Raw genomic sequence first — 72,089 nt, 5'->3', positions numbered from 1 at the left:
TGGAGAACCTGCAGAGAACAGACATTGGTCGAAAAGGCGAAGACAACAACATCACAGGTGGACCAATTATCAATTTGCAAATGACCAAAAGTGGGGTCAAATTCCAGGAAGAATTTAGAAACATTTGTTTTGATGTCATAGACAATGAAACCCATTGTGATGTGATCTGTGACATCACTAGTTGTAATGTGATGATGTCACCCATAGTTATGTGTGAGGTAGATTGATGTCATTTTTGTTACACTCACTGTTTTAGCAATAGTGACTTTGCTCATTTCAATGACGTTGGTGATGTTACCTATTGTGATATTATCAGGAATGTCCGCCAATGGGATATCAGCAGTGATTTAACCCACTATGATATCATCAGTGATGTCACCCCTGTAATATCATTGGCTGTGACACCCCTTATGTTGTTTCCCATTGTGATGTTGCCCATTGTGATGTCATCAGTGATGTCACTGACCGTGACTTCACCATTGATGGAATGTATTAGAAGTGTCGCCCATTCAGTTGTGTCACAGCTGTTATTTAACCAGGTGTGATTTCACATATTGTGACATCGCTCATTGGGATAGTGTCAGTGATGTCACTGACGTGGTTATCTGGTGTTAGACGCAAGTGAATTCGCGCATCATCATTTTGCGCTCTTCATGGAAAATATGCGCACAGCTCTCGCCTGTATTTCCAGCTGCCCATATTGCGGCCCCATGTGATTCTAGAGGTAGATTAGGGACATTCACGTCTATGACACATGCACTATGAGGGTGGAGAAGCAATTTAAGCACGCCCCCTACAGATGCACCTTTTTTGGGGTTACACATGTCTTTGAAATACATTTCGTACCAAGGGTAAATTCTGTGCCTAGAGACGATTGCTCCAAATGCGTCTATATACTAGATTTAAAGTTGCACGTACTGTACCTTAAGATGCATTTAACTCAAAATATACTTGTGAAACATAACTGTACAGATGCCTATTGTGCATACACAAAGAGCAACTTTAGCATACAACTCTGAATCATCCTCTAAGCGTGATGTCATTTATGATCTCACACACAACAATCTCCTATTGTGATGTCATCTATTCTGATATCATCCGTGATATTACCCAAGGACAAAGAGATTATTGCTATAATAAAATGTCAATCCACTGTTTCCCAGCATAACAAGGGGAAACCTTTTTATAGAGCAGACATTTAAGTAACAATTAATGAGAAAATAAATATATTTTATGGCTTTGACCCATCAGTAGGAAAGAAAAGCAGTTGCCATAATTCCGTCGTGTCAAAATATGCAATGCGCCCAAAGTTATGTTTAGTTAATAAGATCCAATGTGTGAGTCATCTTCCATTTATAATAACTTTATAGTGCGCCGTTGTACATCACAGAGCATAGCGCAGGACTGTGAGAGGCAGTCCGCTGAAGAGCACAGTCCAGAATAACCAGATGTAAAGACTTCATTTCCGGTCTCTGCTCTTTCTATTCAAAAACTAAGCGCAAAATTATGTGAGTTAAAATTAAAATGGCCTATCGTTATTTTTCTAATGCAGGCCATGCCCGGCATCAGCAAAGGCCAAAAGGTACTAAGTGAACCAATGAATAAACAGGACCTTTTATGTCTGGAAATCTGTAGACCTGATTATACCGTGTGATCTAATACTTTAATATTCATGGCTTTCTACAGCAGTCCTGTCTTCGTCGCGCTGTCTTTATAAATAATAATTGTAAGTCAGTTATAATGCATTTGAATAACAAACACCGATATAATAAAAATATTACATTTGCATATGTTTTAATTATTCTGGGCTTTGCCGCAGCTGGGCTTATGAATCTGCTGAATGGGCCATTGCAGAGAAGTCATCACTCAAATTAAACCTATTATTTCTAATGTATTGTACAGCATGAGACTAACCAAAGGAAGTGCCAACTTAATTTTATTGACTTAAGCAGAACTAAATGTAATTGTTGCAAACGTAACATTGCTATAGATTTCAAACATGTAACGTCTGCATCAAGACTTGAAAAATCTTGTCCCCAGGGAAAATATTGTGGTGTGACCATATTTTGTGTTCCATGCTACAATCTTACTGGCAGGTAAGCAGTTACTCTAGGAAGGGGGCAGCATGGTGGCTTAGTGGTTAGCACTTCTGCCTCACAGCACTGGGGTCATGAGTTCAATTCCCAACCAGATGGGGAGTTTGTATGTTCTCCCTGTGTTTGTGTGGGTTTCCTCTGGGTGCTCTGGTTTCCTCCCACACTCCAAAACATACTAGTAGGTTAATTGGCTGCTAACAAATTAACCCTAGTCTCTCTCTCTCTCTCTCTCTCTCTCTCTCTCTACTTTAAGCTCCAATGGGGCAGGGACTTATGTGAATGAGTTCTTTGTACAGCGCTGTGTAATTAGTGGCGCTAATGGTGTCTGATCTGGGTCGTGCACTGAAGTGTGGGTTTCCTCCCACACTCCAAATAAAAAACATACTAGTATGTTAATTGCTGCTAACAAATTGACCCTAGTCTGTGTGTCTGTCTGTGTGTCTGTGTGTTAGGGAATTTAGATTGTAAGTTCCAATGGGGTAGGGACTGATGTGAATGAGTTCTCCAGTACAGCGCTGCGGAATTAGTGGCTCTATATAAAGAAATGGTGATGATGATGATGATTGGAGCTTGCAGTTTAAATTTCCCAACACGAATACACAGACAGACTAGGGTTAATGGTTGGGAATCAAACTCATGATCTCAGTGCTGTGAGACAGAAGTGCTAACCACTAAGCCCCCATATTGATCATTGACAACGTTTTGTCAAGCATTTGCTTTCTTATATACAAATGATTTATTGAAACATTTGGAAGAACAGACATTGGATGTATATTCCATCCTTGTTGGAATAGATTTTGAAGCATTATGCTCCTCTGTCCCATATTTTTCTAGATCAATTGGACTTTACTTTGAGGCTCTAGTATGTATTTGATGGGGCCCACTAGATGCAGTACAGCAATGACAGCTATTTGTGCCATTTTTAAGGTAACCTGTTCCTGGGGTGATGGGAACATCAGTTTGTTTTCTACATAGCTGTGCCACTTTGATATCTGGCACAGGTACATAGATGGCCTCTCCAACAAGTGGATGAGTACAGAATAGCGATTATAAGATTTTGACAACATTTTGACGGACAATAGTTTGTATCTACATTTTTCATTCAGTACTAGTAAAACCAAATTCCAGTTTTTGGATATCCCTTTAAAAAAAGTGAGACAGGTGAACTCATGGGAGAGTCTAAATCACTGGCAAGAAATAATCTGTTGTTGGCCACGAGTCATCGCCCTGCAGCATTAATACAACGTGTAGAGATGTGGGGAGGTTTGTGCGAGCTCAGAGGATCTGCTTCAAAGATGACTCTTCATAAAGAAGTTCATGTTATGACAACATTTTTGAAGACCTGGTTTTAGTGGAAATCTGATAAAGTATTTAAGAAGACCAAAATAACAGGAGAGAAGATTTGATATACAGCACTGAGCCATAGAACAAAGGAAAGTAGGACATTGTCACTATGTACAACTTATAGCAGGGGCAGATATGGAGGATATTACAAAAATATTGACAAGCACATGACAGTAACCAGAAATGTAATACATTTGTAAAGGATAAGCCATCTGTTACTTATAGGCAGAGAAGTAATATGAGAGATCTGGGAGAACATATTATTAAACTATACTAAGGACAAAAGACAGGATACATGATCTTTGCGGATCAATACTCCGAAAAGGAGTCACAATCAATGTTCTATTTTAGTAATGCTTTCTGTAGCATACTGCCGTCAGGAGAAGTGAGTATTGCTAGATATACGGCCAGAAGACTATTTTTGATAAACCTTCAAATGGCAAAAAAACCTGATATAGATCTGTTACTTTGTTTTGAGTATTTTCAAAGTGATTAATGATTATTGAGTTTTTCATTCATCTCTCTATACTACATATCAGTGCTGGAGGACATATGCTGAGCAGGATCAGTACAGTGGCTATATCCATGAACATGTATCCCGGAGACCTATAACTGTTACTCTGCTAATTTACGTAGCACGTGTCTCCCCACCAGGTAGATTGTAAGCTCATTTGGTCACTCCCATTTTTACCTTTTTGTTACATGTCATTGTATGTCATTTATTGGTATCACAATCTCCTCAGCGCTAAGTACTGTTATGGTGCTTTATAAAGGAAAGATAATAACAAAGAAACAGAGAGGGAGAGTGAAAAGAGGAAAAAGAAAGAGACAGAGAAAAAGAGAGGGAGATAGTGACAGAGCAAGAGAAAGTGACAGAGAGAGAGAGAGGGGAACAGAGAAAAAGAGAAGGAGATAGTGACAGAGAAAGAGAGAGAGAGAGAGAGTGACAGAAAGAGAGAGAGAGGGTGACAGAGAGATAGTGACAGAGAAAAAGAGAGGGTGATAGTGACAGAAAGAGAGTGACAGAGAAAGAGAGAGAGAGTTACAGAGAAAAAGAGAGAGTGACAGAGAAAAAGAGAGGGAGATAGTGACAGAGAAAGAGAGAGAGAGAGAGTGACAGAGAGATAGTGACAGAGAAAAAGAGAGGGAGATAGTGACAGAGAAAGAGAGAGTGACAGCGAGAGAGAGAAAGAGAGAGAGAGGGTGACAGAGAGAGAGAGAGGGTGACAGAGAGATAGTGACAGAGAAAAAGAGAGGGAGATAGTGAGAGAGAAAGAGAGAGTGACAGAGAGAGAGAAAGTGACATATAAAAAGAGAGAGAGAGAGACAGAGAGAAAGTGACATCTAAAAAGAGAGAGACAGAGAAAAAGAGAGAGAGTGACAGAGAAAGAGAGAGAAATTGTGACAAAGAAAGAGAGAGAGTGACAGAGAAAAGGAGAGTGTGACAGAGAAAGAGAGAGATAGTGACAGAAAAAAGAGAGAATGACAGAGAAAAAGAGAGAGAGAGTGACAGAGAAAAAGAGAGAGATAGAGGGAAAAGGAGAGAAAGAAAAGAAGAGTTAGAAAAGTGATAAAAACAAAAAGGATTAGATAAAAGGAGAGAGAACAGTAAAGATAGAGAGTGAAACAGAGGGAAAAGAAAGTGGGAGACAGAAAAATAGAAATATAATGCAAATGAAAAACCATGAAAAGGAAAGAGAGAGGGGAGAGAAACAAATTCCTACATTTAAAATGACCAGTGGATGGGGGGATTAGTTTGAGAAAGGGCTGACATGCGCAAAGATGAAGGAGCGTCTACATCAGTCCCACCAGTTATTTTAGTTGGTGGTTGGAGCTGCTCTGAGTTACCAGGTGCCGTCTAATCACACCCATCACAAAAACTAGTGACTTGGAAACCTTTACAATGGCTAAAGGAACTGATTAAGCCTAATGATTTGGGAATTTTCCCATTTAAGATGATGGAATGAAACCAAATGTTCACTCAATATTCATTTCACTTCCATTTACTATAGTTTTTTTTAGAAATCATCTTCATCTGGACAATTATTAAACAGAAATGACACCTGAGTATGAAGCATGAGTACAATTAAGCATACGAACAAATACATGAAGACAGTTACACAAGATAACAATATCAGGTACAGACAGAGTATGGGTGGTACGCAAATGATTACAGATACGGGGGATGGCTTCAGTGCATGAGGGTCAGGGGTTGGCTGCTAAATTTTAGCCCGGGGGGGACGACAATTAGCACAGCAGCCTATCAGGGACAATTTAAAGAAAAAAAAAACACAGGTAGACCAGCGACTCAGCCCAAGGTCAAGCCCAAGACTCAGTCCACTATGAGACTGGCCCGGGGGGCAGATGTTCCCCTGTCCCCAAACCTAGTCAGCCCCTGGTGAGGATGCACAAACCACAAAACATAGACTGACCAATCAGGATAATTCTTTCTCCCCAAGCCCAGGAATTTTGTCTTACAAAAAGCTGAAAGAGTCAGTGTAAGAAGAGATTGCAGAAGATGTTGTTGGATAAACCACGGCAGCTTAATAGGATTTAAGTTCAGGACACCCACGGGGTGGAAAATGTTCTGGAGCATGCGATACACAAACTTTTATTGACTGTCATTGTGAAATACAGCAATATGCTGAACCAGGGGGGGCTGATAAATGAATCGTAAAAAGCATCAATGAATTACTGTTTTGTTAACATTTAAAAATATTTTATTATGGGAAGTAGAACTAAAGGTCAGTTGTAATATGAAATAGTCAGACACAGCTCTGTTAATAACAGCCGAAGTCACACTTCACACATAACGTCTCTGCATAAAAATTTATATTTTTGAACACAGCTTTTTATTTCGCCCTGCTGGGTGTCTTAAATGTGCTTGTGTATGTATAATTATAATTTACTCGTAAAATGCTGTAATTTAGTCACTGGCCACTGTGAGCTATTAAATTGGAGGCGGCACAAGGAAGATCTACAGCTAATGCCACTACTGCAGCTTAATGTCAGCTCGGACCGGGGTGCGTAACGAGAATTCTCAGGGCAGCAGGAACCTAAGGCTTCCAAAATTCGCTTCCAGTAAGAAAAACACTATAGAAAGATAACTCATATAATAAAATTGAGTTGTAAAGAACATAGACTGTACCCTGAAACCAGACAAAACCCATTCCTTACATAGCTAGAGGCTCTGGCAAATGTCCTCTGAACCTTGTCCTAAATCTGGCCCCAAGGAGGGACAAGGCTAAAATTATTTTACTAGCAAGAGATATTTTAGACATCCTTAGATTTGGTGTCTAAGGGGGGATTTAAGTTCTGCGCAAAGCTCCGTAGGACCGATGTTTGATTCCCCCCTGCTCTTATTGATGGGATTTGGGTCTCCACCCTCATGACTCTACTCCTAGCATGGGTTGATTTAGCTTCGGGCTTCATCCCAGCATGCCCAGAACTGTGAGATACGTCCGTGACCACAGCCCTGTCCGCTGCGTGCATGGACGCAATGGACGCTTACTACAGCCTACGATTTTCGGGGAGTGAACAGGGCAGGGAAGGGGAGTTTGGCCATAATCAATACACAGTGAGGGCGTGCCAAGCTCGAGCGCATGCAGCCGCGTCCGAATAAAGCTCTGGTTGTTTCAAAGATTATTGTTTTGCTGCCGTGTCTATTGCTCCAGCTAGAGGTCTAATTTAATTCCTGAGTCCTAGTTAAGTCAGTCGCGTATGCATGCAGGGGCGCACGCAGGATTGTCAGGGGAGGTTCCCCCCCCCCTGACCAAAAAAACCCAACAAAAAAACACGAGAGAGAGCTGCTGCGCATGCGCCCGCACATGCGTAGCAGCTCCGTTTCGGCAGCGCTGTCCTATACAGCAGCCGCGGCGTTGCCAAAGAAGCGTCCGCGGCGGGGCTGTATACAATACAGCACCGCCACGGACGCTTCTTTGACAGCGCCGCGGCTGCTGTATAGGACAGCGCCAATATGGTGGGCACTGAGTTAGCGCAGGTGGGGGGTTGCTGGAGACTCAGAAACCCCCCCTGCGTGCGCCACTGGCATGCAACAACATGTGTCTACAATCAGGAGTAACTGTAAACATGTCCGTTATGTACAGTTGACATTAAGGATAGCCTAATAAATGTTTTTCCAAAAGAAAAAATATATATACTTTTTTTTAAATTAATTTCCATTTATAATCATAAATTACTATATTATAGACAGGTAACATTAATTGCTTAATATTTCTTTTCTCTGTTCTTTGGAGATTTTATATGGTATTGGACATATACTGCAGCGTCTGGTCTGGGTTGGGTACGCTTTAACGGCGCGGAAAATTCGAGGAGTCCCCCACTTAAAATCCGAATCTGTGAAAAAAACTATGTAAATATAAGCAGACTTCCCTCCATACCGATGCTGTAGATCTCCGATCGCAGCAGGATGATGACCGCAAGTGATTCCGACTACTCAGGTGCCCGTCACTAGACTTTGACGTCATTGCAACCTTTATCCCTTTTAATTTAAAGCGGCAGACCCGCCGCTTTAAAAGTGGAGATGTTGCCTATAGCAACCATTCAGATTCTATTTATCATTTTGTAGAATGTACTAAATAAATGAGAGCTAGAATCCGATTTCTGATTAGTTGTCATAGGCAACATCTCCGCTTTTCCAAACCCACAGTTTAGTGAATATACCTCCAAGACTATGAAACCATAATGATTGATTACATATTTATTAACTAATAATCTCTATTATTATTTTTTTTGTCACTATTATTAATAAAAATTATTATGAATAATATTTCTACCGAGGGCAACAGAAAGGTGGGTTTTCAGTTTAGATGTTCCTAATTAAAAAGAAAATATTAAATCAGTGGATGAATAAGATATATAGGAACATAAGACATGAATTCATGATTGTTTTATTACAGGAGATTTGTACTTTCCAGGACGGACGCCCCAGCGTATGACGGCCAGTAACACTGATGAATGTGTGGTAATAGCATCGATCATAGGCATTTAATTGGTGCATGCTCTCTGAAACGATGTAAAAGAGCAATATTGCAGGAAGAGTTATTGCCCTCCATTTATCAGATGTTGGCTACAGAAAGGTTTGTGAGTGGGACGAATGATGAGCTTCTTTCTGGAACTTTGACAGAAAAAACATGGTCTGGAGCGGAGCTCCTCACAGATGCAGTATATGATTTATTTTGAAGCAAAACTGGGCTCATTCCCAGGACGACACTGATCCGAGACTACATTTAAATTTTTAGACATTTTTTATAAATTAATTATGTTTACTTTATTTCGTTTTAATCTTCTTTCTTCTCTACTTGCTCTTAACCAGCCACCAATTTTTCTCAGTAAAAATAGTTTCATGCGCGTCTGGGATACGCAATGGCTAATTTAGGGTGTCATCAATCGAGTTCAAATTTAAAATGTGTGGAGCGATTTAGAATTGGGGGGAGGGGGGGCTGTCCTATCTCATTTCTAAATTAAGTGTGAAAATAAAGTTGGCAACTGTTTGTCGTGGTGTCCTCGCATCCTCTGGTGATCTTCTTTGCCGGGAGTGTTGTATATGCCACTGTAGATGCCGGAACGCAGGATTTCTAGAGAAGGGTTTCCAAGCCATGCCACCAATGGGCATGGCATGACCAGCGTGCATGGGGGTGTTTCTATAATTTTAGACAGTGCTAGGCTGCTTTCCAACTCTTCCTACCCCCATCATATACACTGGCAATACCTATCCCCATTGTATACATGGGCAATTCCTATCCCCATCATATACACGACGCAAGCCACATCAAGCATACAGTGCCCCAGGCTGGGCAAGGGGTTTCCAGGTACTAGAAATAAACCCCTGGATGTGCCCAGGGGACCGTAGACTCTGATCAGGGCCAAACTATGGGTGGGGCAACTGGAGAGGTCAACCCGTGACCTCCACACATCCAGGGGCCCCCACAAATGTTTCCCACTGCCGCCCGCCTGCCACATCTGGGGCGGCAGAGCTGCGTGCAATGTATTATGAGAGCCATGCCAGCACAGTTCTCACGCTGGTACTGCAGCCCTGTCCCCAATCCCTTGTTAAAGGATACAAAGTGATGGATCCCATCTACAGTGATGACCTGACTTACTTTGCTGGATCCAGTAAACGAGCAGTCTGTGGCATCCTAAACCACTCCAATGGGGTGTACATACAATGCACAGAAAAGACACAATGTTTCAGGTCCCTTTTCACTTGTTAATTTGCAGACTGAGTTTATATATGTCTTCCAAGGAATATAATAGTTTATTCCTTGTTTTAGATCCTTTAACGTTGAAATCCTGCAAAAATAATCACAAAACACTGTTTATGCTGCACTGTTGCATTTTTCCAGTGAAAGACCTTTAAATCCCAGATAAATCATTGAGTTTTTACATTGTACCTTTCAATAACATTAGATGAAGATTATGAAGACATTATTTCTCGACTCTGAGCCAGAAAACTTTCATCTCGTTTACTGGCAGGAAGGTTTTGACAATTTATGGAATAAGGTCAGAAAGAACAATTTATGCAGCTTGTTCATTACCCGGGCAGGTGTCTGTTTCATCAACTTTAACACATACATTTTGCTTTATGTTTGGAAGGCAATTTTGGAAGTGTCATTTTTCGCTCAGTTAAGCTAAATTGTAAATAACATAAACGTTATATCATCATCTCTCTACGTTATTTTATACAATATCTTCATGGTATTGGAGAAAGAAATGAACGTTAATGTATGTTACAAATGCTTAAATTATTATGAGTAACTTTGCACCTAGGCAAAACCATGTTGCATTGGAGGGGAGCTAAATTTAAAATGTGGGGACAGATTTATAGTTGGGGTAGGGCATGTAAGTATTTAACTTATGTGCAAAATAATAAACTAATTTGCACCCCTTGCATTGTAACATGGTTTGTCCAAGAGAAAACTTATTCATTTTTTTGCCTTAATTTCCTTAATGAATCAGGCCCTATATGTTTTATAGAGCAATTCATTTTACACAATGTATACTTTTTTAAGAACCAATTGTAAAAATGGCACAGAAATTAAAATGCTTCAAAACTACGTTAAAACAAGCATAACAAACACAATGGGCCTGAGTCATTAAGGAGAGCAAAGCATAAAAAGTAGTAACTTTGCACCTTGGCAAAACCATGTTGCATTGGAGGGGGAGGTAAATTTAAAATGTGGGGACCGATTTATAATTAGGGTTGGGCATGTCCTAGATCAACTTTTAACGCCAGTGTACAAATAAAACTATCAAGTATTTGTGTCCTACATGAAAAAACAGCCAGTATTTAACTTATGTGCAAAATAATAAACTAATTTGCACCCTTTGCATTGTAATGGTTTTGTCCAGGTGAAAACTTACTCCTTTTTTGTCTTACTTTTCTTAATGACTCAGGCCCAATGTTTCCACCAGTGGGCTGACTTTGAGGCATTTTGCAGGGTGAAAAAGACTGAACAGCCTCCGACAGTGCAGTGGATGCACCTGTAAATGATCTTTTTCTTTTATTTGAATTAAATTATCCCGTCCTTTAAAACAAAATCTCACTTTTGCACTTTAGGGGGTAAACTTACTAAACTGTGGGTTTGAAAAAGTGGAGATGTTGCCTATAGCAACCAATCAGATTCTAGCTGTCATTTTGTAGAATGTACTAAATAAATAGGTGTGCTCATGAGCCATTCACCGTCCATCAGCTGGTCACTCTTCTGCAACAACGTAAATGCCACCATCTTGGCTCTCAGATCCATGCATTTCCCAAAACTAAATAGAAGCATGACATCACAAATAACATTTGCACTGCAGTTTCCCTAATCACTAAACACAATAAAATAACTAAAAACTTGATTCACAATAGACTTGGTCATAAAATATGCTATTCCTCCTCTAACCAAAACTCTGTATCTACTTTCTACTTCCCAGTTGCCTAATTCGCTAATTTAGGGGTAGATTTATTACAATTTCTATAAAGGAAAAGTGGAGGTGTTGCCCATAGCAACCATATTCTAGCTATCACTTTCTTGAATTTACAAGATAACTGATAGCTAGAATCTGATTGGTTGCTACGGGCAACACCTCCACTTTCATTTTTAAAAGTTTTATTAAATCTACCCCTTTAGTGATACAACAATTTGTGAGAGCGTTACTGTTTGTCGTAATCTGATTCTTTTATTAAACCTGTAGTGGGTTTTGAGTTTAATGGTGTACGCTGCTTAAAAATGTTATAAGTCTGCGACTCAATTAGTTACATATCTCAAAGCAAAAAAACATTGCAGTTATTATGACCACAATACAGCAGCCTTAATTCCCTTTGCAGCTGATTTGCATGTTAGATGCATGCTATAACCACACTGAACTGTATATTGGTTCAGGAAACGATCACCAACTAATAAAACCGGTTCAGAAAATAGGCATCACCTAATAAAAGCCTGACATTTTTTTTTTCATATTTATTTGACTGCAGAACCATTTCTTTGCAGAGGATGCTAAGTTATGCTCAAAGGGGATATAAAACATACAGAAGAAAGTAAAGTCATTCACATGCACAAAAGTAGGAACTGAGTCTTGTGGATTTATACTTTGCAAATAACTGCCCTGCAAGCGGCAGCAATTAAAGCAGTTTAAAATAAATGGTATTCTTTATACTGCAATCCCCAACTACAACATTGCAAATAATAAAATATTTGTGGGTTAAGTCAGACTCCTTGCAAAATAATTATTTAGAGTCAATGTTTTCCTATCCAATTTGTTTAATCTTATTTTCCCGCTTACAGCATTCCATTCATTTGCTCTCTGTTTAATTTAAGATGCCACAACAGTGGAATTAAAATTCAGCCTCTTTATAATTTGTATGTGTCAGCCTAGAACCAGTCTGTGTAAATCTTCCTATCAGACCTTTTCATCAATCCTGTATGGCACTTATATTATTTGCTGTAAATAAAAACTAGGGGTTATCATAAAAAAGCTAATCAAATTATATGACTATTAATGCCAGCGTCGTAAAGAATTCCTTGGCGTGTTTTATAACATGTGGGATGTTCAACAACTGTTTGTAGAAATGAATGACTCTGCTGTATAAAACTTGACTTGTGCAATGCTTGGCTTAGACAATATAAGAATCTACGGGAGATCTACAGCAAGCATTAACATTTCTGATGAAAAACCGGGTGGCTTTTTGAACTATGAATATACCGTTTGCCCAACAATTTGCGATGGTAATAATATTTCATTAAGTGCTTCCCTTCCAACATGAAATCACTAACTTGAGCTGCCAGGCCGAGTTAGACTGACAGTGGGGCATGCGACCCACAGAGCTATGGTAGTGACTCCCTAATTGTGCGGAGGCCCACTTGCCTGGCTTACCTCTAGTATGGTGCCTAGAGGAGTTTCGGTGTGACCGGCCTGTTACAAACAGGCACTATTTACTAGAGCAGCCCTATGTACCATGTTGACCAATTAGAGAACTCACAGCATATTTGCAATGGCGCATCTAGTACTCTTCGTAAATGGTGCCCATAGAGTTCTATCCTTTTAGTTACAATATTATAATATACAAGTGGGGAGTTTTGATGTCATTGTCTATAATTGGTGAGTTTTGATGTAATCACTTCAATGTTCATTAGGAAAATATAGGTATTATAGGAAACAATGCCCTCCCCTTATTGTAAATGATAATGAATGTTATAATTTGCATCAGAGACCTTTGACCTGTATAAAATATACGAACATAAAATATATAGCTATGGTATTCAGAGAGGAATGATTTATAGTAAGGGGGGCTTGATCCTTACATATTCTTAATCCTCTTCTGTCACTGCCATTATTATCATCATCATCATCATCATATATTTATATAGCGCAACTAATTCTGCAGCGCTGTACAGAGAACACACTCACATTAGCCCCTGCCCCATTGGAGCTTACAGTCTATATTCCCTTATATACACACACAGACAAACTAGGGTCGATTTGGTAGCAGCCAATTAACCTACTAATATGTTTTTGGAGTGTAGGAGGAAACCGGTGTAGGCTCCACCCCTCTTTGACCATCATCTCTCCCCACCAGATCTGGTAGATGGAGAGGTTTCGTGTGAAATCATTTCACCTGGAGCAACAACATACCTCCCAGAACTCACCACATGCCTATCAGAGAACCCCACATGCCCTCAGACCTCCACACATGCCATCAGAGAACCCAACATGCCCTTTACCTGCATCCCTACATGTCCCTTACATGACATGATGCACAGCAGGTGATAGATAGTCAGACAAGGGGCATGGTGACAAACGGTAGCAGCAAGTAACCACAGGGGAACCAAATGGACACGGCAAATAACTGAAAAAGCGAAGGGGTGGGAGTGGTTTTAAAGAGACAATGGAGGGTGAAAAAGAGAGACAATGGGGACAAATAAGGTTGACAGTCAATAGATGGTGGACTTTCAGGAAACAAGAGGGCAAATCAGAGGCCAAGTAGGCACATCTGATCCCACTTCCTGTCATCTGTAGCAATCCCCTTTCCATTAAAGTGAGATGTGCTTATGGGTGGGCCAGGGGCGCTTATTGACAAGAGATACAAGGTACCAAGCATAGCAAAGCACAAGGATAAATCAGGCTCTATGTTCGTAAACACAAAAGGCTTGTCCAAGTCAGGACAGATTCAGCAAGAGCCTGGTAGATAGAATACCAAATAAAAAACCAACAGCAAGGTCAAGACCAAGACGAGACCAGCAACATTTAGGTAAAGTCAGTGCCAAAATAACATTTCAACCATGAAGCCTAAATCCGAAACCCAGATCATGAAAGACAGATAACAAGAGGGGTCGAACTATTAGGATCAGCGCACCCAGGACAGTAAATGTTACTATCACAGGCAATGAGCAGCATGCCCTATGGACTTCTATAGGAGTACAACACTTATCAATTACTCAGAAGCCGGCCTATATCAGTACATTCCATTACAGATGAGCGCACCTACCAATGAACCTGGAACCTGGAGAGCATTTGGCTGCGTTTGGGTCCTGACAATAATAGAGACCCGTATTTCCCACTACCCTGGGACTGACAGAAAGTGTGGGATAAATAACTAAGAAGAAGATAGGTGCGATGTATCCGTTTTTTTATATGTGCGTTTGCCTTGTGGTAAGTGTTTTATGTAGGTGTTAATGTGGGTGGGTGCTATGTGGCTGCCGTTTCCTTTAGCCCCTTATCTTAATTATTTGTTTTCAGAATTGAATTCCAAGTAGCAAATTTTCAGTTTATTAAAAAGCAGAGAGTAGAGAGGATCTATAGATGCTGTTGGTTACAGTAGTTGTTTCTGTTAAAGTAATAATTTAATTTTTTCAGCCAAAGAAACTTTAGGGATAAAAAAAGTATAATTGTTTATTTACAAAATAAAAAGCTTGCGCTGTGATAAAATTATCATCAATCTTCACATTTGAAGCTCTGCTTTCTATACACAAAGAAGACCGTTTTAACAAAGAACAAAAAAAGTAGGTTGTATTACAATTCAAATGGCATACTACAATTGGCTGAGATAGAATATGGGCGTTTCTTGGTGCTTCAGGCTTCTAAGGAAGAAATGGAATGGTTTTAGGAGACTTGGAATGTCTTTGTCCACTATTGATTAGGAACATCTGTTCTTCAAATTAACTCTTTCCAGTGGTGCTCACATCTCTGTCCTCAGCTCACACGAACAGATCAAAAAATATCATATCAAATAAAGCAAGACAAAATAAATCCCTGATCACCTCCTCCCACGCGCATATCCAAGACTTCGCCCGTGCTGCCCCCCTCCACTGGAACAAGCTCCCTCCCTCCATCAGAACTTCCCCTAATCTGTCCAGTTTCAAACGGGCTTTAAAAACCCACCTTTTTCTTAAAGCCTTCCAGTCTCCCACTTAACTTCCTACCTTTTCTTCTGCCTCTTCCTCCCCCCTTATCCTTATCCTTATCCTCCGTTCCTCCATCTCTCCCCCGTGTCTCTCTGTCTGTCTACCCCCCCCACCCTACCCCCCCCCTTAGATTGTACGCTCCTTTGAGCAGGGTATTCTCTCCTCCTGTCTTCACCACTGTTAACTCTGCTCTCCAGCTACTTAGCCCTCCTCCTTGAGGACCCTCTTTCCCGCGTCCCCTCTCGCTCCCTCCTCTCCCCTCTAGGGGTCTCTCTGTCATCCGTGCCTTCCCTCTTGGACTCCGTCGTTGGCGGACCTTCCCCTCTCCCCTCCTCCGCCCCTCTAGCGGTGATTTGAACTCACTGAGTTACTGTGATTATTGTTTACTGTACTGTGCTGTCTCACCTCGTATTGTAATCTTGTTTGTCCCTGTACGGCGCTACGGACACCTAGTGGCGCCCTATAAATAAAAATTAATAATAAAAATTAATAATAATAAATATAATTATATATATTTCTTACTAATATATTGGCTTCATCCAAAAATAACTTTGACAATTCCCTCACTGTGCCAGCAGTGAACCATTATGCCTTGTCATAATTTCTATATTCTTTTTGGGACATCTGTGGACATTGCAGCATGACAGCATTCTTTGCTAACATTGGCAACTTACAGCACAATAAAAGTCTATGGTATAATTCAGAATTTACTTCAGCTGTTGCTCTAATTCAGATAATATATTATACACTTTACGTGGAATCCAAAACTGCCTTCCTCTGCACAAATAGATGCAAATTATAGAGCTTAACAATTTACCTCCCACACAATGATAAGAATATACCACTTCTTTGTGTTTCGGATGACTAATTATTTAAATGAAGCAATTACAGAAAAGTATACAGAGGAGAAAGATATGGGGAATAATTATATTACAGAGGTAAAGGAGGTGACTGCAAGTATGCATTTGTGTTGAGAACCTTTCAGACACAAAGGAATTAGGAATATGTCGTGTCACTTAATGCAACCGGGCCATGTATTTTACAGAGTGATGGAATACCTACTGCCAGAGTAAAAGTCAGATAATCATAATTATCCAAAGACTAAAGAGTATAATTTGCATAAATATTGTTTGCATAAAGCAATTAGCAATAAATTGACATGCACCACCAGTAGTAATTAAGCCATACACATAACACAATTTTGTAGCCCATATGCACAAAAAATACAATGAATTCTGTGCTAATGTAAGTTCTATTTTCACATGTTATTATAGCGATTATGATTATCAGGATGATGATTATTCTTGATAATAATATTGTTATGTGTCACATGAGCTATCAAATATAATTAAGACATTTCACTTTGCCTCTGGTATGCTTGACTGTACTCAGGGGTGTAGTAGAATTTTGTGGATCCCATATAAAAATTTTGAAGGGAGGAGGCTGAAAAGTTTCTAAAGAGGGACTCTCTACTGTTCCCATGCCTTCCTCCCATAGCTTCACTTCACACTGAGCAGAATTTAATCTTGGAGCCCTAGATTTGCGGCTTGTATGAATGCAATGTCTTGCAGTCTCATTGGCTCCCTGCTGCCCACAGATATCACTATTGTCCTCTGAGATAGCATAGGGGAGCAGGACCCACCGTTAACAGCTACATGGGGCTCGGCAGCTGAGCGGCCCCTATGATCTGGGCCCTATAGTATCTGATAGGCCTGTTACTCAGCTAGTTATGGTCAAGATAATGTGTGTGTAATAATCTATATTTAGTACACGACCACTGTTCCCATGTTTTAACTGCTAGACTACAGTGTGCCTTAATGACAAATTTGGCATTCGTTTTCCTATCATTCATTCATCAATGTCAGTCATACCAAAAATCAGACCAGCAGATGACGATACAGGCAATACATAGAAGGGATGCACGTGCCTCCCAGTTTCCTCTTTTATACAGTTCATCAACCAGGAATCGAACTGTAGACTGAAAGTTGTAATAACGGATAGAGGATCTTTTCCACTGGAGTGGTGGGTTATAGGCAGGATCCCGCTCCATTTTGGCAGACCATGATTTACCTACCAAGCAGCTGATCGCATGTAAAACTGACAACAGGCGTGCTTTCAGTTTTTAAAAGCTACACTCAGTCTACAAACACATTTGTGAGTAAAAGTTGCACTGTGAAGCTCTGATTTTTGGGGTGCTGTGCATTAGGCAGGGCCCTCATCCTTCTTTTACTCATTACCTATAAGTTTTGCTCATCAGCTACACTGCACACTTCCTCCTTTTGCTTTCTGTCCATTGACTCCTCTCCTCCATTGTCTTTGCACCTCTTTCAGTGGCTCGAAACCTGTTAGTTGCAGCCGTGCTAATGGGCACAGGTTTCAGCCTGCACTGAATATATCCCGTGCACCCCAGTAGCTGTGTTCAGACTTGTAGTATTTCCTGTACTGTACTGTTATACCATGTACCGTCTTGTTATTTGCCCTCTGTAGGAAGCTGCGGACCTCATGTGATACTCTTTGAATATAATAATGTGGCAGCAATTCAATGCATTAAAGCAAGCAGACATGACCAAGAGGTTCAGTGGTTGTACGGACCAAACACCAAAAGGGGAAGAAGTGTGATCTAAGTGATTTTTATTGTGGAATAATTGTTGGTGCCAGACGAGTGGTTTGAGTATCTCTAAAACTGCTGATCTCCTGTGATTTATATGCACAATAATCTCTAGAGTTTACAGAGAATGATGCTCAAATGAAAATGTGGCAGTTCTGCGGGCAAAAGAATACGTTGTTAATGAGTGAGGTCAGAAGAGAATGGGCAGACTCATTCAAGCTGACAGTAACTCAAATGTACAATAGTATTATTAGAGTTAAACTGGCTGTTCCCTGCATTTTGCGGTTTATCAAATCTGAGCTGTGTGGTCGGCACGGTGGTGTATGCTATTGGCCCTGCTGATGGGATGGCCATGTCTGGGGATTCAAGTACACCCTCCTGCCTCCAGCCACGGGATTGCATCAAAAGACCAAGGGGTATATTTACTAAAATGCGGATTTGAAAAAGTGGAGATGTTGCCTATAGCAACCAATCAAATTCTAGCTATCATTTGTTTAGTGCATTCTACAAAATGACAGCTAGAAGCTGATTGGTTGCTATAGGCAACATCTCCACTTTTTCAAACCAGCAGTTTAGTAAATATACCCCCAAATCTGAGCTGTGTGTAGGTGTGTCTCCCTCTGAAGAACTGTTCCCTGCATCCTTGCTTTTAATCAATCCTAAACTGCAGAGCAAGTGTGCTGTCCCTGAATAGCTGATTGGTGAGCTGCACTACTTAAAGAAACCCCTACCTTCATGCCTTGCCAGTGATAGAGTTTGATATCATTGGATAGGCATGCTCAAGACTTTTGTATCTTGCCCAGTTTATCATGTCCCAAGTTTGTTCCTGACCTTGCACTGGTTTCTGATTCTGCTTTGTATTGTATTGATGTCTGAATTGCACCATACAAATCTGATGGGTTCTGGCTCTGCTCATATTGGACTCCTGATACCTGGTTGCATCATTCAAGTCTATTTCTGTTTGTCTTCTGGCTTCTGTCTACTCACTTGCATCTACAAGCTATTCACATATAGCAGAATCCCCAGACATGGCCTGTGATAACTATCCTTTGACCTCTAGATGGGCTTTGCAGTGATTACTGGACTCTGTGCTAATTTAAAACAAATGGAAAGTTCAATAAAACTGCACCCCTTTCACCTGCAGCTGACCTCACTATCTAAATGTCACCCCAACACATTTGCCAAAGACAGATCCGAAAAACAAAAGGATAGTGAATATCTGTGCTAGTATAAAAATACAAAACGTGTATACATTATATGTTTTGTATTTGTACACTAGCGCATATGTTCATTAATCATTGGTCTTCGGATACGTCTGTGTTAATTTGCACCAGTCTTGCTTCAAGAGATATTCTGCATTATCTTGCCTTGCCAAAGACTGTATAATCTACTTCAGTATAACTTCAAGAGATATTGTTTATTTCAGCATTACACAAAAGGGGACTTCACAGTGATTATTGGGCTCTGTCTTAATTTGCACTAGTATTGTTACAAGAGACATTCTGCATTATGTGCCTTTCCTAAGCCTGTATAAGTTGCTCCAGTATAACTTCAAGAGATATTAACTTTCAGTATTACACAAAAAGGGGATTCACAGTGGTTACTGTACTCTGTGTTCATTTGCATCAGTATTGCTTTATTAGACATTGTGCATTAACTTGCCTTGTCTAAAGACTATAATCTGCTTCAGTATAACTTCAAGAGATACTGTAATACTTCAACAGATGTTGTTTATAGCAGTGACGCAACAAAAGACCATTAAACTTCTGCAATTCATTGCACCAATTACTTATTCCTGCATTATTTCAGTGTTTATGCATTTTCTTTTTGCTCTTGATTCTGCAATAAACTCCATAATGATTTTCACTACAACACAACTTTGCAGTTCTTGTGTATAACTGGTATGAAGAAGAGCGCCTCTGAATGCATGCTACATCAAACCTTGAAGTGGATGGGCTATAGCAGCAGAAGACCACTCAGTCTGTCCAGTCCCATTCAGTAGAGATGCATAGAGTACTTTTATTAACACAAGATATGAAGCTTTAGAAATCACAATTATACCTTCTACCTGAAAGGAGCAAATGCAGGATTTGTAGAAAGGGGTTTCCATGCCACACCGCCAGTGGGCGTGGCCAGCATGCTTCAGGGCGTTGCTATAATTTTAGACTGTGCTTGGCTGCTCTCCAACTCTTCCTATCCCCATCATATACATGGGCAATGCTGTGTGCCCTACTGTTAGGGGCACACAGCTCTCCCTTTTCGAGCAGAGTCGTGTGAAGCGAGACGTACCTCCCAACTGTCCCTACAATCAGGACAAAGTCCTGACTGAGTGTGTCAGAACAGTTGACAGACTGTACTGCTCTCTCCTATCTGTTCTTGCTGCTTTAAATACTTGTTAGGGAGAGATGGCTGTGAACAGTGCAGACAGAAACGATCTGCACTCTAGCTGCAAAGTGGCTGGTCCCGGGGCAGGGTCCAGCCACCTCAAGCATACAGTACCCCCGGAGAGAGGGTAGTTTCCAGGCACTATGAAAGCCCCCCCCCCTCGGTTTGCCCATGACCTGCACGTCTCAATTTGAACACTTTTTTTTCTCAGTTGTTAAAACCATAACAAGTCTAAGCATCTCATGGTATAAAATATTAAACATTGCTATTTTGTTGAAATATTGTGACCCTTTCTGCATCAGGAAGATTACAGTTTTAGTTATGGAAAGGTTATTATAATATTATTTGTTGTACTGTTGAGTTACAACTGTAGTCTCTGTGAAATGTAGATAAAACTAAGACAAAAATGGAATGCATGTTACAGTAAGATTCATTCCTCATAACTGTTCCCAACTTCACTTTTAATTCTGCAATATTCTCCGACACCTTTGATAGGGGAGCAACTGTGAAAGGATGTACATGGCAAGACAGTTTGAAAAGTATCTGCAGAAACTAAACCTATATTGTAGAATGCATATACATGTATTTAAATAAAATACTTAATAGGAAATGAAAAGCACCAACTGCTAAAACGTTGCTATCCTTAATATTTAACAATTTCTCGGCTTTTATGCACCAAACAGATACACATATTTCTTATTTAAATATGAATATTTTTTAAATGCACAGAAAAAATAGTGTGGATGGGGCAATATTAAGTGTTTTGTCATTTATTTCGATTCTTAAAGGACAGAGCAGTGGTTCACAGTGTAAACTATCGTGGCGCTGTCTATGGTGCTGAAATCCCTTCTGCGTAACAAATCCATCTTCCATCTGCCATCTGCATCTCACCACACTGCTGGCACATCACTATCTTCCCCCAGCTATTTGGGTCACAGGGATGCTCCTTGCAGGGGACGTAGGAGGACCATATTGAGGGATGTATGACGCTGCTTCTATCTCATGCACCATCAGCATCTCCCCGGCGCACCTTTGGCTTTTGGCGCAGCCTCAATGCGCAGACTGAAGATGGCGATGAATAATTTTCTCTTCGCCCAATGCATCTTATATTTCCTGGCCTTTCTGTTCAGCTTCATCGCCGTGGTCCCCCTATCCGAGAACAGCGCCGACTTCCACGGGAAATGCCTCCTGTTCACCGAAGGGATGTGGCTGAGTGGGAACGTCACCCTGGAGAGGGAGCACTTCACGGTGGACGAGTGGGGGCCGGAGTCCGCCTGCAGGTTCAGCGTGATCATCGGGGTCCTGTCCTTGTTGGCCTCGGCCGTGCAGGCCTGGAGGACATTGTTTTTCCTCTGCAAGGGCCATGAGGAGTGAGTACCACACATGGCCTTATTGGGCTGGGGATGGAAGGGACGGTAGCGCTAATATTGGGACTCATTAGCCTGTGCGCAATCAGCCATTCTGTGTATAAAGCACCACATGTGTACAAGACACTACCCTGAACAAATAACACATCATTAGACATGCTAATGTTTAGCACATATATATAATAGAGTCATTAATGCCACTGTGGGCACGTGATTGTTGCATTTATTAGTTTATTAGCATGACTCAAATGATCCACAGTCTAGTATATTGCACAGGTATATTTAGCAACCTTTAGTCATTTATGATTTTAACACTTTCAAGATCACATGTCCTTCTGGGACTAAACCAGTTTCACTTTAACTTGCATCATATCTCAAGTTCACTGGAAATAACAGTTTTCGTTTTGTAGTCTATCCAAGTGAAGTTTAGTTTTTTCATGATAAACTGTTCTTCCCTATGGTAGGGTGTTGGTATATAAATTCTTTTTAAAAAAATAAAAATATATCATTTGTATATGAAAGTAAAATGAGTAAAAATAGAGAAATAAAAACAACTGGCTATTAAATGCATTATTTATGACCTTGAAAAATGATAGGGTTCTTACTGGTATTAGCAATCAGCATGTATATATTATAGCTGCAGGTAGCAGCCATTATCCATACGTCTGAGCAACAAGGGAATATCCCTTATTAATAATAATAATTAATTTGAGACTGAATAAAGGTAAATTGAAGCTTTGCACATCAAAACATGATGGTGCTCATTTATACTTAATTAACACAAATGTTTTTGGATAAATGCAGACTTTCTTAAATGGTCCTTGAAGTAATATGAACATTGATGCAGTAATAGAAATAATTATAAATATACCTTTATAAATTAAGGTTAAGATATAAGTAGACAGGAAATAACTAATGTAAAGATGTCAACTTATTTCTTGATATCCGAGTTATATTGATGTAATTATTTCTTTTACACTATAGTCCTTTTAAATCACATATTGATTAATTACAGTCTACAGAAATCAATCCGTATCGGAGGTCTAACTTAGACGGCAACAGCAACACCACCACCGGGAAAAATAGCCAAATAACCATATGATTATTTTCTGTCTTAGTGATACAAACCACACAACAACACTAGTTTCTACTAATCAATAAAAATATAAAGAGAAATTTGGTTCTGTGCACACACATGTTGCAATTAAAATTTAGAGAAAAATGAAATAAAAACAAACTATTCTTATAAATAAGGCATTTGCCTTTAAAAATGATGTGTGCAAGCATATGTTTTGTGGAAGGATCTTGTACGTTTGTAATACATTTTTAATTTGATTATTGGTTTTAGCCGAGAGTGACCATGTGACCAGGTAAACTAAGTTTAGAAGAAGATAACTATACCTATAGAACAAAAGAACAAAACTACCCAGGGTCAAACGCAGGATTTGTAGAGGGGAGGTTTCCACACCACGCCACCAGTGGGCGTGACCAGCATGCATGGGGGCGTGGCTATAATTTTAGACAGTGCTTGGCTGCTCTCCAACTCATCCAATCCCCATAATATACATGGGCAATGCTGTATGCACTACTGTTAGGTGCATGCAACTCTCCCTTTTCAAGCAGAGCCGTGTGAAGCTGGGGCAGGGTCCAGCCACCTCAATTATACAGTGCCTCAGGCTTGGAGGGGGTTTCCAGGCAGGGCCATCTTAACAACATTATGGGCCCCCAGGCAAAGCAGTGCACCGGGGCCCCTATATATAGATATAGATATATAGGTGTATAGAGATACAGATATAGATATATAGAGATAGAGATAGATAGATGTACTTGCTCAGTGACCCTTGAAGGTTATTTTTGCAGTTTTTTTTTATTTTGCAGGATTATTTATTCTCATTAAGAGCCGTGCCTATGGGGCCCCCTTGCCCGTGGGGCCCCCGGGCAGCTGCCCAGTGTGCCCAATGGAAAAGATGGCCCTGTTTCCAGGCACTAGGAAACCCCCCATCGGTTTGTCTATGCTACCTTATATGAAAGAGCTACTAGCAATGTTCACGCACCCATATATATGTATATACATGTTAACATATATTGGCAGGAGATTAAAAATTAAGGGTCATTTATGAAATTGCAAAAACACAGTGCAATGGTTTTTTGTGATGTCACATTCCTACGTTTCAAAATTGACCTATATTGTACGGAAAGTGTACGGGTTTGCAGACTAAGAAGGTGGTGTCTGGGGGGGGTTTACACTGGGAGGAGTTAGATGGATAAGAGATAATCAATATTAGTTGTACTTTCCAATGGAAACATTTTCCACACTCCATCTGCACTTTTTTGGGAAAGCACGTTTGTAGGCAACCTTTCACCAATGTAGTAAAAGCACTCAAGCAGACTGAAAATAAATATAAAATAAAGAGAGTCCTGGGGGTAAATGTATCAAGCTGCGAGTTTTCAGCGGGTTTGAAAAGTGGAGATGTTGCCTATAGCAACCAATCAGATTCTAGTTATCATTTTGTAGAATGTACTAAAGAAATGAAAGCTAGAATCTGATTGGTTGCTATAGGCAACATCTCCACTTTCTAACCCGCTGGAAACTTGCAGCTTGATACATTTACCCCTTGATGTTACCCAACTCTCATGATTAATTTAGGATATTAATGAAATTAACAGTATTTTAGGAGAACCATTTAAATTAATAAAAGGAATGGTTCTAATTAGTTGTAGGTCAGATTTTGTAGTTATGTCTTTACTGTTTCCACTCTATACATTTTATGGAATATCAGCAAAGAATGGGAAGTGAGTGCGCACCTTAAAATGCAGTTGGTGGTAAATTCCGCACATTTCTAGGTTTTGAAAATGACAAAGAATCTTTTACTCTTTGTTATTCAGATATGAAAGAGGCCCACTGTATGTGTCCTTTAGCAGATTTAAAGCAGCAGCTAGGACAGCCCGGCTATGTGACGTCAGCAGCTAAGACAGCCCCCAGCTATGTGACGTCAGCAGCTAAGACAGCCCGGCTATGTGACGTCAGCAGCTAGGATAGCCCCCAGCTATGTGACGTCAGCAGCTAGGACAGCCCGGCTTTGTGACGTCAGCAGCTAGGACACCCCGGCTATGTGACGTCAGCAGCTAGGACAGCCCCCGGCTATGTGACGTCAGCAGCTAGGACAGCCCCCAGCTATGTGACGTCAGCAGCTAGGACAGCCCGGCTATGTGACGTCAGCAGCTAGGACAGCCCGGCTATGTGACGTCAGCAGCTAGGACAGCCCCCGGCTATGTGACGTCAGCAGCTAGGGCAGCCCCCGGCTATGTGACGTCAGCAGCTAGGACAGCCCGGCTATGTGACGTCAGCAGCTAGGACAGCCCGGCTATGTGACATCAGCAGCTAGGACAGCCCGGCTATGTGACATCAGCAGCTAGGACAGCCAGCGATGTGACGTCAGCAGCTAGGACAGCCCCCAGCTATGTGACGTCAGCAGCTAGGACAGCCCCCAGCTATGTGACGTCAGCAGCTAGGACAGCCCCCAGCTATGTGACGTCAGCAGCTAGGACAGCCCCCAGCTATGTGACGTCAGCAGCTAGGACAGCCCGGCTATGTGACGTCAGCAGCTAGGAGAGCCCCCAGCTATGTGACGTCAGCAGCTAGGAGAGCCCCCAGCTATGTGACGTCAGCAGCTAGGAGAGCCCCCAGCTATGTGACGTCAGCAGCTAGGACAGCCCGGCTATGTGACGTCAGCAGCTAGGACAGCCCGGCTATGTGACGTCAGCAGCTAGGACAGCCCGGCTATGTGACGTCAGCAGCTAGGACAGCCCGGCTATGTGACGTCAGCAGCTAGGACAGCCCGGCTATGTGACGTCAGCAGCTAGGACAGCCCAGCGATGTGACATCAGCAGCTAGGACAGCCCAGCGATGTGACGTCAGCAGCTAGGACAGCCCGGCTATGTGACGTCAGCAGCTAGGACAGCCCGGCTATGTGACGTCAGCAGCTAGGACAGCCCCCAGCTATGTGACGTCAGCAGCTAGGAGAGCCCCCAGCTATGTGACGTCAGCAGCTAGGAGAGCCCCCAGCTATGTGACGTCAGCAGCTAGGACAGCCCGGCTATGTGACGTCAGCAGCTAGGACAGCCCGGCTATGTGACGTCAGCAGCTAGGACAGCCCGGCTATGTGACGTCAGCAGCTAGGACAGCCCGGCTATGTGACGTCAGCAGCTAGGACAGCCCGGCTATGTGACGTCAGCAGCTAGGACAGCCCAGCGATGTGACGTCAGCAGCTAGGACAGCCCGGCTATGTGACGTCAGCAGCTAGGACAGCCCCCAGCTATGTGACGTCAGCAGCTAGGAGAGCCCCCAGCTATGTGACGTCAGCAGCTAGGACAGCCCAGCTATGTGACGTCAGCAGCTAGGACAGCCCAGCTATGTGACGTCAGCAGCTAGGACAGCCCGGCTATGTGACGTCAGCAGCTAGGACAGCCCCCAGCTATGTGACGTCAGCAGCTAGGACAGCCCCCAGCTATGTGACGTCAGCAGCTAGGACAGCCCGGCTATGTGACATCAGCAGCTAGGACAGCCAGCGATGTGACGTCAGCAGCTAGGAGAGCCCCCGGCTATGTGACATCAGCAGCTAGGACAGCCCGGCTATGTGACGTCAGCAGCTAGGACAGCCCAGCTATGTGACGTCAGCAGCTAGGACAGCCCGGCTATGTGACGTCAGCAGCTAGGACAGCCCGGCTATGTGACATCAGCAGCTAGGACAGCCCGGCTATGTGACGTCAGCAGCTAGGACAGCCCGGCTATGTGACATCAGCAGCTAGGACAGCCAGCGATGTGACGTCAGCAGCTAGGACAGCCCCCAGCTATGTGACGTCAGCAGCTAGGACAGCCCCCAGCTATGTGACGTCAGCAGCTAGGACAGCCCCCAGCTATGTGACGTCAGCAGCTAGGACAGCCCCCAGCTATGTGACGTCAGCAGCTAGGACAGCCCGGCTATGTGACGTCAGCAGCTAGGAGAGCCCCCAGCTATGTGACGTCAGCAGCTAGGAGAGCCCCCAGCTATGTGACGTCAGCAGCTAGGAGAGCCCCCAGCTATGTGACGTCAGCAGCTAGGACAGCCCGGCTATGTGACGTCAGCAGCTAGGACAGCCCGGCTATGTGACGTCAGCAGCTAGGACAGCCCGGCTATGTGACGTCAGCAGCTAGGACAGCCCGGCTATGTGACGTCAGCAGCTAGGACAGCCCGGCTATGTGACGTCAGCAGCTAGGACAGCCCAGCGATGTGACATCAGCAGCTAGGACAGCCCAGCGATGTGACGTCAGCAGCTAGGACAGCCCGGCTATGTGACGTCAGCAGCTAGGACAGCCCCCAGCTATGTGACGTCAGCAGCTAGGAGAGCCCCCAGCTATGTGACGTCAGCAGCTAGGACAGCCCAGCTATGTGACGTCAGCAGCTAGGACAGCCCAGCTATGTGACGTCAGCAGCTAGGACAGCCCGGCTATGTGACGTCAGCAGCTAGGACAGCCCCCAGCTATGTGACGTCAGCAGCTAGGACAGCCCCCAGCTATGTGACGTCAGCAGCTAGGACAGCCCGGCTATGTGACATCAGCAGCTAGGACAGCCAGCGATGTGACGTCAGCAGCTAGGAGAGCCCCCGGCTATGTGACATCAGCAGCTAGGACAGCCCGGCTATGTGACGTCAGCAGCTAGGACAGCCCAGCTATGTGACGTCAGCAGCTAGGACAGCCCGGCTATGTGACGTCAGCAGCTAGGACAGCCCGGCTATGTGACATCAGCAGCTAGGACAGCCCGGCTATGTGACGTCAGCAGCTAGGACAGCCCGGCTATGTGACGTCAGCAGCTAGGACAGCCCCCAGCTATGTGACGTCAGCAGCTAGGACAGCCAGCTATGTGACGTCAGCAGCTAGGACAGCCCCCGGCTATGTGACGTCAGCAGCTAGGACAGCCCGGCTATGTGACGTCAGCAGCTAGGACAGCCCGGCTATGTGACGTCAGCAGCTAGGACAGCCCGGCTATGTGACGTCAGCAGCTAGGACAGCCCGGCTATGTGACGTCAGCAGCTAGGACAGCCCAGCGATGTGACGTCAGCAGCTAGGACAGCCCAGCGATGTGACGTCAGCAGCTAGGACAGCCCGGCTATGTGACGTCAGCAGCTAGGACAGCCCCCAGCTATGTGACGTCAGCAGCTAGGACAGCCCGGCTATGTGACGTCAGCAGCTAGGACAGCCCGGCTATGTGACGTCAGCAGCTAGGACAGCGCGGCTATGTGACGTCAGCAGCTAGGACAGCCCAGCGATGTGATGTCAGCAGCTAGGACAGCCCCCAGCTATGTGACGTCAGCAGCTAGGACAGCCCGGCTATGTGACGTCAGCAGCTAGGACAGCCCGGCTATGTGACGTCAGCAGCTAGGACAGCCCGGCTATGTGACGTCAGCAGCTAGGACAGCCCGGCTATGTGTCGTCAGCAGCTAGGACAGCCCCCGGCTATGTGACGTCAGCAGCTAGGACAGCCCGGCTATGTGACGTCAGCAGCTAGGACAGCCCGGCTATGTGACGTCAGCAGCTAGGACAGCCCAGCAGTTTTAGAATGGGGCATCTGGGGAAACCAATAGTTGAGGCCCACCTAGTAACATGCAATATGCAAAGCGGGGTTGGGGTCATGGCCTAATGAAAAATCTACATTAACATTATTCATTTATAGTGAAATATGCAATAATAAATGCAGGCATGTTTTATTTACCATACCTGTAATTGATGAATATCTGTGACCTCCTGATTCCCAGTCTTTGCTGCTCCTGGACTCAGGCTGGTCAAAGCCTCTAATGCAAATTCATTACATTTCCTCGCACTTTAATCTCTCTACCATCTTGATTTGGTTCCTTCTTCAGTTTTCAGTTTTTAGCACCCTTGAGCCCCATATCTCATATCTCATATCTGCCCTTTGTTGCTCCTGCTTCTTTCCTCCACCCCTGCACCCAACTCTCTTTATCTCTTGTCCATCCCCATGACTCATAATGACTCATAATGTATCCCTGGTCTAAGCTTTATTTCTTTGACTGTGCCTTTATCTTGCTTCTCTGCCTTGTAGAGTTGTCTCTTGTTAGTTTGCAGTGCCGACATGGCACATGGTGCTACCAGCTGCTGCGACCTGTGACATCACAGCTTTACAGCTCCGCCCTCAGCCCTCCTGTACAGCTGTTCAGAGGCAGCCAGAGCCAGCATGTTGTTTCTCATTTGGAGGGGGTCCATGTCTGCCACAGCCCTAATTATGGCTCCTCTACTTCTTATAAAGGGGCCTATTTATCACCCATCGTTTTTTTTTGTTGAAACTTTTCAATCCTTAACTTCTTGATAAGGATTGAAAGTTTCCGCCAATGTATCAAGAAAGATCTCAGGGACAGCAGTGCCGATAACCTGCTGTCCCTGAGAAGTTACTCACCTCTTCATCGCAGTCTCTGTGTTGAACTTCACCTCGGGCATGCGCACTAGCATCCTGTACTGCAAGAAGGTGGATCATGTGACAGGGAGGAATCACATGATCCCTCCACACATGCGCTGTCCGGCTCTGCTCTTCAGAGCAGAGCTGACAGGTGCAAAAGATTTCAGTTATGTTAATGTGCGCCAGCTTCAGATGGTGTACATTAACATGTAGGAAAAGAGAAAAATTTCACTAGGCAGAATTTCATACATAGCGGTAATAAGCACTCCCCATACACTGTTATGGGGAGTGTTCAGAAAAAGGAAATAGGAAATGCAAAGCAGCAGATATCTGAGAAATCTGCTGCAATGCTACAACAATACATAGCCATTTTCGGGGATTTAACACGGGGGGAAAGTTTGATAAATAGGCCCCTAAGTGTCTGGTTCCCTAGTATCTCGGTGGGCCAGTACGACACTCCTGCCCAGCTAAGTGATGTCAGCAGTTCAGGTCCATTTCAGAGGTGAGATTGTATCTCAAACTTTGATACTGTATATACGCTATCCTGTGGAGACCTCTTACTACTGCTGAACTGGAATCTCAAGGTGGGACATGCTGTCGCCTTTATAGACAGGAAGTCTGCTGTGCATGGGGAAATATTCTCCTGCCAGGGTCCCAATTTCATCTCAAATCTCTTCAATTCTGAAAAGCTCCTCTAACATTTATATGTATATTCAAAGTAATCAATATCCCTATCCCCCTTACATAAGGCATCTTATATTTTGGGTTTAATGGACCTTAAAAAACTTATCTTATTGCTGGTTCATTTGATCTCTCCATTTTCTGGGGCTTTTTTTGCTACTGGGAGCTAAGTACATCTGAATGTTATATTGACTTTATCATAAGTAAACATTATTTCAGTGGCTGTTCATCACTGTCCTCATATTAATTGGATTCTCCCCAAATATGAATAACACTCTGCACACTGCTCAGTTCCCTCAAACCCACCCGACCCGTCTGCTCTCCTGCTTCATGTTACTGTGCTCTAGGAATAGCTTCCAGTACTCCCCAAATACCACATTGCTGTATATCAGGGGGGCACGAGAGCCCCTTGGAAACGCCGGTCTCCCAATCCAATCTGCAAATTATTTACATGCAGTCCGGGACCTGGAAGCCGAACGAAGCCCAGTGACTGCACGATGGCTGAAATTGTCCTCCAGATCAGTGTTTCTCAAACCCAGTCCTCAGGGACCCCTAACAGTGCAGGTTTTCCAGGTGACAAGTGAAATAATTAGGACCACCTGTGAAACTGTTACAATGTATCAGTCAGTAATGATTACACCTGTGCTCCAGCAAGGAGAAACCTGCACTGTTAAGAAACAGTGCTCTAGATATTGCTAAAAGAAAGTGAACTATCATTATGGGGGTCTTGTACACTGATTGGAAGGTAAATTCGGAGAACCTCTTTAAAAGAAAGGGTTACATGATGACATATATTAAGCTCCCTGCACCAAAGAGAGGATGTGTATTTTAACAGATGCGTAAATGTACTAAAGTCCTTCATAATAAAGTTATCTGTGACATACAGAACAGTGACGGTACATTAATCATCATATTCTTCTCATTCTGTCTGCTACCTGTTTGTGATTGAGCAATGTGATATATAGTTAGAAGACAGTTTACAGTGTATGATTTAAAATCTCATTAAGTAGAAAAAAAATAAAGGGGTTTAAGTGACAAGGATAATGAGACAAGAGAAGAGTAATCTCATGTCTTCCCATCTCTCCTCGGTTAATCTCATGTCTTCCCATCTCTCCTCGGTGTTATTAATTAAAGCCTCAGTCTTAGGAGACTACTTATTTCTGCTCTACGCTGCCTGTACGCTGTTTGCAGCATCTGCTGACGCTGTTCTTCCTGCTTCTTATTAGTGATATTGTCATTCTGTTTTATTGCAGCTCCTTCTTTTATGCCTTCCTGAACCTGCTGATCAGCTCCTTCGTGGTCTTCGTTACCTTCATCGCCAGCACCATCGTCAGCGTTGGGTTTAACATGTGGTGCGATGCCATTACGGAGAAAGGAAGTCTGCCTAACAGGTCGGTGGGCGAGATTTACGTCCTTCTCTACCGGGAGGTTCAAATGGACCACATCGCACTGTTTTCTGTGTAATATTCCAGACCACTGAGCATTATCCAAGCATCCATGGCTATTGTCACAATCTATTAGTTCTAAGTGGGTTTTATATGAAGATATTACCTCTTACAAGTTTGGTTGGAGCTGTGACAAATCCAGGACTTTTTTTTTAAATATCTTAAATGCAAGCGATCAAACAGCATTTTACCCGTGGTATTATAGAGGATAATTCCATCATTTGTTGGTTGGAAATAAATGTCCTGATATGATAAATTAAACTGTATTTACACGGAGAACGTAGTTATCATATAAATAAGTTCATACTTGCCAACTCTTTACTCTGTCCCTCCGGTAATCCTAGAGGAGAGGTGAAGTGTTAGGACAGAAGGGGACAGGGCACTGTAAATTGCGTCATTTTGGCCCCGCGATGCAATGACATGAAAGTGTAATTTTGCAGCGGTGGGGGATGTGTGCCAAAATAACGCAATTCACCCCAAATTGCGCCATGGAGGCTCCCATCCTGCTCACTGCACTAGGGAAAATGGCCTGCTCTCCCGGGAACCCTAGAGACCTACCCGGAATTCTGAATTCTCCCGGACATTCCGGGAGAATGGGCAAGTATGAATAAGTTATATGTTAAGTTCATGATAATAGGTCTTCCAGTTGGATTTATCATAAACACAGAGATGTGCCTGTTCATTCTGTAGATGTGTTTCGTTATTCTATAGTATCTATGGTCATTCTATAGATCTAACTTTAATTTAAAAACAACTGTTTTTTATAGGTTAAGCAGGATAATTTGCAAAGCATTTCTTTTTCTGATATTTATCACACACCCCTGTGGGAATTCAGTAGAAGCATCACAGGTAAAATGCTAGGTTTTTGTATTTTCTGAACCCAGAATCTGATCACAACACTCCTTTAAAACTTGGCCAAAATATAGAAATAAAAAAGTGTCCCACTCCATGATCCTCCAGGTCTGTAGTTTTCCATAATCAGATAATCACAAGAAAAGTCATTCCTGTTTAGAAATAAATGAGATACAGTGTATCTGATTCATTTTCGGACGTAAGTCATTTTCGTGGCGTATTTTGTGCGACAAACTCTGTGCATGCGCATCTTATATACAGTACGCATTAAGAACATCCTAATTAATGTATTTAATCTAAAAAAATATATAAGTATTTTTGTTGATGATTATAGTATTAGGAGTTGTAAATTTATTTTCTAAAAATGTTTTGGGGCATGCGTTTATATTGCACATATGTATGTAGGTATCCTGCAGTCTGTCTGTCTACGTACAGCGATAAATGTATAGCCAGATTCACAGGGAAGGGTATCTTGAGATCCGCCTGGATTTGAATACAGGCGTACATGCCTACAAGCCAGCTGTGGTTTTTTTTTTAAAAGCGAGTTGCGTTCACTTGGTGTTCGATGATGAATCACGACCTGTAAGTCTAACTTATAAATCGTGCGGCTGTTTGCCATAACGCATGCAAAAAAATATTTCTAATGTCTCTGATTTTAAAAATCACCACTAGGCATTCATCGTTCTGCAAATCACAACATATTTTGATTATATCTAATCTTGATTTTGTTGTATCTGTTTGAAGCTGTGAAGAACTCCAGGATAAAGATCTGGAGCTTAACGTAGAAAACTCCTCCTTCTACGATCAGTTTGCTATCGCACAGGTAAGAGGTGGGGTCTTATTAAAGATTGTCTATTTTTAGGTTTAGGAAAAACTATGACCCATCTGACTGCCTTTAAACACCATGCAAATTCCACCTATTTACTTTGCTTAGTTTTACTTTACTAGAATATTCATTGTCCATTACTTTGCATTGTAATTTCTTATGTAACTGTAACACCGTCTTTCTCACAGTCCCCGAGCAAGTGGGTGTTTTGTTTAAATAATGTGCGTGTCTGGCAGAGTAGAATATCCTCTCACCTTTAATATCTATTAGCGCAATGCCTCCACCTTGGTCAAATTTAGTAGGGTAATGTCCTTTGTCAGTGACACCAGAGGGAGACCAAGTAACCCCCTGCCCCTACTTCAATACCGCGGGCACACGATAAAAGCAATGGCAATACTACATGATGGGTTTTGAAAGCCATGCGGCACATTTATTGTTTACAGCAGACCTTCAGAAGTTTGACTTTTATTACAAAATCTAAAGCCTTATAAAGAATATCTACTATAATCTATTCCTAAGAGTTACTCTAACCAGCAGACTTGCATAAAATAAGTTTCAGCCACGCTGTCTTGTTGCTTCCACCTCTGCCAAATGTTGTAGCCAATTTGTATGCCCTGACTCCCTCAGCTGGAGTTGTTTAGCATAATTTATATTCCTGTGTTCAGTGCTTACGGGGACTTGTATTTTTTCCCCCCTCCTTCTTGAATCCATTGCGCTTGCGCGGCCGCTCGCATCCGCCAGCTCTACAATATATTTTCACATCTCATCTTACACATATTTGCTGTTATCAGAAATGTCCGCACTCACGGTCAAACTCTACTAGATCTCTAAATTGGTTAAATATTATTCTAGGATTGATTGATCATGTTCCCGACCTTGGGAGAACAGCCTGTTCTTGAGAGCTTCATCTCATTTACCCAATTTAAATGCAAATAGCCCTTATAAAGGATGCACCATTGATTTTATAAGAACTCTCTTCCTAGTGTCACATGATTGACACTGAAGGATACCTGCTAGCGTTGGCACGGCTCTAGAGGGAGGTGCGGAGTCTAACGCGACTCTGGTCTTCTCCAGGGACCCCCGCAAGGGAGTATGGGTTTCGCTGTGGGAGACGCGCAGGTCGCAGTCCTCCAACTGAGCCACCAGCGAGATCATGGTGGGTAGAGGGTAGTCAGCCAGGGCAAGTCGGTAATGTGCGGATAGTTATTCAAACTGCATATATTGTGTGTGTGTATATATATATATATATATATATATATATATATATATATATATATATCCATCCATCAGGCGCGGGCTGGCAAGATGCAGCCCGGGGGGTGCACAGGCGGCCGCATCACATGACACGTGACGCGGCCACATCGCATGTCATTTGACGCGCCCGTCTGTGCGCTGAGGTGGGCGCGCCACATGACGGACGCCGGTAATAATTAGGTTATAGTGCAGCCGGGGGTGGGGAGGGGGAGCTGGGTGGCCGGTCCTAACAATGGATAAACTGAGCGGCCCGGGGGACCGATGCCCCCCGGGCCAACCCACCCCTGATATCTATAATGTATCAATGTAGGTAAAATATTGATCGCCCCTAAAACTGAACATTCAGGTAAGTAGAATACCATTTACCTGGGGTTGGCTGTTCTATGAGATTCACCTGGGCTCCAGGTGTCTGTTGTGTTCCAGCATTGATCTCCTCGCTTCTGCCAGGGTTTTCATACCATATAGAGAGCATCACTGAACCATGGCAGACATTGGACAACCTCCTGGATCATGTTGAATTTCGGACCTCATGTAAGGAAATAATAATTTATAAGTTATGGAGCTCCATGTAGAATTTAATTAATTTTAATTTTTTTGGGTTCATGATTTCAAGGTTATTGTTTTATTAAGCTCTCCAGGGACCTTGAAGTGATTACCCTATCCTAATAATTCCTTTGCTCATATATATTGGCGTATTATGCAAACCATCTCATGCAAATCTCATACTTCGTAACCAGGAGAATGTAATTTACTTTAACCCATCGGTGACCGTCATACAATTACATTTGTAGCTGGAAAGTCTCATGGTAAAAAAAATATATATTTATATTAGAAAGTCACTGAATGGGGTTTGTTTATTTTACTGTCGTTATTAGACAATATTACTATATTTTATTCCTCTATTAACTTTCTCAGCTGTGTTTAGTACAATATTTTATTTTAGTACAATAATGTATCACACTTTTTCTACTGAAGTGAATTGAAAAAAAGGTTTGAAGTCCAATTTCGTATTTCGCAACATCGTGGTTGCTGTGGAATCTATTATAGCAGAAGCAGAAATAGAATATTAGATTTTTCTTTACATTAAGTTAATTTGAAAGTTGTAATTAATTTCCCATGCCAATATGTATTTAAGATCTTCTTAGAAAAACAATGTGGTAGATTTACTAATACTTCTTAAAAAGGAAAAGTGGAGATAGGTATTGCCAATTTCAACCAATTGAATTTTAGCTATCATTTTCTGGAATGTAGTAGATAACTGATAGCTGGAATCTGATTGGTTGCTATGGGCAACACCTCCACTATCCCTTTTTTAGAAGTTTTAGTAAATCTACCCAAAACTTTTCCATGCTACTTACTAATTTATTTCACACGTTCCATTCACAGGACAATACCTACTGCTTCTCTTCTTCATCCCTTTCTTCCTCCCTCTTATACCCCTTTGACATTGCCAACATGGCAAAATCTCGGCTACATGAACCCCGAAATTGCTGGGCGACAGAGCCGCCCACCCCGGCAAACTCCCAGGTCGACCGAGTTCACACTGAACCCGGGTCTGCCCTAGCCTGCAAAATAAAAATAATAACAAAAAAAAAAAAAAAAACAATGAAAAAATGTCCACTTACCATTCAATAAACTGAATGTCCAGCAGCTGCAGGAATAAATGATGTCACTTCTAATAGCCATGGTTAAAATTATGCTTTTAAAGCGGCAATAGTGGACCTGCCACCTGTATAATGTAATCCAGAAGTAGGGTCCGCCTTAAAAGCATGATTTTCACCCTGGCTATTAGAAGTGATGTAATTTATTCCTGTAGCTGCTGGACATTCAGCGTGAGGAAAAACTACCTGTCTATTTAATGGTAAGGGGACATTTTTTCATTCTTTTTTTTATTATTCATTTATTTTTATTTTTTTTTACTTTTTAACACTTGGCGTTGAGACCCGGGTTGAAAAACCCGGGTCTCACTGTTCTGACTGGCATCTACCCGGGTCGGACCCAGGAATAACACTGCAAAAGACCCGGTTCTAATTCCTGTGTCATCCAACCCATGTAGATGCAGGAGACTCGTTCACATTGACCCTAGACCCGGGTCGCCTGGGCTCGCCCCGGCAATAACCCGAGTTTTTCAGCCAGTGTGAACGGGGTATTAGTTATCTCAGCCAGAGATTATACCACTCACAGTACAGACAGCTTCTCCCTGCATCACTCACAGGGATGTATATTTAGTTTTTCACTATACATGTAGAGTCCTTTGAAAAACTGAGGTATTAACATGCCTAACACATAATGAATAATAGGTATACTATCCGTCTTCTCTTCCCAGTTTGGACTATGGGCTGCTTGGTTGGCGTGGCTGGGTATTACAACCCTTGCCTTCTTGAAGGTTTACCACAACTACAGACAGGAAGACCTGCTGGACAGTCTGATTCAAGAAAAAGAGCTCCTGATCGGAAGGTCTCCTTCACAAAGCTCTCTACACGAAGAGAAAAGCGGCATGATTTAATATAGTTGCCAGATTTGTGTTTTAGAGGATTGATTCCCCGACATTGCTTAACCTCTTCTCAGTTAACCTAAGAAACAATTGGTATGATTATTTCCTTATTTTCTAGGGGTGAGCTGGCATTTTGGCCCAAGACCCTCGTGGGCATTCTGGCCCCTGAGAAAACATGTCAGCCAAATTCTTCAACTCATATCAGCTGTGAGTGAAGACAGTAGGGGTCATTACATCCCTGCTTACCTCACAAGCCCAGACATTGTAATGGTTTTATTCAAGCTAAAAATACAATGCTCTGTTTTTGATAATGGAATAGGATCAATCTATTTCTCTTGTAAGAAATAAACAACTAGTTCTGAGGCAAATGTGTATGCAAAGTAATATACTGAATCCGATTCAAGCACTGGCGTGCCTTTTTGCCATAAGAAATTTGGTGGACTTGTTTATCATTCTTAAAATATCCAGCAATTATGAATGTGCTGATTTATTAGCAGTAATTTAGTGTGCCCATTTCCTGCACACATTAGAGGCGGCCATTTTGGGTGCTACACCAGCACTCATGAAAATGTCGTCACTCTGTAGGGAGTGACATCGCAGAGGCAGGAGGCTGCCCTCTCGTGGATATGGCTGCCGCTCTCAAAATGGCTTCCTCGACTGTGTGTAGGTGGTAAGAACACTTCCATGCAATATAATGTTTATTTATCAGCTTTAACTGTACTTGGCTTGAGGCTATACAGTGTAGTACAACGCACTTTAACATGTATAGTGTAATTATCTAAGAGCAGTGCAAGGCATAATAGCATGTTTACCCGTGTGCTTGAGCCTGCCCCCGAGCACACTGTATTCTCATTACTGTATGCTCAATTAGATGTGGCTGTTCAAGATTATATAAGGCTACCCTATGTCCATTTACTCAAATGACCAGTGGCTTAGATTAAAATTAAAAAAACCAAAACAAAAACATAAACAAAAATCAGTGGAAACAAGCAGTGAATAACTATAGGACTATGGGCCCTGGGGCATGTTGTGGGCTTGTAGACTCCCCTCCCCTGCTTCCTCAGGGGAGGGGAGTCTACAAGCCCTGATACAGCCCCTCCCATGTTTCTGTCTGGTCTTCCTGCCTCCTGTGTCCTGGTGACATCACTCTGAATTCTGTGTGCACCTATCGCAGTGCTCGGAGCCAAGTCACATGGTTCCAGGCCACAGCACTGGAGCCCCCGACTATCATTATTGCCATATCCGTAAAATGGAACTATGAGACAGGGACCTCAGGGCCGATTTGGGTCCCAGGATCTGTTTCCTTTGTGACCTCTCTGCAACCATGTCCATAACCAGATACTTTATACAGGCCAATCTCTGAAAGAATTACCCCATGTGAATTAATTGCTTATACTTCTGTACAATATCATCAATTATTTTTAGAGTCAACAATTCTGCAGCGCTGTACAGAGAAATTTGTCCTTCACATCAGTCTGAATTTCTTAACACACACTAGTGTTAATTTTAAACTCCACACAGATAAGGCCATGGTCGGGAATTGAACTCATGACCTCAGTGCTGTGAGGCAGAAGTGCTAACCACTGAGCCACTGTGCATTTCTGAGCACCTAGCGTAACAACTGCTAATGACATCAATTACACAGAATCACAAATGTTCTTGCACCCCCTTAGTAAATTACCCTAACAGTATTCAGTATGCTATATTTGCATTAGTGTATTCAATTTTTCATGTGGTAATAGCAGTGTCTAGTAGCCATACATTTTCCATTTCTAAAAAGATGTACATGGTAATCATTTAGGTGACAGAGATGTTGTGAATAATATATAAGCTTACATGAATATAGCATGGAAAATAACTATAAAAGTTGAATGGACTGTGTAATAACAGACTCTTAATAACGTAATAGCAGGGCAAATTTCTTATAGAGAGTACTTTTATTGTTTTGTGTCTGTGGACACAAGAGTGTTGATGTTTGCTATCAATAAATGTTTTATGCTGGTGGATTGAAACAGATATAATGATTTTAAATTGTGTTTCATAATCCCATTTCCAAAGGTGTCTGTACTACCGAGGTCTCCCTTTCCCTACAACTATATCCTCTGTATGCAAATCTTTACAGATCGTCCGTCTCATTAGATGGTTCTAAAATGGGTTCTTACCAGGCTGATCACAAGTAAATGGAATGCAGACCAGATACATTACATACACAGGCAGATGGACCAGGAAATTGGTGATGGTCAGGGGCGCACGCAGGGGGGGTTTCTGGTTCTCCAGAAACCCCTCCCCTCCACGAAGAACGGGGGCTAAACAGTGCCCCTACATAGCGGCACTGTACTGTATTGTAGTACAATACAGCACCGGACGCTGTAGACGCGGACGCTTCTTTACCAGCACCGAGGCTGCTGTATAATACAGTGCCGCCGAAATGGAGCTCTCTCTCTCTATTTTTTTTTCGTGGGAGAAGCCCCTCCTTAAAAATCCTGCGTGCGCCCGTGATGGTGAAAATTGAAATTTCAGTACTGAATACAGGTTCTGATTGTCTCTATTGTTATACGTTTGTTTAGTATTTGTGTTGCTGCTGCAGTAAACTTATTGAGCTTAATTATTTTATGTGCATCAATTATGTTGTTATTTTTGGCTGTTACATGTATTTGAGTATGGTTGCATGGTATATGGCAACAGTTGGTATACTGCAATATCAATTTTTCAACAAATTGTGAACATAGGGGACATTTAATCCCAGACCTCAGATATTGCTAAACAGGGTCGGATATGAAGGGAAAGCCACCATGTGGTAGATCATATACAAAAGATACTTTCCATTTTGTGATTTTATTTTTGTACCTCTTTGACTTCCTTCAAGAACAGGGGGCAAATAGCATTAGATTTACTCAACCTTCAAAAAGGGAAAAGTGGGGGTGTCGCCCATAGCAGCCAATCAGATTCCACCTATCATTTTCTAGAATGTAATAGATGAATGATAGCTAGAATCTGATTGGTTGCTATGGGCAATACCTCCCCTTTTGTTTTTAGACTGGAGGATAATGGGAGCTGATCCACCAGAAATTGTAAGTATTTCCCGATTTCTCCATATTTTTACCACATGGGGGCAGGGAGGTCCAGAGAGGTTAATACAGATATACATATTGTTTTCCTTTAACATCATGTGCATTTTTCCTATAAAAATACATGCAATTATTTATGTTTGAAGGCCCGGTCCCATTTGGTGTTAGTAGTGATATATGTGCTATGATACATAGGCTACTGAGATAGGAAATGCATTTGACAAAATGTAAATTAAATTTAAGAAAACTGCTTAGATACAGATTAGTACATAAAGCATAAACAGACACCATTACTGTATATATCTTTGTTGACATTTGTCGCTTTCATGTATTAAAATTGGACTGGATGTGTAAACGCATGTTGTTAATGTTTCTGAAGCAAATCGTTTTCGTTCTATATTTCAAACCAATGGTCATTTTACTTTCATATTACATAATACTTCAAATGTGCCTCTTAAATGTACATAGATTGTTTTGAAACACGATTTATTATTGATTTAAATGTTAAAAAGGTATTAGAGCCCAGCAAATTGGATATCTATCTATCTATCTATCTCATATCTATCTATCTATCTCTAAATCTATTGTTTTGGTGCATGATTTGTCATGCTTAGTATCGTACAGCTTTATATATACAGTACTTATACCTCAGGCATTGTGAATGATATTATGTAAAGTTTATGGAGCCTAAAGTGTTTCCAGTGATAATATACAGTACTAAAAATAAATGTGCTAAATTATAGCAAAGCTAAAAGAGCCAAAGTGGTTTTGATCTGAAAAGTCCTTTTGGTCATTGTACCTGGCCAGTTAGTGAATAAGAGTGACCGGTACTAGGTGACTATGCTCACAAATGCCGGATATTGGTGGTACATATATAATTGTATACTACATAATGATTGTAGAGGAATTAGTGCAAACATGAAAAATACAATAAAATGTTATTGCAGTTCAATGCAGCCAGTGCCAGAGTGTGAACACTGCATGGTGCATGGATTATAACATGCATGTATGAAAATATACATATGCCTACGTCAGCTGTATCCAGTAAGAAAGCTTACCACTCCCCTAGACTGTGCTTATTGGCTGACTGATTTATGGTATATCACATACATCTGATTGGACAGCCTCACTTTCCATTGAGCTAAACCTTGATTGTTCTCAGCCTCTGACAGATGCACACAGGGCATTTGCCCACCAGGCCAGTCCCATAGTTGGCTCTCTTAGGTTGGGCCACTGGGCCACCTGCATTGTTTTCCATTAAAAATGTTCCTAATAGGCTGCTGAGTAGAGTCTTGCCCCTTGGGCTAAAATACGCCAGCCCTCTCCTGGGTGCACACTGGATCGGTCAGGATTCCAGGACACGCCAAGCCTGACCCTTCCTTTTCTGTCTTATCAGTGTGTATGAATCACCTACATAGTGAACATTTCCAAATTACATTAATTCCATTTATTTTTACAACCTCTTTCTTTAATTAAACAACAATGAAAACTATAGAGACAATGGACCCCTGTCACACGTATGTTCTATGTGTCTCGGTTTCTAATTATCTTATTTAATCTCCTCCCACAGTACATAAACACACATCAAGCGCTTTATGGTCATGTTAGGTGTGTACATGTTTTCCTACTGGAAAATTGCCCTTAGAATGCAAATTTCCGACATAAAACATAACAGATGTCCTGCAGTACACAAACACAGTAGATAACAGTAAGAGGTGAGCCATCCACCCTTTGTTTTGCTTCCAAAATTGTCATAGTGTTATGGTGGTGATTTTAGTTTTGGCAAAACCAGCCTGGAATTTTGTTTTCATTTTTGTCTTTGGATTTCACTCCCAAAAACATTTGGTGAACAATTTTTAATTTTTGGTTTTGTTTATAAAATCGTGTACTTTAGAGCTGTTTTCTGTTCCTACATTACCATTTATATAGTTTACAATTATTCATAGTATTTTATGACGACCACCACAGAGTAATCTATATTAAGAGTCTCACTAAGGCTGCGTACACACTACAGAAAATTTCTCCCGATGCAACATATTTAATTTTTCCAACAACATAAAATAAAATGTCCTGACCAGCATGCCGATTCATTTACACGATTTACCTTCGGATCTGTCATAACCATCGGCTAAAAAGATCACGACTCTGTAAACTCCACACTGTCGGTCGTGAGTGCATACACACTGTAAAATTGGAAAGACATTGTTCCACAATATTTTTAGTCCGGTTAAAAAAATCAAATGAAACGATGTGATGCGTTTTGGAACGATAATCGTTTATTGTTGCAGTGTACACACTAATGCGATATCGAGCCGAATGGTTTGATTGGCCCGATAATCAGCTGAAAACCCTGTAGTGTGTACCCAACCTTTCATTGGCCAAAGGCTGCATCCAGCTGGTTGTCCGGAAATGTTATCTACAGTCATTAAGTCTGTAGTTGAGTTGAATTTGGGTCCTCCAGCATACCAGGACACCACCAGCAGTATGATAAACTCCATAATGAATGTAACGTGTGCTCGTGGTCCTCAATTATGAAAAATAACAAAAAGGAAGATTATACATTTTGGACTATGGATCAGAGATCAGACTCGGGGAGAGCATCTTCCTCAATGCGCTCCATCTTCATCACCATTCAGAACTGATGTCAATATTATAACCCAATGTAAGCTTAACACCACTGAAACGACTCACAAAGCCCAGCATTTCTAAGAAACAGAGTGGCAAAGTAATGTCAAATAAGAAGAACACTTTGATAAAAGGTAGAGGAGGATATGGTAGTCCTTGCTTCTGCCCACTCTTATGATGTAGATTAAACAGTTTATGCCAGCACTTATCAACCCAGTCCCTTCAGTGATAGAGGATGTCAATGTTGTGGCTGAAGTGATGGGTTTTTTGATGCCCCCCCCCCCCCCCCCAAAAAAAAAAAGATTATGGATTAAGGCTCTATTGGGCATCAACCGCAATTCATCATACATCATTCATCAATATCAAGGTCATCACCCAATGGAATCAGTCGTTACAGATTCTCAAATTGTCATCAACAGTATTCATCAAATTAGTTGTAGTACTGTCTCCGATTTCTCTGTTATCATTAAAATACCCTTCAACACTAAGCCATAGTGTGTTTCCCTTAAGCCTGACCAGATGTCTGAATAATCTTTGACATGTTTGTATTGAGGCGACTGAGAACACTTGATGAATTGATGTCACACATTGGGTGCAGGTCCAATGTCAATTTAGCAAGTGATGGCTCTAGTGATCTGTTGTGCAATAACATGTTGGCTGGTAGCTTGTGCTCCTCTTGCAATGGATGGATTCACAAAGGCTAATTAATACCTTCGCCTCTGGCGCATCAGAGTAACTTTCCTCCTCCTGTCGCTCAGATGGAGTCTGCCCATTCCGCCTCTCCAATCGTATGGGTATGCAAGTCTTAAATACTCAATAATCAGGATACTGACATATGTATACTCATTTTCTGTGTGCATGCGTAGTACGGAAATCCTTTTCTTACAGAACAGAAGGTGCATACCCAACTCTAATGAAGCTCCATTGGGCATGAGTCATTAAGAAGAATAAGGCAAAAAAAAATAGTAACTTTTCTCCTGGACAAAAAATGTTACAATTCAAGGAGGTATAAATGACTTTATTATTTTGCATGTAATGAAAATACTGGCTGCTTTTTCATGTAGCACACAAATACTTTATAGCTTTATTTTTACACTGAAATGTAAAGTTGATCTAGGACATGCCCTACCCCAACTATAAATCTGTCCCCACATTTAAAATTTACCTCCCCCCTCCAATGCAACATGGCTTTGCCAAGGTGCAAAGTTACTGGTTTTTTTTTTTGCTTTGCTCTTCTTAATGACTCAGGCCAAATGTGTTTAAATGTTTGTTGTTGCTATTTGATATGACATAGAGTTTCTCTCTGGATGAAATTGGAACCAATGCCAGAAGTCCGGCAGAACTGTGCCATGTTCCAGGATAGCAGACATAAACAACACTGCCTGCTTATATAAATACGTGGATGAAAAGCACAGAAAGGAAAAGCAATGTATTTAATGAACATTGGAGGAAGGCATGTACACAATAACAAATTAAAGTCATATGATGGATGACAGTCCATTTAATAAGTACCAGTGCTGTTGTGTGTGTCTATTCTTTTCACACCATATTATAATGTATATAATTAAAATTGTTTTTTGTTTACGCATATGCTGTTGAAAATAAAATTCAAATAAGAACATTGATGATTGTATTTTACGTTCCACTACTGTTCAGCTAGCGGATTACTATGTGTTACAAAAATGATTTATTACATTTACTACAAGTAGCTATTTGGCAGGTTTTATTTTTTTCAAATTGTATTGATAAGTTTTAATCTTTTATGCCTGTAAAAGCTCTACATAAATTAATGTTATATCGTGAATTATATATATCGTTTTGTTGTATTTATTATTAGCCGGCAATAAAGTTTAATCATTTCATTAGTGGAACTATTTTTATATTTGAGATAGGTCAGTTCAGAGACGTCCTAAATTATATTTATGGTTTTAAAGTGATCAAGTGGACCTGTCTGTGAATAAGCATCTAATAGAATATAGTACATAATAAATTACCTACAACACAATGTACAGTCATGGCCAAAAGTTTTGAAAATGACACAGGTATTATTTTTCACAAAGTCTGCTGCCTCAGTTTTTATGATGGCAATTTGCATATACTACAGAATGTCATGAAGAGTGATCAGATGAATTGCAATTAATTTCAAAGTCCCTCTTTGCCATGACGATGAACTTTATCCCAAAAACAACATTTCCACTGCATTTCAGCCCTGCCACAAAAGGACCAGCTGACATCAGGTCAGTGATTCTCTCGTTAACACAGGTAAGACTGTTGATGAGAACAAGGCTGGAGATCATTCTGTCATGCCCATTGAGTTAGAATAACAGACTGGAAGCTTTAAAAGGAGGGTGGTGCTTGAAATCTTTGTTCTTCCTCTGTTATACATGGTTATCTACAAGGAAACACGTGCAGTCATCATTGCTTTGCACACAAATTGCTTCAAAGGCAAGTGTATTGCTGCTAGTAAGATTGCACCTAAATCAACCATTTATTGGATCATCAAGAACTTCAAGGAGAGAGGTTCAATAGTTGTGAAGAAGGCTTTGCATAAACTTAATGTAATTGTCAATAAAAGCCTTTGACACTTATGAAGTGCTTATAATTTTACTCAAGCATACCAAAGCAACATCTGACAAAAAGATCTAAAAACACTGAAGCAGCAAACTTTGTGAAAACCAATACTTGTGTCATTCTCAAAACTTTGGGCCATGACTGTAGATAGAGGTTTGCCTTTTATATTTGAATTTGTATTTTCAATCTCTAATGTCACTAATGTCTTCATTTTCTAGAACTGAATTGAGTTTTTCCATTACTCCATGATAGCATTGGACTAATTGAAGCTTCAATGGAAGTGTCAAACTTTCAACTCTAAAAGAGAAACTCCAATGTAAGTGTAGTACTTCTTTAACTGACATTCTATACATTACCATTAGACCGATCTCTGCTTCCTGCTATAGAACAGGGGTAGGTGTGCTGAGGTTCTGTAGGCATGCTGGGACTTATAGTTCTTCACTGCCTGGAGGAGCCATGTAATTTACCCATCGTTTGTAAGAAATCATTACGATTTTATATGGAGATAACTCTTACTAAGCGGAACCAACGTCAAATCTCAGCTGAAATGAAGTTTAATTAAAATATTTGACATGGCACTAAAACAGAAACACAAAGTTTTAGAAAACTCCTCATAAACCATTCCACAAACATCTTAATGGCAAATTTAAAAATATATTTTTATATATGTATATATATATACATATATATGTTCAACAACTAGACACAATAAAAACTGGTAAGTTAATCCAGATAATAGATGACTAGTTAAAAAAGACAAAAGGGTGGGTGCCTTCTATTAATGTAATCCAAAATGTCCACTTATACATGCGTACCAGAGGAAGAAAGAATGTATGCACTTCAACAACTTATTGTGCTGGTAGGATCAACCTCTTAGATGCATGGATCCTCTCATGGAACAAGGAAAACAGAGAAAATCAGACTTTTTTCATGTAGCACACAAATATCAACTTTAAATTTCAGTGTACAAATAAGCTATCAAGTATTTGTGTGTTACATGAAAAAACAGTCAGTATTTAACTTATGTGCAAAACAGAATACTAATTTGCACCCCTTGCATTGTAACATGGTTTTGTCCAGGAGACTGAAATAAGAAGTTTCTCAAGTTAAGATCCTTAATGAATCAGGCCCCAGGTATGTAAAGTAGACACGCATGTATAAATGTCAGGCACATTTACATGTGTTATGCACAGCTTACGAAATGCTCTTAAGCTCCTGTGAGACTCTTTAAAGTGCAAGCAGTAGAATAAGGACACAGACTCCTCGGAAGCGGCAGATTAAACCATTATGTTGATCTGTAAATTTTCATCGAACAGAAATAAGCCGGATAAATGTGTTTCTAGACTTATCATTTAACATTTAATTTAATGTGACTTCATTAAGAACACAAATTGTGGATTGAAAACTCACAGGGTTTATGTTCTGATTAAATCTTATGGATTTGAGCTAAGCAACCAATTTACACCTGGTTCCGTATGTACAATGTTAGCATTGTCTCACTAAGCTTGTATTCTGTATTCAAAGCAATTCAATAAACCATTCAGCAGAAAGCTCTTTGTTTGTTGGAATAATTGAAAAAAAAAAAAAAAAAAAAAAAAAAAAAAAAGATCAATCCGTATATATTTGAACAAATGTTCAGCTAAGCACTACAGTGCCCACGTTCCATCTCCTTACAACGCATCAGAGTACAATATACTCTATGGGTTATCAATACTATTTATTGTTTTAAACAATGTTAGCAAAGTTTTCATAGCGGAATGATAATGTTACGTAATCAGTAATTATTACCTAACATCCCCTTCATTCGTGACTAGGAGAACTTATCCTCCCAGTGCAGGAATTTTTAGGTCCAGCTGGCAACAGGAGAGCTTCAAACAAGTCTATCATCATCATCATCACCATTTATTTATATAGCGCCACTAATTCCGCAGCGCTGTACAGAGAACTCACTCACTTCAGTCCCTGCCCCATTGGGGCTTACAGTCTAAATTCCCTAACACACAGACAGGCACACAGACTAGGGTCAATTTGTTAGCAGCCAATTAACCTACCAGTAAAAAGGCAGAATACCAATTTTCAAAAGTATTTAAAAATATAACTAAAACATAATTAATATATTAAAAAGGAAGCTTTAAAAAGGATTTATAAAAAGCTTTACTGACTTCATTAACCCCCCTAGCTCGTATAACAAAACCACAACATACATTTTACATGAACAATGAACACACACAGTGAAGGTCCCCCCAATTATCCAAACCTCCAAAATGACACCAACCTCCCACCATTTCCCTTCCCAATGAACAATTTGTGGACCTGTATACAATGGTCATGTGTGCAGTTGCACTATATCAGAAGGGGGAATTATGTTTTAAATCCTTGGTTAAACCCTTAATTGTATCATACCTTGTATAATGCCTTGTGCATACACATATTTTGCTATCCCTATACATGGGAGAATTAGTTGAGTGCAATTTGGGGTAATTATTTGAGGTTGTTTTAAAAGTGTCTCTGTTCTTATTTTAGCTTGCGGTGTGTCACAAAACATTCAGACCGAGGTTTGCAGCAATTTGTGGGGTGATACATTGCAAAGCAATAAAAGCTTTTTTGTTTGTTTCAACAGTTGCTACTGCTTTTATGAATGCTGAAAGTGGGCAAACACAGAATTCTCCTGGACAGCATGGTGGCTAAGTGGTTAGCACTTCTGCCTTACAGTACTGGGGTCATGAGTTCAATTCCCGACCATGGCCTTATTTGTGAGGAGTTTGTATGTTCTCCTCTGTTTGTGTGGGTTTCCTCCAAGTGCTCCGGTTTCCTTCCAAAGACATACTGGTAGGTTAATTGTCTATTATCAAAAATGACCCTAGTCTATGTGTGTGTTGTGTGTTAGGGAATTTGGACTGTAAGCCCCAATGGGACAGGGGCTGATGTGAGTGAGTTCTCTGTACAGCGTTGCGGAATTAGTGACGCTATATAAATAAATGATGATGAGAACAGGCCAGAAGTAGATAGATATCCATTTTACTCTGGGTAGCATGCATAGTGACACCACTTTGATGTACTTTTACATTTAGGATTTGTGCTTTCATTAAAGCTTAAGCACATGTCTAGAGTTAATTTTTTTTTGTAGGTGAAACTCTATCATTTGGGCTATTATTTTGGCCTTGTAAAGATTGGGTTTACAACTATAACATAATAGAGTACCTACCAGAGGTATGTAAGTACACTTTAAATATCCCAGGGCTACCACTGTTACTTTAAGATTTGAACTCTTTGTAGATGTGCAAATACATGTGTACACAAACATAAAATGAACAACAATTTTCTCTTTTTACAAAGACAATACAATTTCACCCGCTAATCAAGAAATAATAATACGGTGGGAGCCATCTTCCAATATACACCTCTTGTTTCTTTAAGTTAAATAAGTGAATCTGTAAGTATAAAGACAGTATAGGGGCAGGGATAATGATGTCAGAACAGCTAAAGTGACTGCAGTCTAAACATTTTGTGGGAGGAGCTCCATCTTAGGTAATTCAATGCAAAAGAGAGGATGGAGACTAGTTCCAACAACTGTGAGATTATTTGCTTATATTGAAAGCATCCAGAGTAACCGATGATCATAAATAGAGAATAAACAGCTTGTTACCGATAAATAAACACAGAACAAAGTCTATAGTAATGGCAGTCTCTGACAGCTGTAATGAATTAAAAATCTCCAGAGATACTGCCAGTCTGTAGTACTTAACATAGAAAAATAAAAGTTTAGATAGTAGAAACACACACTGTACTCACACAATGCAATCTTGGTTATCGAGAGTATCCAATATTTCTCATCATCTGAAGGCAGCAAAAATCCAAGCGCAACTGAGATGAGCCCAGAGCCCTTCAGTGTCGTAATAGCAGTCAGGGTGATATAGAAAGATATTCTTCCTAGCAAGCAGACAATTGTTCTATATATGCAGTTCTATGTTCAAGCTGTGTTACTCAGAAAGAGAATTCAAAGTAAGCTGGATACTAGAATGTTGAGTTGGATTAGTAATGCTTTTTGCCAAGGTTGTAGAGTCTGAAGTCTTTGTATGCTGTTTGCCAAGGTTGGAGATTCTGAAGGTTTGTATGCTGTTTGCCAAGGCAGTAGAGCTACAGTTGAAGCAGAAACTTGTAAACTGAAGAATCTCAGAAAGCAGGCTGTACAGGAGTCCTGAGTACACACTATAACTGGCAAAGAGGTATAGAACAGGAGGCGGTTTTAAACACCACAGATCCAATCAGATCAGGAGAGAAGCACACCCTGATTTAATGAGACAGGTGTGTGATGACTCATGCTCACCCCAGCTGAACAGGTAATGCCAATATACACAGTCAGTGATTCATGCTCACCAGAGATAAAGAGGCAGTCCTAACACTCCAGCTATCTATAAGGGAATGGGAGGTAATACTTGTCGTTCTAAAAAATCTGCATTGGAATGTCAGGTTAACACTGAATTACATTTTACCGTCATATCCGAAATAACAGTTTTGGGGTTATGTGGACCTTTAACATAGAAAAGTTACAGGTATAAGAACTGCAGCTCTGAAAACAAAAAGTGGCCAATATCTAAAAAAACACAACAGCCATATCCCCTTAAATCTATTTATAAACATAATTGCAAATGATACACTATTTTGAGTCCTTTAAAGAGCTAGTAAACCCACTCTTAGGAGTCTTTGCCTTGCATCAGTCTACGAAAGGAAGGCATTTAGCGCAGTTAAGAAACACATATCTCACCAACTAACTTGCAGTCTCATGGTTAGCAGAAAAGAAGTATTAAAAATTAAGTATTCACAAAAGACTTAACAAATGTATTCCCTGCTAGAAGACACAGCAGAGCTATGCAACAAGTTTCATTCTGAGCAAGATCGTTAACTTGATATTACTTTATACAAGAGGGTGTATATGATTTTTTCTAACAGACACTAAGTAGAGGCAGTGGCGGATCAAGGGGGGGTGATCGGGGCGATCGCCCCCCCTACCAGGGGCTTGCTGCTGACGGCTGCACACTGTGCAGGTCCGTTCAGCAGTGACAGTGTGCTGCCCGGCTGCTCTGATTGTGTTTTAAACAAAATCAGAGCAGCGGGGCAGCACACTGTCACTGCCGAGCGGACCTGCACATACTGTGCAGCCGCCGGCAGCCTTAGAAATTAGAAAGGGGGCGGGGCCTAAATCCCCCCCCCCCCTAAAATCGCCCGGGGTATAGCAAAAGTCTGGATCCGCCCCTGAGTAGAGGAGAGTACAACAGTCACTTACAAACGATTACAACGCTAACTGCACAACTAAATTACACTTCTGTGATAACATTTAAAGGATGCTATTAATGGATTGCTTAAAACAAAAGTGCCTTTTGATTGTATATGTTGTATTGTATTGCTCTTGTGTTAAAGTTAATTTTGGAATACAAAACATGACCAGGTAATGTTCAAATATCGCTTGGCTTTCATTTATCCAGCTGCAAAAATCTTCACAACCAAGTTTTTGCGACAATCTTTTCTTTTTTGGTTTCGCAGTTGTTTCAACATTGCAAAAATTCACAGCTAGAGCTTTGTGCTTCTAAAATTGTTCCATTTTCCGACATGAAATATGTCACATTTTATGGTGTCCTCCTCAGCAGATTCCAACAGATTGCTGCATTGTGTTTGAGACGGAGAATGAAGATGACAAAGCTTGATTTGAATGCACTCAAGCCCAGCTGCACATGTTGACAATAGAATATCGCGCCCATGATCATCAAAAGACAAATGGCAATTATCATGAAGGCCAATATACTGCTGGGACAATGGTGGCTTGCTGTATGGAAACAAATGAGGCAAAAACAAAACAAAAAAAATATTATTTTGCAATCAAGAGAACAAATATCATATCTGATCTGGTTGTGAAAAACACACATTGTAAAGGAAACAGCTACAGTACTTAAATGTATTTCTCTGAGCTTTCCATTTTCACTGCTGAAGAATTTAGTTCTTGGTGTTGCCCAGTCGGACGGATGGAAATTTTGAGGAACCACATTACGTGTTCAACTGAACACCTCAACCATCAATTAGATCCAGATGGTCTTTGAATTCTCCAGGCAGCAAAGCCTAGAGAATTTAAAGACTTGAGGTGCTAGCTAAGGAATGGCAGGGATCACAAAGCAGGGCCTCGGGATCTTTCTACCCAAGGATAGAGAGGAAAATATTGTTAAAAATAAATTAGGTGGACATCTCCTTTAATACACTTCTAGCCATGTTTACATTGTAGGTTTACTTTGGGGGGCAGAAATATCAGTAGAAGTAACAAGAGTGGAGAGAGAAAAAGAAAAATAAAGAGAGAGAGAGAGAGAAAGAGAGAGAAAAGAGAGAAAGAAAAAAAGAGAGAAAGAGAGCGAGAGAGAAAGAAAGAGAGAGAAAGAGAGAGAGAAAGAAAGAGAGAGAAAGAGAGAGAGAGAAAGAAAGAGAGAGAGAAAGAGAAAGAAAGAGAGAGAGAGAGAGCGAGAGAGAGAAAGAGAGAAAAGGAGAGAAAGAGAGAAAAGGAGAGAAAGAAAAAGAGAGAGAGGAGAGAGCGAAAGAAAGAGAGAGAGAGAAAGAAAGAGAGAGAAAAAGTGAGAAAGCGAGGGAGAGAGAGAAAGAGAGAGAGAAAAAGAGAGAGAAAAAGTGAGAAAGAAAGAGTGAGAGAGAGAGAGAGAGAGAAAAAGAGAGAGAAATAGAGAGAGAGAGAGAGAGAGAGAGAAAGCGATGGAGAGAGAGAGCAAAAGAAAAAGAGTGGGAGAGAGAGAGAGAGAGAGAGATTGTGCACTATGTGCACTCTGACGAAACAATATCAATGAGTACAACCCCCGGTAATGGGTAAATTGCGACTTACCATGTGACACTAGACCCACAGCATGGATTACATTATCCATGCTGTGGGTCCAGGCATTGCCGCTTTAAAACCGCAGTTTCCATTCGGACCATTACAAATGACGTCATTTGTTACCGTCCAGGTTTTGCAAGGTCGTTTTTTCGAGGTGGAGAGAATTCAAGCTGCCGCAAATAGCACTTGTCAGTAACATGGTAAGTCGCAGTTTGCCCATTACCGGGGTTGTACTCATCAATATTTTTTCGGCGGGCTGTAGTGTGTCGGATTCCTTTCAGCCGGAAAAATGACTACCACCGCTCTGTCCAGCAGGTCATAGAAAATAATAAATAGTAACCTCAGCATTGCTACCACCACGTCCCAAGTGGATATGTAGTAATTCATTTTTTTCCCATGCAGTGTTGGGGTCTGTACACAATAATTCATTCTGCTCCTCCTCCATTTCTGACAGCTGAACAGAGGAGAGACAGAGGGCTAGAATCTGATTCTACAAAATGACAGCTAGAATCTGATTGGTTGCCATAGGCAACATCTCCACTTTTTCAAACCCGCAGTTTAGTAAATATACCCCAGAATCTCACATAGGGATCATTGATCTCTTTGTAGAAATGCAGCATCTCTATATGATGTGAGCTTCTCTATCTCCACTGTTCATCTGTCAAAAACATAACAGAGGAGAAACAGAATTATTTAGAGCCTGTGGGACCTTTAATCCCCCTAAAAAAGGCCTTACCTACCATGCATGTAGATCGCCTCCGGTTCTCGAAAGCGCACCCTTCTTTCTGATTTCTGAAGGCCACTTGCATCCCCCTTATCTAACGGCCGCTTCCGCAGGATCGATGGAGGCATCTGGAAGAGAGCTGTATGGTAAGGAATTTGCTACATTTACGGCCTTTAGAATCCCATTTCAGAACATATTTGTCAGCCATTGCATATATAACCTTTGCAATCCCGAATACATTGATTTAAATGCCTAGTGTCAGTTATCAGAAACTGCCCTTGTAGATCCTTAAAGCCATAACAGCTATGTTAGATTAAACCTTTTATTACCGCAAGATAGAAGTCTTTCTCTCCCTTGCATCGTTCTCTAAAGACCCAATAAATATAATATTTGTTTTCAAATTGCTTAAAACAGTATGCTTGAGATCCAAACCCATCACAATGCTAATAATCTACTGTCAGTGCAATTTCTACTCTCATTTGCAGAGATGAAAAACATGCATAAAAATAATTCATCCTAGAAAGAGTACGCTTTAAGGAGATTACCTTTGCTGGAGGACATTTGGTTTGGTTCATTGCATTTTCTGCATATATTCACTCTTTTCTCAGTTTAATTTCTCTTTTCTAATATTCCTCTGTGCCCTTGAGGTCTTTCACATGTGTCTGCTGCGTTTTTTTTTATATATTAGGCGTTTTTACTGTTCTGCTTTGGTTTAAGAAATACCTTTTTTTTTGAATAAGGGTTTTAAATTTTCTATTTTATTTCTGATCCACTGTATTCTTTCCTGTATTATATTTCAGACCTCGTGGCTATTTATTCATATTCAGTCTTACCATTATTGTGTCTACGGCAGCATGCAATTTTCTATGGTATCGGTTGTTACTACGGGACAATTTGGTAGAGTGCAGGCATTTGGACAGTACGTGGGTAGATTTGTCACGAACAAAGCTTTGTCTGAGTAGCGTTGCTCTGTAAATACATTGGAATGGTTGAAAGTGGCCCTGTTCCTAAGGGGCATATTTAACAAGGACCGCAAAATATGAAAAATAGTTTTCAATCCTTATCGCATTGATAAGGACTGAACTATTTCTCATATTTATGAAAATGCCTACAGTAGAACAGCAGTTCCAATAAACTGCTGTTCCTGTGAAAAAAAAAAAATACTTACCAGTACCACTCCATCTTCGTAATGTGATCCTGGGTGGCTTCTTTGTTGCCCCTTTCAAATCCTGTGCGCATGCGCCGATTAATAACTCGGGCATGTGCGCAGGCATCCAAACAGCACTGACCCGAAGGACCTGGGTCATGTGACTGAGCTACACACAGTTATTTTGGTCCCGCCGACATGAGGCCACTTCATAATTTTTTCCAGGGCCACTTTAAGTTCCCAATCCGCCCCTGGGCATAGCAATAGGGAGTGCAGAGTGGCAATACCGGGCCGTCCCCCTATCCTTCTGCTCTTTTGAGAGCAGAGAGGGGAGCCCAGGAGGTGAGCATGCCATCACAAGGACCCTGCAATATACTACTCTGCCCCAGGGCACTGGATTTCCACTCAGCACTTTCTCCTGAGGTGGACACAGTGTGGAGATTTCAGGGCACTTTGCACTGTGAGCATCTTTGTACACAAGGTTCTTATTGCACATTTGTCCCACATTTATGCAGTGAGGATTGTGCAATATGGATAAGGTCTAATTGTGTTGCCTGAAAACGACTGTGAAATGGGAACTGAATATGTAGCTGACAATAGGGTCTGTGAAATGAGGTCTGAGTACAATGATTTTTCCAAAAATTTAGATTTTGGCTGGAAAATGTCAATTTGTTTTTTTACAAAGCATTTTGATTTACTAGTTTCTATTCCTCCTTCTGATAAATAAGCAACACACGTTTATCTTTTCACTCGGCTCTATGCACCGAAACTAGGCAAAGGCAATTCTGAAAAAATTATTCCATTTGATAATTAAAGCCCATTGTCTCCACCCGCGTGAACAAGCCTCATAGGGGTTGAACGGCCTGCCCCTGGGCTGGGGGGGCATGTGCCCTTGGGCTCGATCCCTTAGTGGGCTACCTTGGGCTGGGTCACTGGTCCACCTACATTTTTTTTCCTTTAAATTGTTCCTAATAGGCGGCTGAGCTGAGTCTTGTTCCCCGGGATAAAATTTGCCAGCCCTCCCCTGCCCCTGGGACAGTTATCACTGTCATATGTCTCCTGTAGCTGTAGCGACTGAAGTCACTGATACAATTGCTAGTAGCATTTTCTTTGGAAATCTTGTGAAAAGATTTATAATAAAGTTAAAGTATAACCCACAGGGCCAATCTAATGTAAAAGGGATAAAAAAAAAAGTCTATTAGGCTAAGTTCTGCCTAATTACCTTTAAAACAGCATTTCCTGAAGTCACTTTCATGTGCATAACAGCCATGACTTGATAAGGATTAGAAATAGGACTACTGGGAGCGTCATTTTTACTTGAGTGGCATGTGAAAATTAACATTTTATAAAGTAATAAACTTTAATTATTTTCAGGAGTGTAGTTACCCTTTCAAGGTACATTTGTCTTCCCATTCTTTAAAATAGAACTGACATCATCATGACCTAAGGACTTTAGTCATTTAAAAGAATGTGTTCATGGTCCTGTAGAGTTCTATTTTTATGTACTTGTTATTTTCTGTTTCTCTAGAAGACCCTGACAGAATAGCTAGTAAGATACGGAAGTGTCTGGTTGCCAGCCCTCTATGTAGCACCAGAGCCAAGCTGAGTCGGAGGCAGAGGGGACACGTTGTTAGGGAGCTGCTTCTTCTCTTATATATCATCATCATCATCATCATCAGCTATTTATATAGCGCCACCAGTTCCGCAGTGCTGTACAGAGAACTCGCTCACATCAGTCCCTGCCCCATTGGAGCTTACAGTCTAAATTCCCTAACACATACATACATACAGAGAGAGAAAATACGGGCTATTTGATAGAAGCAAATTAACCTACTAGAATAATTTTGGAGTGTGGGAGGAAACCGGAGCACGCGGAGGAAACCCACGCAAACACGGGAAGAACATACAAACTCCTCACAGATAAGGCCATGGTCGGGAATTGAACTCATGACCCCAGTGCTGTAAGGCAGAAGTGCTAAGCCCTCCATGCATGTTTTTTTGTAAAAGCCCATCCTTCCCCTCAGGGGCCACACTGTCCCCACCTTTATCTCTGACCCTGTAGAAGCATTGAGCACTGAGCTATTCTCAGCCTATGTTATATTAGCTGATAGCAGCTCCACTTCCTCTCCTCTGTGGAACTCCGGCCGTGGAGTTTAGTACAGAACAAGACCTGGATGCTATCAGCCTAGTCAATTGTTGGCTGATAGTGTTCAGTTTCCTTACTCTCACCTTCAGGGAATGGAATCTGTTGGGTTCGCTGCCCACCATGGACTGTGCAATATATTGTATACTTTGCCACAGGGAATTGGATGTGTATTCTCTGTCCACTGTGCAGTAGGCTCGGCATTGTACACTGGCCAGCAAATAATCTGGCTACCAAGGCAATGTACACTGGCCACCAGGGAATGGGCCCTGTACTGTATACTAGCCACCAGGCTTTTGGAGCCTGTATTGAGCTCTGTATTGTAGTCTAATTGCAGGAATGGACTTTGCACAGGATCACTGCATGTGTATATTGTATGGGAGTCACTGCTGGGTTTAATGTATAGGGCTCTGTGTGGTATAATAGTGATATTTAGAATAGTAATTAGGACTGGCTTGCAGGGGGAGGAAATTTTGCCACCTCTGCCAACTGTGCAGTATAAAGAACATTATTAGTCTGTTTTTACCAATGAACATCCCTGTCTGCCCATCTCCTCCCTTTATCAGTTGCCATCTCATCCTTTTATCAGGGACACATATGATTTACGCAGGTTCTGAGGCTGACTGCTTGGGAGCAGGTGAGATGATTTCCTCGGATCAGCACCTCACCATCTTACTGGTCCCAATCAGTCAGCTACAGAACCTGTATAAATCATACGTGTCCCTTAGTGAAAGGAAGTGCTGTCAATCAGAACCCTTTAGGAGCTGCAAAATATTGCTCCATTGCTTGTGCCGGTCAGGGCTAGTGTGCAAGTGGTCGCCCGACCCTTCCAGGAACATTGGTGTGCATTGTGTGCCCTTAATAAATGACACCCATTGTTTTCTATCATACTACATGACACATTGGCCACAGTCATACTCTATAATTACTATTTTATTGTTATGTTTGTGTATTTATTACATTAGCTGTGCAAGCTGTTATACATTCAAATGTTTTCCCTACTTGCATTAACTGGTGTGAATGGCACAAGCGCAGGGAGATCTTACCACAGAGCTATATATAATACACAGCCAATATTACTTAAAAGGAATATGGATATTTTTGCTAATATATCAAAATATATAAAGTAGGCTGTCTGTGACAATGACATATGCGTTTATGGTTTACTGAACATTTAGGGCCTGATTTATTAGGGCACGGAAAACGAACATATAGGGGCGTATTCAATTACCGCAACATCATGGGGTGCGCACAGAAATCCGCGATGTTACCGTAATGACGCTTTATACGTCCGCAAATTGTAATTCAATATGCCCCGTAGGGCGTTTTTTTTAAAAAAAATGCTCGTAAATCGGGCACGTCCGTTTTCAACTACAAGCGGAACTGAAAAAACGTATTAATACAGATACAATACCCTGCTGGAAAGGGTGCACTACAAATGTGAAATTTAAAGTCCCAGGACAATGCACAGAAAATTATTGTTACCTGTTAATAATAAGGGGCCTGATTCATTAAAGATCTTAACTTGAGAAACTTCTTATTTCAGTCTCCTGGACAAAACCATGTTGCAATGTAAATTAGTATTCTGTTTTGCACATAAGTTAAATACTGACTGTTTTTTCATGTAGCACACAAATATCAACTTTAAATTTCAGTGTACAAATAATCTATCAAGTATTTGTGTGGTACATGAAAAAACAGTCAGTATTTAACCTATGTGCAAAACAGAATACTAATTTGCACCCCTTGCATTGTAACATGGTTTTGTCCAGGACACTGAAATAAGAAGTTTCTCAAGTTAAGATCCTTAATGAATCAGGCCCAAGGAAATTAATGAAAAAGCATTAAAAAAAAGTGCTTTTTTTCATTTATTTTCCATGAAATACATTTATAAGGATGTTATTAAGATCTACTGTATATAAAATATATGTTTACAGTTGCTCTTGATGGCGGACACATGTAGTAGCATGCATACGCCATTGTCATCACAATCCCTAGGCCCTTACATCAGACTTCTAGCTGGTGCAAGTGATACAACTAAAAATCCGAAACCCTAGAGAAGCTCTAAATCGGACACTGCTGCGTGCGCACGTTCTGGCACTCCTTCGGAAGTGTTCTTTACATTCAAAGGTGAATTGGATGTTCTTACTTTCACTGGCATATAGTTAGTTTTGGGGCCTGCACAGCACGATTTAATGCAAAATACGGCACCTATCAGCATTTCCGTTCCTTAATCATCATCATCATCATCATCACCATTTATTTATATAGCGCCACTAATTCCACAGCGCTGTACAGAAACTCACTCACATCAGTCCTTGCCCCATTGGGGCTTACAGTCTAAATTCCCTAACATACACACACACACACACACACACACACAAACACAGACTAGGGTCAATTTGTTAGCAGCCAATTAACCTACCAGTATGTTTTTGGAGTGTGTGAGGAAATCACAGCACCTGGAGTAAACCCACGCAAACACGGGGAGAACATACAAACTCCACACAGATAAGGCCATGGTCGGGAATTGAACTCATGACCCCAGTGCTGCAAGGCAGAAGTGCTAACCACTAAGCCACCGTACTGCCCTAATAATAAAGGCCCTTAATATCTAACATAAAAATTAATAATATATATTTGCTACTGGATGACCCTATGGCCACTGTTGGGATGGATGGTTTAATCCAGCGATAGGCGACCTGATACACCCTCTGGGGCCACATGGGACACCCCTCTAACTTTCAAAAGGTCCGCATGTGTCCATCACTGGTTTAATCAGTATTTAACCGTATTTGAACATTACTAACCATTAAAAAGTAGAGCTAGCGACGTGTGATTCAGTGTACACAAGTCCTTGTATGACATTGCTGACTTAAATTACTCCTGTCGTCGCTGTAAATAACCGCATGTTGCCTGACACAAGACTAAATAAAATGACCGATATATTACAGCTGACGACGGACATCCCTTGTGCAGTATTACAGAGAAAGACATCTAAAACACCATAAAACATTACAAAAAAAAAAGATTGGGTAAATAATAGTGTAACTGGGATCCACTTCCCAATTTCCAGGCACATAAATATCTGACACAAGAACCACTTACTAAATGATGTTTTTCTTTCTCGTGTTACTGCCAAAGCTCCGTCCAATTATTTCCCAACCTAGCAATTTCCTCATATCAGTGAATCTCGTTTTATTGCAAATAGAGTCGTATAAAAGGAGAACAGCTATTGTGATTATATATACTTAGTTTATCTTTATTATCAGCGTTTTCAGCACTTCAGAGCGACACATACATATTTATGTAGCAAATCATTACCCAAGGGAACCGGCTCTACGGCCGGATTCGGTTTGTGTGTGAAGGTTGGGGGGGGGGAGGGGGGGGGGTCGTAAATTTTATGGTGGAGATTTCCAATTTGTAAAAAGGAGGCCACATATTGATGTTTTGTTTAGTGAACATTATGAATGAGGCAGAATAACCATATTTTTTCATGTCATCGTTCGAGTTGTAGAAATTTCACTTTATGAAATGTACCAGCTTATTTAATAACGGTGAAAATAACACAGGATTTGCTAGGATTTGTAACTACCAATCAGAGGTTAGCTTCCATTAGCCTACCCTGCATTAAAAAGCTCGTCTGATTGGTTGTTATGGACTACAGCACATTCGTTTTATTTTCAACATATTGTTAAAGGAGAGCCCCACCCAAGACTGTAAACTCAATATCTTAATTAAACATACTGGCTGTTACTTACCTGAGGCCTGGTGTTGCTCCCAATCTTACAGGCACCGATGTTTGAACAGTGACGTTCTCCTTTCTCCTGCTGAGGTTGACCTCCCTTATGCAGACAGGGTGCGGTCAATGTCTCTCCACCATGATATTTCAGATAAATAAAAAAGTAAATTGAAGATGGGCTTTGACAACACCTCTCCATGTTTGAAACAGACAAGCAACAGAAGAAGCCAGGTTTGATGTAGCGTTACAGATAAAGGTGACCAACCAGATCAGATGCAGGTAACTCCTATTCCATATTATTTTTCAATTGTCAGTTTTGTGTGTATTTATCCTTTAAATAAAGTTTTTTCATGTCAATGCAAACGGGAGCAAAGGAGGAAGCAGACGGTCAGCACTAGGTTTATGCCCAAGATACTTCATTATTTCAGGGAAGTGTACCAAGCTTTTAAGGCCAAGTAGTTCCCAAGGCATCTGCCTCACTTGGAATTCCGGCCATGTCTTGACGTCCCATGGTTCGGTACTGTGGTGCACTCACGGTAATCTGAACTATGCTTCTTTTTTTTTCTTTGTTAGACTCTTGCCCAGCAGCTACATTTCCCTGCATACATCTTCTTTCTACTTTGCTTACATGCAGGCCCGGCGCTACCTTTAGGCAGCGTTAGGCAGCTGCCTAGGGCGCCGGACTCTGGGGGGGCACCACTGAAAAATGTCATATTGTGGAATGCTGTGCGGTGGCCATGGAAGGTAAACTCAGTGGCCGCCGCACAGCATTACACAATATGAAATATTTCAGTAGCGCAAATCCATTGTGGGGGTGGGGTTAGTGATTGCCGCCCGTCCCCCGACCCCCACTAACGATGGGAGTGACATCATCTTCACGTCCTGACAGTCAGTGAGCAGCCGGCAGAGAAGAGCACCAGCATGAAAAGGTTCATTTTAACCAAATTAGCCTAAGATATTCATGAACTGCGCCCCCCTTTCAGCACTGTTTTCTTTGGATGGTCGCCCCTCTCGCACAGCCCTCATTACGGCCCTACCAGGAAGGGCCCAGTGCTATTCAGTAATGGGTCGATCATTTGTAAGGGGCCCAATCATTTATGAGCCCTCCCTAGTGGACAGGGTCCAATGCTGAGAAGGCTGGGCTTGTAGAAAAGGTAAGAGGTTAAAGTGGAAGTTTAACATCCAGTTTTACCATCCAGTTTGGCCTGAACTGCCTGAGGTTAAGCGATTTGTAAACCGGAAAAAAATCCACGTGTTTGCGTTTTCATACTCCGAACCACAGGATAGCAAATTCTGCTGTTTGGGACTGAAACCTGCATCCAATGTGTGGCAGTTTGCAAACCACACACAAAGCCACCCATTAGCAAATCTCCCTGTTTATCATTTGCTTTCAAACAAAATGATCTAGCACTTTTCTGCAACCATGTGTCCCCTTGTGGACAAATAAGTACATGCTTGTGTGACTCTATATCCATCTTTTCCTTTACTCTGTATTCCAATAAACATCAAACTAAAGGCTGCACTTTACTACTGTGCAGAATCAAGTGAGTAATCTGCTATATAAAATGCTGTGAAAACGACAAGTTTTAAAGCCACATATTCTAAAAGTCTGCTGAATATTTAATAGAATACATCCCGGGTGCTGCAAGCCATAACGTTCCTGGGATGCTGTTACTGCATTCTGTCATCATAAAGTGCTAACATAAACAGCTACAACATAAAAAAGGTTGCAACTACATCTTCTTATATGGTGAAAGGGACATAGTAACAATATATAAGAGAGTCCTTTCATCTATTGTGTATAAATTTATGCCAGGAGCCAATGAATAAAATGTGACCGGACCTCAACTTTAATGTTGGGACACTTATGAAAAATGAATACGGTGGAACCACGGGGGTCCCCGGGAGAATGAATTTTTTATAAGCATCTAAGATTAAAGCTTGTGTTATGGTCACCTTAATGTGGAAACTGTAATAAAATATTGACGTTGTGTAGTTATGATCACATTGCTGTGTGTCTCGGTCTCTATAAAAAATACATTTCGGTAGTGGTCTCGAAAATAAGTCCTAATTATGGGGCTGTTGAAGATTTACAGTGGAAGACAGGCATATGTTCTATACAAAATGCTGAACATGCGTAAAAAAAAATAGCTCCAAAGCAGGATTTGGCAATATATGCTTAGCTGATAATACTGGGAGTTGTAGTCCTACAACAGTTGGCCTTATCGATCCAGAGCGATTTTAGCTGATCTCTGCTATATCTCAATGAGCTTATTGTAAACACAAAATTAAATAAAAAGAAATAAATAATAGCAAGCAAATAAGTACAGCGAATAACAATACAATCTAATAAATACAAATAAAGTAATAAAAACTCAATGTGTAGAAATTCAACCAATTGCATGCATTATAAATCATAGACAATACAATACAGGCAAAATATATTAAATTAAAATTACAGATCAATTTAAGATTAAAATCCAACTGTAAAAAATGTATGTCTTACAATACGACAAGTCTCTTGTAGTCTATAATGTTTTTAGTAAAACGTTTGCTGTTTCTTTCTAGCAAGTTTGTGACGTTCGCAAAACATATTATTTTGTGCTCTTAGAAAGCAGCGTTTATTGTGCACCAGTAGATTTTTATCTAAAAAGCATTTAAATTGTTTGCTGTGCCAGAAAGCTGTATAAATCCCTGGATAAAATGTAATATTTTATGTGCTTAGATTGGCACCATCCCTGTAGTGATAATCTGCACTGAAGAGGGGATCTTCTTACCCAGCAGGGGGTCCTGCTGGTTCTGCTAAAATGTACCTGACTTCTAAAATAGCGGAGACAGCCAATTATAGGCTGAGCCAGTTTTCATGAGAACGTAGCCTATCAATTTACCAGGAACTAGTAACATAACTGAGGTACGGGGCACCGAGTGAGTACCCAGAAATGTACAACTCCCCCAAACTTCACTTTGTCATGACTCGTATAAATTTGGGTGCAAAGGAATCCAAGTAAAATTAGCATTTTTGTATTTCTACCAATTAATAGAACGCATTTGCTCTTAATCTTCTCCAGTGAAAACAAGAATTGGGCACTCGCTATTGTAGAGTTTGTTACCAGCATATCATATAAACTTCACTGAATCATACTATGAGCATTGCAATCTCCAGCAACTTATTCAGTGCATACCTCCTAACGTTTGTACCTCCGGCATCGGGATGGTGACGTGCTCACGGCACGTGGGGGACGTGTCTACAGCTTTTGAAGTGCTAGGCTGCTGTCAGGCCGTAGGCCTCCTGAGGACTATAATAAAGCAGAACACTAACCGGTATTAGCACTACTGAACTAGCAGGTGTGGAGTCTAACATACCCCTGGTATTCGCCAGGGACCCCCGCAAGGAGGTTTGGACTTCGCTGCACGGGGCACGCAGATCGCGGTCCTACTAGCCAGTTGCCGTGTAGTGTAGAAGAGTCAGATGGTCCGGGTCAAGCCAATCGGGAATGCAAGGTACCAGGGAGAATCCAGAGGAATAGTCAACAAGCCAAGGTCGCAGGAACAATATGGGCCACACAGATAAAGGAATGGTCGCCAAGCTGGGTCACAACGGGAGAGCAGGAACACTGGGCGCAAGATCAGGGAAATGGAGCAGGAAGAACCAGGAACACTAGGTGTAGAACCTGTTACTCTGGCACCCTAATGGCGCCAAAGCCAGGTTTAAATAGAGCAGGAAATGGCAGGGATTGGAAGAGCCAGGAGGCGGCATTCGGAAGAGAAGTAGCGTCCCGTTGCATGGCAACGGGACAAGCAGGGCGCATGCGCCCGACAGGCAGCCGAAGCGGAAACCACAGCGCGTCTGTTGCTAGGCAACAGAGTGCTACGGCCCAGAAGACAGGCGTCCATCCCCGTCTGACAGGGGATCAGCGGGGACGGCGCCTGACAGCTGCTCAGTTCTGTCCTCCTCTCCCCTCTCCTCCAAGCCCCTTCATTGCCAAACGCACACTGACCCATTCACTTCTGTCATACACACCAGTAGTGGACAGAATCTTCCCCAACCTCCCCACTGATCAGGACAAAGTAGTCACGATCGGTATAGCAGGACAGAGCCCCTGGCACTGTCCAGCCTAAATCAGGATGACTGTTTTAGGCGGATTTCTAGGCAGTTTTAAAACCGCCGGATATACTACAGGAAACCCACCTCAAATCTGTTTTACAAAGTGCCACATTACACATGGCCGACCCAGTTTTTAACATGATAAGAATGCAAACTGTCAGATATATTATCATCATCATCATCAGTTATTTATATAGCGCCACTAATTCCGCAGCGCTGTACAGAGAACTCACTCACATCAGTCCCTGCCCCATTGGAGCTTACAGTCTAAATTCCCTAACACACACACACAGACAGACAGACTCACAGACAGAGACTAGGGTCAATTTTGATAGCAGCCAATTAACCTATTCGTATGTTTTTGGAGTGTGGGAGGAAACCGGAGCACCCGGAGGAAACCCACGCAAACACGGGGAGAACATACAAACTCCACACAGATAAGGCCATGGTCGGGAATCAAACTCATGACCCCAGCGCTGTGAGGCAGAAGTGCTAACAGCCGGTTTGATAAACCGCCGGGAAAAAAAACACCGGAATAACAGACAGAAAAATGAGGTGGTTGTGAGAGGCGAGATGGCTCAAACTGCATGTTGTTTAAGCTATCTTGTCACCTAGAGCATAAGAGAAGGCACTATTAACTTATGTATTATGGGGACAAATTTAATTGTATAATTATATAATAATTTTAATATAAAGAAAATTTGAAATAATATTTTATTAATAAAAGCAAAAGTTGCATTTACCTTATTAAAATAAATAAATAAATACAATACCTTCACATCTGTTGTTTGTCCATTTAAAAATGAAGCAGGAATATGGTATTACAGTTGAATAATGTCAATAGATGGCTTAAACACTTAACCCGACATTGCTGCTTTAAATTAACATTGACCGAGGTCGCAATGACGTCAAGCTGTAGTGCCAAACACCAGACCATTCGGAATAACTTGCTGTCGTTGTCGGATTTGCAGTCATTGTGCCCAACCCCTTCTGAGAATGGAGGAACAGCGAAAAGCCATCCACTCTTACTCCACAAGCCATGACATTGGGAAAGGAGGGGGATGTATTTTACTCAAGTGCAGTGGAGAATACTTTCCATGTTGTGCAAGGTGCTGAAACCATTCGAAGTAGTCACCTGTGAAGTGAGTTCAGACACTTCTAGCTTGAGCCAAGTGATTCCCTTAATTAGACTATTGGGAAGCAGCTTGAGAAACTGAAGAAGGAGATGAAACAAAGTAATTGCACTAAGTATGGCGGACTTGTAGATCGAGTAATTTATTCACTTCACCAGGATCCAATTGTTATCAAAATCTTGAAATTGGATCACTATATTTTGGCGACTGTGCTTGATCCTAGGTTTAAGAGCTGTGTCTTCGCTTTGTTTCCAACTGACCCAGATCTGAAGAGATGCAAGTAGATACTGGTGAGAAAGATGACAGCTCAAGTGTTATGTGGCTCTCCTCCTTCAGTTTCTCAGTCAACTGCTGCTAGGAAAAAGCTTAGCTTTCCCAGGAGACCCAGGGATGATGCAGATGACGCAGCACAAAATTTGGTCTGGTCTAAAAGAATTGACCAAAAAACATGACACTTCTGTCGTAAATCCACCTGATCCTACTATCAACATCCAAAGAATGGTAGAGGATTATTTTAATGACAGCATAGAAATAGACACATCAGACAGTCCCTTTGAAACTGGGAGGAAAAAAACGGAATTTGGAGCCCTATGTACCAACTTGCTTTGCACTACCTAAGCTGCCCATCCTCCAGTCTGTACTCGGAAAGATTTTTTAGCACAACCGGGAACCTTGTCAGAGATCAGTGTAGGAGGCTGCTTTATCAAAATGTGGAAACGATGATATTCATCAAAATGAACTACAATTTCCAAGAGGAAGGCCTTTCCCGCCAATTACATCAAAGTACAGAGACTTCTGTAATGGTGGATTCCAGCGGGGATGAATTAATAATGTGTGAAGATGTTGTACACACTGATGAGGGTGAGGATGAAGCTGAGGATAATGACAACAATATCTTGCCACAGTAGAGTTCCTTAACAGCACTGTTAGCTTAGGCACCTTAAGGCGATTGTTAGCTTGTTTTGTGGGGACCCAAACAAGCCAAGCACTTCAGCCACAGAAGTGGCACTCCTTGTCACTGGAGTGCTTGCTTTGTTAAACTGTACACGTCCTTTTTGATATCTTACATTAAGGTGGCTGGGAGGGACAATTCAATCTTGCACCCCTTTTATTTCCTGCAACTGCTGTGTGCCCAATGTTTCCTAGATTTGCTATGAACTGCTGTGTGTTTGTATCGTTGCTTTGTCACTTAGCATCCAGCCAGGTCGCTGCAGTCTTTGTCCGAAAGTGGATGAAAATAATATTGTAGATCTGTGAGGTGGTCAAATTTGTCTGGAAGTAACTGGAAATTAGTGTTGTTGAGGTTAATAATAATGTAGGAACAAAAAAAGAGCAAAATTATGTGATTTTAGCATATTTTAGCTAAAATATTTTAAATCCAAAGGCAAAACCAAAAGCAAAACATGCGAGGGCGGTTTTGGCAGAACCAAAACACGAAATTAATCCAGATCCAAAACCAAAATCAAAACAGTGAGCATCTCTAGTGGAAATATGATTAATCACAAATAAAGTATATATATATATATATATATATATATATATATACATACAAGTTAACCAGTGCATGATACTCATGCATTCTAGTCAAATCAAGCTACTTAAGGTGTTAAAAAGGTTCTTGTCATGCATTTGGGCCTAGCCCAGGCCTCCTCAGGGGAAGAGCGTTACTTCCCGACGCAAGCGCCCTTTTTTAACGTGGTTTTGTCCACATGTCACCACCTCATCATTTTTCTCCATCACCTCATCCTTCATCGCCACATCCTTCATCAAGCTACTTAAGGTGTTAAAAACTCTCCACTGTCACCCGCGGCAACCACCAACCACTCCCAACTGTCACTTCTCCTTCAAGAAATATATAGGTCAGTGTATAACTCTGCCCAGTAGGTGGCGCTGCAGCTTGTTTTCTTTTTTTCCACACACCACTAGGCATTTATATAGTAGATATATATATATATATATATATATATATATATATATATATATATATATGTATATATATATATATATATATATATATATATATATATATATATATATAGATAGATATACATATATATGTGTATGTATTTATATATATATATATATTAGATTTATGAAAACAATGTCGGCATAGTAGGAAATTTGCTGTATTGTGGCTGTTTTAAGGGTTTTATACCATTTTGCAAAAAAAGTTGTTTAACCTTTATAATGCTAAAGCTTTATAGCTTTGTTAATGAACTAAGCCTTGGATGTTTACTTGCAAATAGTTCTTGGGTGTCATGTGCAAAAGTTCATTTTGGTATCATATGCATTTTATACTGTACAATTAAATGTAACTGGTGCTGACTCAGAAATATTGTGGGTAGATATAGATAGAGCAGAGCAGTCTTGATTGGGCCTTATCCTGGACAAAGACTGTGCCTGGATTGTCATCATGTTTCTCGCTTCATTGGAGTCAAGTAACAGACTAGGGAGCCTTCGAGTGTTAGAGCCTGGGTCCTCACCATGTTTCTCTTGTAAGATTGACATGATCAAAGCTAGGTAAAATAATTTTTTGAACTTCCTGCAGACTCTCACTTCAGGGGGGATTTGCTTATGCACAAATATGCATCTACACTCTTACATTTCCTTATCTGACTTTTTTGGCTACATGCATCCTAAAATACATTCAATATTAAGTATAGCTTATAGATACACCTGGAACAAATTTGCAACAATCATCATCAACCACACAACTGCACTTGTTTTTTGTACTCACAGAATTTGCTTGTGTTACGGAACTTAAAGATGTGCACGTCCTTGCTGTTCTGCACATGTATGTGAGCACCCCCTGATCCACTACTCAGAGTGCAAGGCCCTACAAGTAGTAGATATGTGCAGCTTGAGCCAACGCAAACATGTTGGGACTGGGTATGGCTGCTTCTTGAGAGCCCAATTAGGCTGCTCAAGCCGACCCGGTATAAGGCGGGAGAAATGACTACTTGCCTCCTCCTTCCTCTCCAGGATGCATTCACAGCTCTGGTAAAAGCCAATGCTGGATGCACAGCTTAGCAGCGGTGTCCCTGCTTTAATTATTGGTCTGCCTAGCCAGTTTCCCTTGCCCAAAATCTGGCCCAGATGGGGCCCTAGATAGGGCACCCCATCCTTCCTCACCATAATCACAACCAGTGGTTCCCCAAGGGATGTATCTGTCGCCCTTTCTGCACCCCTGAAGGTTTGACAAATTTTAGGTGATCTGCAAAATTGTGATGCGCAAATGTACTTGCCTCCAACGACAGACCCCTTCATTAATTAGTGACAGTTTCTGTGTGAGTTGCATGTGGGTACCCTCTGTGACTCATTAAGTACCCAAGGATCCTTTGCATAAAGTAATTGCCTTACACTTCACAGACACCCTTTTCATGATTTTTTTTTGCTTTTTAAATTAGAAATAAAATTTGCAAATTGACACAATGGAAATACAACTATTGTTATTATTATTATTATTATTAATATCCTATATTTAGAAAGCGGCAACATTTTGCATGCTACTATACATTAAGGGATCATCGTACAAGTGACATACAATGATATAAAACAGATGGCCTTGTCTAAGTGAGCATACAATCTAAGGCCAAATAAATATTGTGACTAGTTCTGGTAAATGGAACCGTGGGAGATTTGTAAAGCAGTTCATTGTGTCCTAAGCAGTTTTATGTACACTGTACTTACATCTTAGAGACATTAAAACAGGGATGAGTCCACATCAATTATTACCAAACTGTATTTGTAATGAGACTTCACAAACAGTTTGGTATTGCAAAGAGTACTAATTACTAACTGTAATAACTGTAATTCCTGATTATGATAATTTAGGGTTATCAAAATGAATTTATGCTGCAATACAACTTGTGATAAGTTTGGACAACTCTGTAAAGAAAAAAGAGATTAAACTTACAGTTAACTTTTGAAAAGAAGTTTTCCAAAGTCCTCCTATTTGTTAAGCAATATCCAGTACCGGCGTGAAGATCCAATAAAAATAAAAATGCCTTATGAAATATAACAACGCTGTCGGTGGAGGAAGGTTGTGAACGATTTAGAAGCTTTATAAGAAGTGTGTTCGGCATCTCAGCCTGAGTTCTATATGCGTCTCCCTAAGATACATTAAACGGTTCTGCCAAATGTTTATCACATGGGAATCTGCCTTCTCCAAAAGTACAAAAAATAAAATAATGGAGTGAACGCTTATTTATTGTATGGGGCCTATGCTGCGGATTTTTGCTAATGTAGAATATGTTTATACTTGGCGGTGACATTGATAGATTGTTTATTTGAAATCTAGCTTGTGCTGTGCTGTAGGTTTTCCAGATATATGTATCACTTTGACATGTTTGACTCTGTGGGACTACGCCAGTTCTCGTAATTATTGCTTTAATTTTGGTTTAACTCCTTGGTTGCAATTCTCTGTACTGGGTCCAATCCCTAGAAATGATGCCTGCAAACAAAACTACCTGCAACAGAGATCAGAGAGCACTTGCTGTCCCACATTACCCGCTTAGTATACCTTTACGTGCACTCGTCATCTACACACAGGGGCACAGAGAGAGGGGAGGGAACAGGTGTAAAGTATTGGGGCCTGGGACTGCCTAGGGGGTCTGAGTGAAAGTGAGACTCCAGAGAGGGGGACGCAAGGGGAGAGTGGGAAAGGCTTCCCAATGAGAGAGCTTCTGGACACCTGAACAGAGAGGAGACCTCATCCATGCAGATACTGGAAATCAGTGGGGATAAGTAACCCATATTTTGCCCTATTATTGATTTGTTTGGACTGGTTATTGTATTATTAGTCAGGTAGTGAACAGGTGAGGAGACCAGAAGAATATTGTATAATACCCATTTATGGGACTGTGATATAATAACTAGCGATGTTCACTGACCCCCGTGTTTTGGTTTTGGATCTGGATTAACTTCGTGTTTTGGTTTTGGCAAAACCGCCCTCGCGTGTTTTGGTTTTGGATCCCGTTTTTTTTATTTTTTATTAAATCCCTATTTTTTTTTGTTGCTAAAATCACAATATTTGGCTCTTTTTTATCGCTACATTATTATTAACCTCAATAACATTAAGATAACATTCATTTTCAAACATTTCCAGTCAATTTTCGTCAAGTAACAAGAACACATCTACCCCTCCTGTTTCTGTATGAGCAGTAGCACTGAGCAATGGCACTGGAGACTTGAGAGTGACAAGAACACTGCTACCTCTCCTGTTTCTGGGTGAGCAATGGCACTGAGCAATGGCACTGGAGACTGGAGAGTGACAAGAACACTGCTACCCCTGTTTCTGTGTGAGCAACGGCGCTGGATCTCCTGGGGAGGGAGGTACTTATGGAATCCAAAACCCACAAGATCCGACAAAGCAACGATGATGTTTTGCCTCGATTCAGATCCGAGTACACGCAGAGATACCGAGCTGGCTTGCGAGCCTACTCGGATCCCCTAAATAATAATAATAAGGGTGAAGTGTATGGACAGATAGGGGATAGAGCCTAAGTTTAAAATTGAGAAAAACTGCACCAAATTCTTTGGCATTATCTGCTATCTGTGGAAAAGCCTATAACTGTGTGTTGAGGAGCCAGCTTTTATTAAAGTGACTGTATGCTTATGCCTAAGAAGAAGAAAGGGAGAAGCGGGATGTAACAAAGACTGCATGATTGTATATATTTCACAGTTGCCTACTCTCCCGGCATGTCTGGGAGACTACCGAATTTCTGGGAGTCCTCCCTGAATCTCGGGAGAGCAGGCTAAGCTCCCGGTTCCTAACCACTGAAGCTGTACAGTGGTGGGGGCGGGTCTTAGGACGTGAAACGCGCATCATCTGGCTCTGTCCCCTGCTCCAATTGGTCCGAAAAGGTGATTAATTTTTAGAGGGCGGGGCCAAATGGCGCAACACGCTGGGCCCTGCCCCCAAGACACCCACCTCCCCCGATCTCCCGGAGCAAGCCTTGCCAAAGTTGACAAGTACTATATATTTATCTAATATTCAGTTGTATTTGTGTGATATGTGTTAGCAAAGTTAAAGTAACTGTGATAGAGTTTAGTGTATGTTACTAATGATAGTTATCATGTTTAGAGAGATATTACAAAAAAGTCATTAGAAGGGAAAGATGTACCTCTTAGTGGAACAAAATTAGTGAGGCCTGTGTATTGGATATTAGTTAGTTGTCACCAATGGGCGCTGAACAAGAAAAGGACTTACCTGCATCCTGACAACAGTGATCAGGTAAGTCCCCCGGTGGGCACCTCTTCACAGTGACATCACCGTGTCATGTCACAGGATGGTCCTCAATATTCAGAAGTACGTTGGCACTTTTGCATTATCATGCACAGACAGTACTGAAACTGAATGTTGAATGCACAGGCTACAGGGCATGGTTTCTGCCTCTAGTCCTGGACATAAAATATGAAATAATACATCAATAATACATCTTTCCTGTGGATGCCAAAATGAAGCCCTATGTGATATCTATGATGAATGTGTCGTAAGGTGTCCTATAATTGGATTTTTTGAAAATGTCTGTTGCTGTTCCACATACCAGTCTAGTACATAAGATGAGGATACTAGGTCGAAGGAAAAAAAAGTATGTGCATAGGTAGAGAATTGGTTGCAAATTAGTTGAAGGCAATAGGTCCCCACACTTGGCAGGTCTAACTTTAAGCCATGTTGATCTACCTGTTTCTCAGTTACCCCATTACACGACGTTTTATACCATTCTAGTTCAAGCTCATTGCCCAGTGAGACGCTCATGATTTTAATTCAAGTTTAAGATTTAAATTGAAAGCAAAGCCAGCTCTTAAAAATAAGGAGCTAACGTGCAGCCTCTCTTCCTTCTGGAAGGAACTTCCTGTACTCTTTGCAAAAGTAAAGAATTGCTGCTGGGTTACTCTTGTCAAAGTATAGAATAGCACTACCTTGCTTAATTAAATCTTCATCCATTGGGTGCTCCAATGGATTTAATAAGGTGGATAATCTTGTTTGACTGGTATTTCATATACCACAATTGACCAGATTATGGTGGTGTATCTTTGCTTCACAAAAGTGCCCATACACACTGTAAGTTTGATGGCCCATTAGACGGTTTTGGACCCATTTGACTGCAATCCCTTCTGATCATGGTTTTTCTTCTGTATCCACAAAGGAGGTCAAAATGACCAATAAATAGGTTGTGTAGCAATAGTTGTTACTTGTCTAAGGGTAGGTTAGATTAGAGAATTTTCTGACCAATTTGTTATCTGTAATATTTGTACGTA

The 72,089-nt window shown here is 41.3% G+C and overlaps 1 protein-coding gene across 1 annotated transcript; it reads left to right on the top strand.

Annotated features, from left to right (window-relative positions):
• Positions 1–21,143: 21,143 nt before the first annotated feature.
• TMEM179 (transmembrane protein 179) lies at positions 21,144–40,036 on the top strand. The gene is made up of 4 exons (XM_075193356.1): positions 21,144–21,709; positions 31,089–31,226; positions 32,877–32,955; positions 36,539–40,036. Exons 1-4 carry the CDS (start codon positions 21,342–21,344, stop codon positions 36,716–36,718), a joined length of 765 nt encoding a protein of 254 aa, XP_075049457.1. The 5' UTR covers positions 21,144–21,341; the 3' UTR covers positions 36,719–40,036.
• Positions 40,037–72,089: the final 32,053 nt, after the last annotated feature.

Source organism: Mixophyes fleayi, chromosome 12 (assembly GCF_038048845.1).
Source record: "Mixophyes fleayi isolate aMixFle1 chromosome 12, aMixFle1.hap1, whole genome shotgun sequence".
Classification (NCBI taxonomy): domain Eukaryota; kingdom Metazoa; phylum Chordata; class Amphibia; order Anura; family Limnodynastidae; genus Mixophyes; species Mixophyes fleayi.
Note: the sequence above shows the minus strand (reverse complement) of the source record. Positions and strands in the feature narration are given on the sequence as shown.

Coding starts and splice junctions, on each gene's coding strand:
- TMEM179 (XM_075193356.1), top strand. CDS start 21,342: ATGCACCATCAGCATCTCCCCGGCGCACCTTTGGCTTTTGGCGCAGCC. Junction 21,710..31,088: donor CTCTGCAAGGGCCATGAGGA/GTGAGTACCACA, acceptor GTTTTATTGCAG/CTCCTTCTTTTATGCCTTCC. Junction 31,227..32,876: donor AAAGGAAGTCTGCCTAACAG/GTCGGTGGGCGA, acceptor ATCTGTTTGAAG/CTGTGAAGAACTCCAGGATA.